Genomic DNA, 61,465 nt, shown 5'->3' with positions numbered 1-61,465 from the left:
TAAGGAGCACATCTTGCACAAAAATACCTTTGCATAATTCATAAAGGTATCTCGAATAGTTACTTTTACTGTCAGTAGGGGTCCTTACCATCGCAGTGCCCATGAATTTCTTGGGATTACAACCCTAATAGAATGTATAAATACTGAAAAATCATTGAATAGATTAGACAGCCAATATCTTAAGAAATCAGTTTTAATGTTACAATAGGCAGTCAGATGATTTCTTTTGTAGTATTTTAATACTTTAGTTTGGTTTCCCTGTTAGAAAATCTCTGCCAACAGAAAATCTAGATTTTATTATGTTTTGGGTTAAATATAGTTCTTTCCAGTGTTGAACATTCATTATTGGTTAATTTTATTCAATTTGAAAAGAATACATTGTCTTTAAAACGATGTGTTAATGTTATATAAGCTTATAAAGAAGGTCTTTCAGTTATGTCTCTTGCTTTGTGTTCATATGTAACAATGGACACGTAAAACACACGATCTTTCGATAGTATTTTGTTCAACCAAATTTTCATTCCATTGCATCTTTAAGATTGATTTATTGTGTACATTATCATTTCATTTTATGCCCCGTGGCAGTTATGGAAACTGGTCTGCCAATTGTTTTACCAAACAAGAAAACAAATTATCTTTAAAACATCTAATTTTGAAGAAAAATAAGGCATTAAAATGTATAAGGAATACATTTAAACTTCATTCATCTACTGATTTTTATGGAATATATATTTAATACGAATTTATTCAAATCATTAAACAATAGATATATTCATGACCAATCTAGAAAAGGCAGAAGTTGCTAGAAGTTTTTAAAAAAATCATATTTTTACCAGTTTTTATCATAGGAATTCAGTATATTACGAATGTGAATAAAAGTAGACACGATTTCTATGATATACGTTGTAAATTTCATTTATCTTATTGAGCACGTCATGCACAAAATACCTTTGCATAATTCACTAAGTTGAGATTTATTATTAGCATAATTAGTTATGTTTTCTGTCAGTAGGTGTCTATACCATCGTAGTGTCCATGAATTTCTTAAATTACAAGTCTTAAATAGAAAATAAACATCTATAAAATGATAATGTGTTCCATTTATAGGACCAGGAAAGCAGTCCTTAAAGAATAAGGAAACGCTTCTCAGTCAACTTTCTTGTTATCATTCATAATTAAGTTATAAATTATAATTCCACGTTTACTGTACTGTCCATGGTGTTTAAAAATATATTTCCATTTTAAAGAGCTTTATTTTATAATTTACAGGAGCAAATCGTTGGTACGAAAATATTTTATAATTTTTTCCAGATTCTCGAATTTCTCGTTCACCAAGTCAGTGTTGCCAAATATACCGATTTATCCCTAGATTTGGGAATTTTTTAGTGTCAGATGGGGAATTGGGGATATTCTATACCAATTTGCTTGCACTTATATGAAGTATAGAGAGTAATTTCTATAATAGTAAGGCCTACGGGATCGTAAGAAAATATATATGAGGAAATTAGGGATTTTTTTGTTTGTTTGGTTTTTTTTGGGGGGGGGGATCTTTAGACTAACCCATCTGGCAACACTAACTCTCGAAGTCACGAAGTTGTTTTCTTGTTCTCCCTGCTAACCTTCAAAGATAAATCAAATGTGAGTTATTTCTCAATTTTTATAATATCATATACATAACGTGCCTTCTGCTAAATGCTTTTTCTTTATGCAGTGATTATTACAGAAACTGTGACCATGTCAAAACTTTTCTGAAACCAGAGGAGTTTTATGTCGTATGTAAAATTCTTATATTTTACGGAAATTGATTTAGATTTTGTGCCAAGGTGAGGTTTAGGTATAAACAAAGTACCACTCCGAAATTGACCTGTTAATTATTTCGTGTATTACAGGGCAATGTAACCTAGGAAAACAACTACTTTTTCTTATAAAAAAAATTACGCTAATAAAAAATTACCTAATTATCTTTCTGATTATCACCAACAGTAATGGTGTTTCCCTCGGTGTATTGGGGGATAGAATTAAAACCTAATTTACAGAAGATAGTAACAGAAGAATCCAACCAAAGAAGTAAACTAAAAAAAAAAAAGGGCTTTGTTATAGTTACGGACGGAAAAAGTTTTTTTGGCAATATTGTACTGTATAACAGGGTAATGTAACCTATGAAAAAAAAAAATTGGTATTATTTTACTGTATTACAGGGCAATGTAACCTAGGGAAAAAATCACTTTTTCTAAAGAAAATAAAATGAAGGTCAAATCACGTTATTTACTACAGGAAAACGTATTTCCTGTTCGAAATGAGAATCTGTAATACAGTAAACTTACACCATTTTTTCTAAAGAAAAAGGTCTGCTCTTTGAAAATGACACTCGTTCCTGTCGGAAATGAATAGTTTCAGAAATATATATATGTTAACGTAACATTGCTAATGTTAGCAAAGCGAGCCAGTGTTGGAACAAAATCATTATATTTAGCGTTGCTAATGTTAGCGGAACATTGCTAATGTTAACGTGCGCAGCTCAACATTACCGCTTGCCAGTACATACGAGCTTGATGTTTTCGTTTTCTGGGGAGCTTAGCGAGCCCATGGCAGAACAAGAGCCATTATATTTAAACATTTTAACAGAAAATATATATTTTCTTGAGTAAATAACGTGATTCAACCGGTTTTCACCATTTCAACCGCAACCACAACCAGTTCGGCTACTTGAAGTTAGTCGAACTGGTTGTTCTGTTTGTTTGCGGTTGAAATGAAAGTCAAATTCGATTGAATCACGTCATTTACTACAGGAAAACATATTTTCTGTTCGAAATGATAATCTGTAATACAGTAAAACTTCACTTTTTTTTTTTTTTTCTTTCTATAAAACAGGTTTGTCCTTTAGAGAAATGTCCGTTTTCTTCAAAATACACTTTATTTTCACTGTAAATAAAAACTTAATTATCTAAGAAATAATAATCAATGGGTTTAGCGTGCGCAGTTCAAAATGTCCTCTTACCACTACATAGAAGCATGATCATTTTCTTTTTTAGCGAACAAATCGAGCTCTCGGCAGAGCAAAAACCATTTGATTTATAAAAAATAAAAAAATCCCCATTCTCAGATGGTATAATAGGTTTTCGGTATATTTGCTGTTGAAATGAAGGTCAAAGTCAGTGGAAGCACATTATTTACTAAGGGATAAACTTTTCTGTTCAAAATGCTGTTCTGTCCGTTACTATAATTTTACCAAAATATTTTCCATTCTTAAATAAGAGGGAAGCAACACCTAGGGAGTAATTGTGTTAGTGGTATCTCGATCGAGCTCCATTTTCTAAATTTAACGTGGAGCTAGTACGATCACAAGCATCGTGATTTGATGTCACACTTATTATTTTTGCTCCACTGTGGCTTGCTTCGCTCGCAAAATAAACATATCACTGACAAGCGAAACATGGGGATCTGGTCACCTCGTACCATAGTCATTTTGGACCAAATCAACCAGTTATTCCTTCTGTCAGGTAGTGTATAGGTGGTGGGGTCACTAAACTTTTGTCCAGCAAAATACTTGCCCACTTGGGTAACTTGCGTAGCGCAACATGTAGGCTACCACTTGCCGGAAGAGAGAAGTCATAATATATGTTTAATTGCAAGCAAAGTAAGCCACAGCAGAGCAAAGACCTGTCAGTGAATAATAAGTGTTAGTTCATTAGCCCTTTTACCCCATTGTATGTTTCACAAAACTCAGACCCCTTACCCCATGGACGTACTGGTACGTCCTTGCAAAAAACGGCTATTTACCTTTTTTTTTTTTTTTTTTTTTTTTTTTTTTTGGCATATTTTTGATAACTTTATGAGAAACTTCAGGCATTTTCCAAAAGAATGAGACCAACCTGACCTCTATGACGAAAATTAAGGCTGTTGGAGCAATTTAAAAAAGATAACTATTCAGGCATTTTCCAAAAGAATGAGACCAACCTGACCTCTATGACGAAAATTAAGGCTGTTGGAGCAAAAAAAAAAACGCTTGGGGGTTAAGGGTTGGAAAGTTCCAAATAGCCCTGGGGGTAAAAGGGTTAACCAACATACTCGTACTCATGTCAAGTTTTGAATGAATGTTCATAATGCTGATGTGCATCAGTTACGTTTATAACCTTGTACCGCCATACTTTGGCAAGTGTCCTGTTTGTCAATATTCAATGTTCATTCGCAAACGTACCTCATATAAATGTAATAGTGTCAGCTCTCTTAAGTTCCAATGGATTTGCTTACTAAGATAACAGCCATTGGTTACTATATGATAGTTTAATTGCTAGTGAAAATGAAATTCGCTATAAGAAATGGACGAGTGCTGGCCAGCTTGTGGTTTTTCTTTGTATGTTTAATGGGGGCTGGGGCATAATAACTTATGTATCGGTCGATTTAAATGTGAAGTATGTTTTTACTCTTAAGTCCATTGTTTACATTTGAGACTGAAGGGGACTTACTGCACATGCGTTTTTTTCCCATGGATTGCGGAGCTTTCTGTGCCTTTACAATGACGTATCTGTCAGGTGGTTTTTTAAAACCAATTAACAGCTTACAAGTAGTTCTTCATAAGTTCCTGGATGTTCTATTACAACTATCCCCACCCCCTTTTCTCTTAAGTTTCATTATGGCTTCCATATGTCAAGGTTTGTTCTCTGCGGTGGGAGATACATTCCCTCTTGTTCAGAGAAAATAAACGGGCATACGAATTCCTACAGAACCATGGAGTCATCCCTTCAGACGTTCAATGCCTTTCCTGCCAACAGCCGTATGTCTTTAAATATCAAGTTAATCAGTGGGCTTGTAATCGATCAGTCAAGGTTGCTAAGAAGGGAAAGCATCGTGCACGCGGTTTTTCCGTAACCGCATTTAACGGCACTTTCTTTGAAAAGGCTCACGTTCAAGCATGGAAAATACTGCTGGTCGTGAATCATTCCATGAAAGGGCCTTTTCGCACGGCGATGTCACCTATAACCTTGGCTGGACATAACAAACTTCTGTTAACTGGAGGTCTTATTGTTCAGAAGTCGCGGAAAATTACTGCCAGAACTTGCCGGCTATTTGTGGGCCTGGCAGTGCCGTCGAAGTGGATGAATTCAAGTTTGGGAGGTCGAAATATAACAGAGGTAGGCCTTGGTCTGGTGTGTGGGTGTTTGGTGGCATGGAGCGGGAGAGCAAAAAAATGTTTGTGGTCTCATTGGTGGACCAACCAAGAAATGCCGAGACCCTTGTGCCCTTGATAAAACGTTATATCAAGGCGGGGAACGTAATCCACAGTGATTCATGAATAGGATACAAAGATCTCGTCACTGCAGGGTATGTAATAATGATAATAATAATAATAATAATCTTTATTTCAGCAAAAGCCATATACAGAGTTACAATAGGGGTACAGTGATCTTACACTTTTGATATCGGCAAAAAAGATGAGATATGCAATATCATCAGTGATATAGTACAAACATGAATTAGCAGGTTGACCACAGAGTTCTAAGATCTGGGTAATAAAATCACAATAGCATTATCACTTAATAATGATGATAACATGAATATCAGCAAACAAAAAGAGAAAAAAAAAAATGACAGTGATAATTATGTTGGAACAAAAATTGCTTTGATAATGATAGAACTAGGGGGAAAAAATCTAGTCACGGAGCAGGTGGTGTGAAGGAAATGCAGGACTTCCAGACAACAGAGATATAACATAATGAAACACATTATCATAACATTACTGGGTATTATACTTAAGTTGTTAAGTGATGAAGATGTGGCATAGCCACACTAACAAAGATTAGTAAATACAATTCATTACACTGACACTTCCCTATTCCAGGTTTCCCACATTTTGGATTTTATTCTAGCTGCACTTGCAAGCACATTTTGAATTAAGGGATTTTCACTAGATCGTAGGCAGGAGGTGAGACTTACTATAGAGCGTCGAATTATGGTTTTTAGGTTATCCAGTCTATTTTCAACAAACATCGCTGAAGCTGAATGGTGCCTCGGGGTATCGGTGAGGCTTTTTAGGATATCATTGTGAATGACTGTGATACGTCTCATCGATTCACGCGTATAGTTTGCCCATAGCGAGCAGCCGTACACGTTATAGCTTGGCGGCAGAAGGCAGATCTTCTTGTCACCACGTTCCCTAGACAACACAATTTACGTCGCCTGTTTTCTATGCCAGATGTGTCCTTTAAATCTTTCGTAGTGATATGACTTAGGTAAGGAAAATCATTAACAAATGCTAGTTGATGGTTTTAGAGGAAAATATGTGGGTCTTCTACAAATCGGAGCGCTCTAGGAAGGATAGACATGCACTGGGTCTTTGATTCGTTATAGATTGTCATGTTCATTAGCGTATGCGTTGCAGGTGTCAATAAGACGTTGTAGGCCTTGGGCAGAAGGGGAGATGAGGACCATATCGTCAGCATAGCAAAGGTTATTTATGGTAAAGCCATTAACCGTACAACCAATGGGAAGTGAATTCAGTCTGATATTCAAATCATCTGTGTAAACATTAAATAGATATGGTGAGAGGATGCCTCCTTGCCTGAGACCGTTAGATGAACCAAATGTCTGGGAAAGGACATTGTCCCATTTGTCACACAATTGCTGTGTTGAGAACCAACAGTATAATATGCTGATGAGATATAGAGGAGTTCCCCTTTTGCGTAGTTTCAAAAAGTTTCAGGTAGTTTGTCAAATGCCTTCCGCACGTCCACAAAACATAAGTAGACGGGTGAGGTCGAGGATATATAGAAATTCAATATCTCCTTTAGAATATATACAGTATACAGGTGTCAGTCGAGTGGTTAGTCTTAAAACCAAATTGATTGTCTGTTGTGTGGAGAAAGGTGCAAGGCGACGCAATAGAAGAGATTCAAATATTTTCGATGAAATTGTTGTGATGGCGATGGGGCGGTAGTTTCCTGGGTCACTCGCATCCTTCAGTTTGTTTTTTATGAGAGGTATTAAGTGGACAAATAGAAGGGTTTCGGGGAGAGATTGGTGCATTATACAGGCATTGAATAGTGCAGCAAATAGGATATGAATTATAGGGGGGCAGAATGTGCACCTCACTGTAAATCTCACAAAATTTTGTGGATCCCAAGGCAGGTGCACATACTCAAAACATCGAAAGGCTGTGGCGGGATATCGAGAGTTACGTTCTCCGTGGCGGAATTCAAAAGGAGTATTTTATTCAATATTTATCTCGTTATGTCTTTATCCGCCAGGTAAAAGTTATTATAATACGTATTTTAATGTTCAGTTTCGTTTTTTCGATAATTAGCAAACTAAAGTGTGCTTATTTTTCCAGAACAAGAGGTCTGAGCGCTTACATACCGGTAATTTCCTGCTTCAAGCTGCCAAACTGTACCCCCACCCATCTACGTCTACGACAGGGTCAGTGACAGTTCTTCCTTTGTCAATGGAAGACCCTCAGCCTTCGACCTCCCAAACTTGAGGTAAGGATTTATTTGTGAATTTTGATTTCGTTTTAGTTTGTGACCTGGGAAGGGGGTCCGGGGCCTGCAACCTGGGAAAGGGGTCCGGGGGCTTGCCCCCGGCTAGCGGTTGGGACCTGGAAAGGGGGTCTGGGGGCTTGCCCCAGCTAAGGGCTGTGACCTGGGAAAGGGGTCAGAGTGCTTGCCCCGGCTAGGGGCTGTGACCTGGGAAGGGGGTCCGGGGCTTGCCCCCGGCTAGGGGTTGTGACCTGGGAACTATTTTTCCAACTGGTTATCTTGTTCTTATTTTGCATTTCTGACCATTATTATTGCTGTAATTCACTCTTTTATGACATTTCTCCACCCTAGAAACCCCGGTTTCCCACTGGGGTCCCCCATAATTGTCTTTATATAAGGGGGGTCCAAAAACTCATGAATGGGTGGTTTGCCCTAATAGTCAAGGTCAGAAATGCATAGAACACAAGATAACGAGTAGGAAAAATATATGGTTCATGTATTAAAGTATCATAATTACCCGTTTTTAAATATTAAACTTAGCCGGTGAATATATAATAGCTGACGTCTCCGACGGCTCGACAGATTCCAAAAACTCGCGAGCGATCGCCGTGAAGGTTGCGGGTGTGACCACCAGCGCCGACTATCGGCCAGATACCGCATATACTTGTAAACATCTCCAGTTCTTCTCCGTCGGTCTTGTCGACAAGTTAGTTCCACTCGCTTTATGACCTCGAGTTTTCTACCGAATTGGTGAAGTACTTGGTTTTGGTTTTATTGCTTTCGCCGTGTTGGATTATTCAATACTATCTTCAAAAGAAATGCTTATGAAAGGAGAGGAAAAGTGTTTTGCCCTTGCTTTTTTTTTTTTTTTTTTTTTTTATCTCTGGTTTTTCCATAGAGTAAAGATGGCCGACCCTTCCCTCAGTGTACGGAAGTGTGTTTAAGGCTTTTAGTAATTATTTTATCACGTTATAAATTATTGTTGATATTTATAGATTTTCCTCTATATATTTTATATCTCGCCCGTCTTTATTAGGCCTCTTCGATTAGCTTTCCATTTATACTAAACATCAAGATAAATTTTGTTTTGTTTATATGCGGCCTTTACCTATTCCTTGTAGGCGGTCCTAACTTGGAAAACGAAGTTAAACAACGTTGAGCCCATTCAACTTTTATTTTTGTTAAGTTTAAATCAATTGCTCTGTAAGAGTTATGAAATGAATATTTTTTAGAAAATATTTTAAGAAATATATTCTTTGAATAGTCTTCGTGCTGTTTTTTTCCAAGATGAACTAACGTTTGGTTTATTTATGCTACGCAGTTTGCGCTCTATCGTTACGATAGAGAAAGAGAGAATCACGGTTTCACTTTGCAGAAAGAGTAAATCGATTTTGACGTTTTGTTCATTCTTCTTTCAAACTGAAGTATTTTAGATACTAATTTAAAGGAACTTGTTAATTTTCAATTTCTTAGTCCTTTCAGTTTTTTCCTTTGGTCAAATAACCTGTTTATTGACGAAGGGTGAGTGGGCAATTCTCTTGTGTGTGACAAGAGAGAGAGAGAGAGAGAGAAAGAGAGAACGATCCGATCTTTATTCTCGTCCCAAGTCTCTGTACAAGGAGTTTGGGAGCAAGTAACGTTGTTCTCGATTCAGTTTTTTTACTCTCGTCCCAAGTCTCTGTACGGGGAGAGAGGATAAAACGTTTTTAGTTTTTATTCTCGTCCCAAGGCACTGTACGGTGAGAGATTGAAAACGTAGTCTTTAGTGAACTAGTGTTTAGTCTCCTCCCCAGTCACTGATCCTTTTTAACTTTATATATTTCCGTTTTATTCGATATATATGTATATGTTTATTGATTTTTGCATGTGTGTTTCATTTTGTACTAATGTGCTTACATTATACGACTCTTTTCGCAATTATAACCTTTTGATGTAAGGGAGAATTGCGTGCTTCAGGTAGAAATCAGTTTTATTCATGCCTAATGTGAAATTATTGAAAAATACGATATCAGTGAAGTAAGTGCAAAAAACATGTTCTGTGTTGCGGAGGGTTCGTTTGTTCGTGCTTGTCGCTCCCCTAGTCCGAGACCTCTTTCAGGCTCCCCTGCACCAGGGAGAAGTAATGTCGTAGGACTTAAGGGGACGAGAGGCTTTAACCAACGTACAGACGTTCCCTCTTTGGTATCGGATGTTTCTCGTCAAGATCGCCCTTACCATAAGACGGGTAAGACTGTGTTCTCCTCGTCATCCGAAGATTTTTCGCAAAAGAAACCTTGGCGCAAGGTTTCTAGACCCTTGAAGCGAAAGTCAGTCCCTTTAGGACAGGTCCAGCGTCCTGGCTGTAGCCATTGGGACAGCTCTGACCCTTTGCAGTCGTCGGAAGACTGTTCGCCTATTAAACGCAAGCGTAACACGGGGTCCGAGGGTCGCGGTAAAGGCAATGTTTTGCCAACACAGACGTTACTGTCGTCTCGGCCCGTTCCGACTCCCGTTGATCCTAAATGGGTTGTCCTGCAGGACATGCAGACTAAGCTTGCCTCCCTTATGGAGAAGTATGACGTTGAGCAGGTTCACGATGAACCTTCGCTTTCGAGTCGCCGTTACGCTAAACGAGACTCTGGCCGTCAGCCGCCCAAACGAGCATTTACTCGTCCGTTTGACGTTAGTGCTGACGTTTCTTTTACTTTGAAACGTGATGTCAGTAGTTTTTCACGTCAGTCACGTGACATGGATCCTCCCTCGCTGCAGTCTCGTGTTGACTTTCAGCCGCTGCCGCAGTCTCGTGTTGACGTTCAGCCGCTGCCGCAGTCTCGTGTTGACGTTCAGCCGCTGCCGCCGCAGCCCCGACCTGACGTTCGCCGACCGGCTCAGTTGCCTCGACTTGACGTTGAGCGTCAATCACCGCAGTCGAAGGTTGTTTTGCCTGCTCAGTCTATGCAGTCAAGGCAGTTCCGACGTGACGTCGAGCGTCAATCAACTTCAGTTGTTGTTGTTGGTCAGTCACAAGGATTTCAGTCCTTTCAGCAGCGGCGTGACGTCGCTTCCTCTACTGCTACTGCTGCTCCTTTGCTTGTTGACATTGCCTGTCAAGCGTTGCCGCCGCGGCAGGTCTCTCCTTTTCATGAGACTCGGCAATTGTCGGACGAGGTTCCTTCAGATGAGGAAGTTACTGATCCTCCTCCTACTGATATTCCTTTGGGGACTTTGTCAGACGGAGAGGAGCCTAAAGCTGCTCAGCCCTCTATGGACTTTAAAAAAAATCATGCTGATTTTTAAGGATCTTTTTCCGGACCATTTTGTAACTGCTGCTCCTCGTTCGCCTTCGTCAGAGTTTACGCTAGGCCTAGCTTCTTCGAAGCCGTCGTTTTCTAAGCTAGTGCTCTCTCGCTCTTCTAAGAGAGCTTTACGTTTGCTAGGCGACTGGTTGATCACCAGGAGGAGTTTGGGGGAGACAGCCTTTGCTTTCCCTCCTTTTAAACTGGCTTCTAGAGCGAGCGTCGGGTATGACACGGGAGAAGTTCCTGCTTGGGAGTTCCTGCCTCTGCCCAGGGAGACTTCTCAAGCCTCATAGACTCTCCCCGTCGCCTGGCCATGAGACGCTCCAAGATTTTATGGTCGGCTTCAGAGCTAGACCATCTCCTGTTAGGAGTTTTTCGAGCGTTTGAAGTTTTTATTTGTTGGATTGGTCCCTGGGAGCCTTAAGTAAGGTCTCTCCAGCTGTCAATGTATTGCTGTACAATTATGTCATGCATGAACAAGGCTATCAGGGATGGCTCCAATGATCTGACAGCCACGTTCTCTGCAGGAACAAGGCTATCAGGGATGGCTCCAATGATCTGGCAGCCACGTTCACTGCAGGAGTACTTAAGATGTAAGTGCGCTCAATGTGTTCATTGTCAAGACAAACTTCACGATGAAGACTACCAAATCTGTCTTGGCAGCAGTAAGGGAAGGCGACTGGATGGTCTCTCTCGACCTTCAGGATGCATACTTCCACATCCCGATTCATCCAAACTTTCAACAACATCTGAGGTTTGTGGACGGGAAAGTAATGTACCAATGTCGAGCACTGTACTTCGGCCTCATTCCTGCTCCTCTTGTTTTTACAAGGCCCTTGCAAAATGTAGCAAGCTTTCTACATTTTTTGAGGATTCAGAGCCTCCCTTTATTTTGACGACTGGCTAATCAGGGCGTCGTCATTATATCGCTGTCTGGAGAGCCTCTAATGGACATCAGACCTAACCAAGGAGCTGGGTCTCATAGTGAACGTAGAGAAGTCGTAACTTACAGTACCCCATCCCAGACTATTCTTTATTTGGGAATGGAGATACAGTGTCTGATTTTTCGGGCCTTTTCGTCTCCCACAAGAATGGAACAAGCTCTGTTAAAAGTCCTTCACTTGCAAGAGAAAAACAGTTGCTCTGTAAGAGTTTGAACTAGCCTCGTGGGAACTCTTTCATCGCTGGAGTAGTTTATCTCTCTGGGGAGACTCAACCTATGCCCTCTCCAATTTCACCTAAACCATTGGAACAAGGAGAAGGGCTTAGAGTATCTCTTTCCCAATCTCCAACTCAGTCTAGACATGTCTGACTTGGTGGGACAGCAACATCAGACTTCGAGAAGGTCTTTCTCTTGCGATCAAGAACCCAAACCATGTGTTGTATTCAGATGCATCGGATTTGGGTTAGGGAGCTCCACTGGACAGTCTGGAATGCTCGGGTCTTTGATCCACGGATCAGAAGGAACTCCATTTAAGGCAAGTAACATCTCTCCTTTGGCGAGATTTGTGCAAGGAAAAATGAATGTCTTGGCGGACTGCCTCAGCAGAAGAGGACAAGTCATCTCCATGGAGTGGACGTTGCATAAGACTGTGTGCGAGAAGCTATGGATGACATGGGGTCAACCCACCATAGATCTTTTTGCGACTTCTCTGACAAAGAGGCTCTCGACTTACTGCTTTCCAGTTCCAGATCCAGAGGCAGCCCACATAGACGCTTTCCTGCTGGACTGGTCTCACCTGGACGTTTATGCCTTTCCACCTTTCAAGATCCTAAACAAGGTGCTGCAGAAGTTCACCTCTCACGAAGGGACCAGGTTGACGTTGGTTGCTCCACTCTGGCCCGCGAGAGAGTGGTTCACAGAGGTACTTCTATGGCTGGTAGACGTTCCAAGAAGTCTGCTGTTACGGATGGATCTCTTGAGACAGCCTCATGTAAAGAGATTTTATCAAAGCCTCCCCACGCTTCGTCTAACTGCCTTCAGACTATCGAAAGACTCTCTTGAGCTCGAGGGTTTTCGAAGGAGGCAGCTAGAGCGATCGCGAGGGCTAGAAGATCCTCTACCATCAGGATCTATCAGTCGAAATGGGAGGTATTTAGAGACTGGTGCAAGTCCTCCTCTATTTCCTCTTCCAAGTGCCTCTGTAGCGCAAATTGTGAATTTTCTGCCTTATCTGAGAAATGGTCGTTCCCTCTCTGCATCCACCATTAAAGGCTACAGAAGCATGTTAGCTTCTGTTTTCAGGCATAAGGGTTTGGATCTTTCTAATAACAAAGATCTCCAAGATCTGCTTAAGTCTTTCGTGACTTCCTAGGAGCGTCATATTTCGACTCCTGCTTGGAACTTGGACGTGGTCCTACAGTTCCTTATGTCAGACAGGTTTGAACCATTAAATTCAGCCTCCCTGAAGGATCTTACCCTCAAGACACTTTTTTTTTGGTGAGCTTGGCTTCGGCTAAAAGGGTTAGTGAGATACATGCTTTTAGCAAGAACATCGGTTTCTCCGCTAATAAAGCAGTATGCGCTCTTCAACTTGGTTTTTTTGGCCAAGAATGAACTTCCGTCTCGTCCTTGGCCTAAATCCTTTGAAATCCCCAGTCTTTCTGAGATTGTGGGGAATGAAGTTGAAAGAGTGCTGTGCCCCGTTAGAGCTCTTAATTTTTGTTTATCCAGAACTAAACCGCGACGAGGTTGTTCAGAGGCTTTATGGTGCTCCGTTAAAAAGCCCTCTTTGCCTATGTCTAAGAATGCGTGGTCTTATTTTATTAGACTTTTGATTCGGGAGGCACACTCTCAATTAAGTGAGAAGGATCATAATTTACTTAAAGTCAAGGCTCATGAAGTTAAAGCGATAGCAACTTCTGTAGCGTTTAAGCAAAATAGACCCATTAAAAGTATTATGGACGCGACCTTTTGGAGAGGCAAGTCGGTTTTCGCTTTATATTACTTGAAAGATGTCCAGACTCTTTATGAGGACTGCTACACACTGGGACCATTCGTAGCAGCAAGTGCAGTAGTGGGTGAAGGCTCTACCACTACATTCCCTTAATCCCAATATCCTTTTAATCTACTCTTGAAATTTTTAATCTTATTTTGGGTTGTACGGGAGACTAAGAAGTCTTTCGCAATCTTTTTGATTTGGCGGGTGGTCAAAATATTGTTTCTTGAGAGCGCCCAGATTAAGGGTATTGATGAGGTCCTGTTATAGGGGTGTTCACCCTGGTTATAGCAGATCCTGGGAGTCTTTCGGCATCCTAAGAGGATCGCTGGGCTTCATGAGGATAGCGGACTAATGAGGCAGAGTAATAATCAGAGTCTGCTTCCTTACCAGGTACCTATACTTAAGTCTGTTTTTTGAATAATTGTCAAAAACTCTTGAGCATATACGCCTTTATTGTATTAATACTGGTCTCTACCCACCACCATGGGTGTGAATCAGCTATTATATATTCACCGGCTAAGTTTAATATTTAAAAATGATATTTTGATTATAAAATAAATTTTTGAATATACTTACCCGGTGAATATATAAATTAAAGGCCCTCCCTTCCTCCCCGATAGAGACCTAGGGGACTGAGAAGAACTGGAGATGTTTGCAAGGATATGCGGTATCTGGCCGATAGTCGGCGCTGGTGGTCACACCCGCAACCTTCACGGCGATCGCTCGCGAGTTTTTGGAATCTGTCGAGCCGTCGGAGACGTCAGCTATTATATATTCACCGGGTAAGTATATTCAAAAATTTATTTTATAATCAAAATATCATAATTCACATCACGTATGTCTAATGGTTTATGCTATGCTGTAGCTCCCTTCGCTCACGAAATACACATCACTGATCCTCAGTTTTAGCAAGCGGTACATATATGTGCTGTGCATGCCAGCCACATGGGTCACTATATAAGGTACCATATGTTTTAGCATTATTAAGCTGACCTAGGATAACGTACTGTCTTGGCTAATTAGTCGTCGTTTGATGTTTCCGGGTGAAGGGTAGCAATAGCATGAGAGCGACTGGTGCAGGGGAAGCCCATAATTAAGCAAGTGTTTTAGGCTTATGAACTTTGACATGATAAAATGGTAATATTAAAGATACTTAGTATGTCCTGGAAGAACATTGAGGTTACGTAAAATCTTTAAAGTTTCTGAATTAATACGTAAAATAGGACTGTCTGGAACTGAGTCAGGTTACAACCCTCACAACTGTCCATCATGACTAAAATGAGGAAGTTTTATAATTTGAAATGAAAGCTGAAACTATTAATATATATTTAGAATATGATTGGACAGTTTCTGATGAGGCGTAGTCAAATCAGTGCATCCGTAAACAGGTATTGGTCTTAAAACTCGTTCCTTGAAAACAGCCTAAAATCACAAGATAATAGTAATGGGTTTTCTACAGCTACTGCATTCTCATTGGAGTATATCAATCTAAAATGATCAGTGAATACTGTAGTTAACATTGCGTTTTGAAAGGCCTGTTTAGATCATTATAATAAAGTGTTATGTTTAATTCTCTTGAATGATTATACAAAATGGGAGATTTTTTAAACATTTTCACGTATTTTTTTTTTCTATTGCAGGTGCATCTTGAGCATTGTGCAATGGGAGACTGAAAATTGAAGGTTTCTAATTTTGCTGCTCTTCTGTGAAAGCATAGAATGGACAAAAACCAGCTAACTGCATTATTGGGAATGTTGAATGTAAGATTAATAAAGAGAATTGTTTGTTAGATTTGAATGGAATTATAATAAAATGTGGGCTTGTCAATAGATGGAGATCAAATTAACTTTTGTTCCGTAACTGCAATACAAACCACGCTATTTAATAGGGGTATTGCTTTCGTCGTAGCTGAAATGACGAGCCATTAATTTTTAACGAGGGTTTACTACCCACACCGCTAGTTAGGGGGGGGTAGGGGGGTAGCTTGCTAACCCCCCCCCCCTCACACACACCTGTGCTTGAGCTCACTTTGCTCTCGGTTCGGATGGTAGTCGGACGTGTCCGCTGTCATCCTCGCCATCATTGGCAGCCATTTAATGCTCTTTTGCTTCTTCTTCTAGTTTTGTGTGTGAAGTTGGCCTCTGCGATTATGCGCATCTGCCCTGGTTTTCCCGACCGGCCCTGTGAAACATTTATGTCGGCGGTCGAGACCGACCCTCACGCCCTTTGTTCTTCCTGTAGGGGCCAACGGTGTGATAGTGATAACAGGTGTACTGTAGTGAGTGTAGGGAGTTGTCTACCTCCCAGTGGGAATAGTTTTCGCGGCGACGGAAGAAGTCCAAACGGGATATTTCTCCTTCGAAGGTTTCTTTGAAATGAGAAAAACCCAAGGCCTCTTCTTCCGTTGCCCAAACCTCCTCCGAAGCTCCCGCTCGGTCGGTCTCTTTCGAGAGACCGTTGAGTGGTAGCGTAGGCCGTTGTATTCTTTACCAAACTCGGGGTTGGAGAGATGACGTTGCTTCCCCTAGCGAAGCAGCTCCACCTCTCCCCCTGGGGTAGGATATGTCTCTAATCCCTCTTTTTCAGCTTTGGGGCTTGAGGGTTCGCCCTCCAAGGAGGTCTTGTCTTACTTGACTACATCCAGTTGGGTGCCGCTGTCAAGCAATCACCGCCTCCGACAGAGGATGATCCTCTGTCGATTGTCGACGTTGTGGTGTCAGAGGTATCCAATGCGGTATCACCCATCACCTCTGCCTCTTCAAACCCTACGGTAGCTGACGGCTTAGTTTCTCCCGGTCCTGTTCAACCAACGAGGGAGAAACTAAGTCCAACAGTCTCTCCTGCTAGTGTTTCTTCCCCTCGGGGGAGTTCACTTACAGAGACTACTCTTCGGAGGACTGCAGAAGGTCAGCTTGCTGATCCTACGGCCCCCAGAGGGCGCGTTCGTCGCAAGGCTCGCCTTCCTCTTCGCCAGAGAGGCCTTCCTTCACCTGCGGTGAGGAGGCACCTCTTTGGTTCAACCTCTTCGATGCAGTCCCCCGCAGAGGAGCCTCGTCAACGATCACCGACTGTTCCTGCATTGGTCCTGGACCTTTCTGCAGATCGTTCGCGATCTCCTTCGGTGGAAGGTCGTCCTTTTAAAGGACACGTCGACCTTACCTCACCTGCGGTGAGGAGGCGCCTCTTTGGTCCAACCTCTTCGATGAAGTCCCCCGCAGAGGAGCCTCGTCAACGATCACCGACTGTTCCTGCATTGGTCCTGGACCTTTCTGCAGATCGTTCGCGATCTCCTTTGGTGGAAGGTCGTCCTTTTAAAGGACACGTCGACCTTCCACCCGACAGACCTGCCGACCTGCGATCACCCTTCTTGCATCCAGATACGCGCTACGCATCAACGAAACCAGGTCCTTGGCTGTTTCTACCCCTTTGAAGAGTTCCAGAAGCGGTAACTTCTCCAAGGACTAAATTGACTCCACGCAAGCCTTCAAGGCAGGTTCCTTCTTTCTCCCAGACTATCTCTCCTTCCCTGTCTGACGAAGATTTCCCGTCCTCAGGGGAATCACGCGAGGAGAGACTCTCCCCCATCGCACCAATGAGGGAAACCTCTCCTCGCGCTGAGATGCCTTCTCAGGTGGGGACTGGAAGGAACTTGCCATCTTCATCAATGTTTGAGTCCTACATCCTTCCCAGGAAGGAATCTAAGGACTCTAAAACATTACTGAAGTCCTCTACTAGGACCAGGAAGAAGCCAACTAGCCACTCGGAGAACGTCCGCGACTCTCCCCAAGAAGAGCCTTTGGGGACAGGAGACTTCGCTGCAAGTCCTACGTCAGGAGGAGAACAAGAAGAGTCAGTACATGCGTTTTGGCAAGTTCTTACTCTAATGAGGGCTCTCAACGGGTTTTCCGACCCAGAGATCCCTCCTCGAGAGGGCAAGGACACGGTCTTGGACCGTATATTTGGTACTCAGAAACTCTCCAAGACCAGTGCAGCTCTGCCCTGGTCTCAGGGGGTTAAGAGTACCAGGGACAAGATCTCTGTACAGCTCTCAGAGATGTCCTCCTCCAACCGTTCCAGGGCCACCAACAAGATCCTCCCACCTCCTCGCGTTCAGCAGAGGAGGTACTTCGAGATCCTTGAGGAGCCTTGTTTAGCTCTTCCGCTTCACCACTCGTTGGAAGAGCTTACCAGGGGAGTCCCTCTTGAGAGAGACTCCAACCGGCAGGTCTCATTCTCGGCCACCGAGATCCCTAACCAGGAGAAAGCTGCGAAGTGTGCTATGCAAGCCACTTCGTGGCTCGACATCTGGTTGGAGACCTTAGGCTTCCTGATACGTTCTGAGGACTTCTCCAAAGAACGTACCAGGAAAGCTATGGAGACTTTTCTTCTCTCAGGTACTCGCACAATCAAGTTTCTGGCCCACCAAGTCTCGAACTTGTGAGCAAACACCATCCTGAAACGTCTGGATGCGATAGCTGCGAGATTCCATCAGAAGGTCCCTAGCACCAAGATCAATAGGCTTAGACATTCCCCTTTAGAGGGATCCATCTTGTTTGAGCCTAAGGATGTGGAACAGGCCGCTGAGAGGTGGAGGAAGTCTCATCAAGACTCCCTTCATAGGGCTTTAACATCTAAGCCCTATAAGCCTCCAGCACCACAGCAGTCCCGTCCAGTCAAGACCGCTAAAACGACGACAGCAGCGAAGACCTTGGTGTCTAAGCCCTTTCCTGTCAAGGATAGGAAAGGCATAAAGTCCTCCAGGGGAGGCAAGAATCCTAGAGGGAGCAGCCGAGGCCGCAAACGCTAGGATAGGCAGTCCCCCTGCATGTCTACCTGGGGGGGGATGCCTACAAAGTTGCTCAGACAGGTGGCAGTAACTTGGGGCTGATTCCTGGATGATTTCCGTGATCAGACAAAGATATCGCGTCCCGTTCATAACATCTCTACCTCCCCTGACGACGAATCCAAATTTCCACGGATTCCGTGGAAATTCCACGGAGTGTCATTGAGCTCCCTTGCCATTGGATCGGCCAGGGGGTAAGCCCTTCGGGCAGAAGTCTAGACCTTGTTGAAGAAGGGCGCTCTCCAACAGGTCCTCGATGAATCTCCAGGCTTCTTCAGTCGACTCTTTCTTGTAAAGAAGGCGTCTGGAGGCTGGAGACCAGTCATCGACCTCAGCTCTGAACAAGTTTGTTAAACAAACTCCGTTCAGCATGGAGAAGGCGGACACGGTCAGACTAGCAGTAAGACCGCAAGACTTCGTGTACACTGGACCTAAAGGATGCGTACTTCCAGATCCCAGTCCATCCGTCTTCAAGGAAGTACTTAAGATTCAGCCTAGACAACAAAAAATACCAGTTCAAGGTGCTGTGCTTCGGTCTCTCCACAGCACCACAAGTTTTTACCAGTGTTCACCCTACTATCATCGTGGGCACACAGGATTGGCATCCGTCTCCTCCGTTATCTGGACGACTGGTTAATCCTAGCAGACTCGGTGTCATCCCTTCTTCAACACCGAGACAAACTTCTGAGACTTTGCCAAGATCTGGGGATCATGGTAAATCTCGAAGTCCTCACTGCTTCCAACTCAAAAACTGGTATATCTAGGCATGATTATAGACACCAATCTCCACAAAGCCTTCCCGTCAGATGACAGGATAGCAAGGCTGAGGAGGGTCGCAAGACCTTTTCTCAGACTAGAAGAACTTCCAGCCCAATCGTGGTTACGTCTCCTCGGTCACCTTTCATCGCTGGCTTGTCTAGTTCCCAACGGTCGCCTCAGGATGAGATCCCTCTAGTGGCGACTCAAGTCCCGGTGGAATCAAGGTTACGATTCTCAGGACGTCCAGATCCCCATGGGACCTGCGGAACTGACGGACCTCCAGTGGTGGGTGGCAGACGAGAACCTACGAAAAGGAGTGGATCTTCTCGTCCTCCCCCCGGATTTGATGCTGTTTTCGGACACTTCAAAGAAAGGGTGGTGGCCCCACGTGCTGCACCACACGACCTCAGGCCTTTGGTCAGAGTCAGAAAAGTATCTCCATATAAATCTCCTAGAGATGAAGGCCGTCGTCTTGGCCCTTCAACAGTTCCAACAGTACCTGGCAAGTCACTCTGTGGTGGTGATGAGCGACAACACCACAGTAGTGGCCTACATCAACAAACAAGGAGGTACTTTTTTGCAGCAACTATCCCATCTAGCAGTAGAGATACTGAGATGGGCCGAAATCCACTCGATACCACTATTGGCACGCTTCATTCCAGGCAAAAGGAATGTGCTCGCCAACAATCTGAGCAGAGCATCTCAGATAGTGAATACCGAGTGGTCTTTGGATCATCTAGTAGCCAACAAAGTCCTGACTTGTGGGGTTCTCCGACTGTGGACCTTTTCGCAACGGCCCTGAATTTTTGGCTCCCGCTGTACTGTTCCCCAGTCCCAGACCCCAAGGCTCTCTGGCAAGATGCTTTCCAACAACGGTGGGATAACGTCGACGTTTACGCCTTTCCCCCGTTCTGTCTGATGAGGAGGGTACTCAACAAGACCAGAACATTGATCAATCTTTCAATGACCCTCAGAGCTCCGCTATGGCATCACGCGGAATGGTTCCCGGACCTTTTGCAACTCCTGACGGAGCTACCAAGAGAACTCCCTCCACGACTCAATCTTCTCAAACAACCACGTGCCAACATCTTCCACAAAGCTGTAGGTTCACTAAGACTTCACGCCTGGAGACTATCCAGCATCTCTCTGAGAGAGGATTTTCGCAACAAGTTGCTATCAGGATGTCTCAAAGTGGAAAATCTACTGTGGTTGGTGTTGTGGAAGGGGTATCTCTCCACTCGATGCCACTATCCCAACAATAGCGGAGTTCCTCGTGTATTTGCATGAAGAGATGCGCCTTTCAGTCTTGGCAGTGAAAGGCTATCGTTCGGCCTTGAGTCTAGCCTTCAGGCTGAAAGGAATGGACATTTCTTCATCGCTAGAACTTTCTCTACTCATACGTAGTTATGTACTTACCTGCCCTCAGTCGGAAGTGAGACCTCCCCCTTGGAACGTGGTTCGAGTTATCAGGTCTCTTAAGAGACCTCCCTATGAACCATTACACCAGGCATCAGATTGCCACCTAACTTGGAAGACTGTATTCCTGCTAGCTTTGGCCTCGGCCAAGCGAGTCAACGAACTTCATGGTCTCTCGTATGACATCACCCATTCAAGGGGATGGGGGGAGGTAACGTTCAGCTTCGTCCCTGTGTTTATTGCTAAGACTCAGAATCCTGGAGTGGCGTATCCTCAATTCGACTCCTTCCAGATTTATAGTCTCCGTTCTGTAACAGATGACCCAGACCATCTCTTACTATGCCCAGTAGGGAGCTTGAGGCTATACCTCAAAAGAACAGCTGCAGTCCGTCCTCATGTGCCAGCACTATTCGTCAGCACAGGAAGGACTAAGAGGAGGGTCACCAAGAACACCATCTCTGGATGGATTCGTAGGGTCATTGACCTGGCCTTGAATCCAGATCCTCCTCCGTCACGTCGCCCTAGAGCACATGATGTCAGGGGCATAGCTACGTCCCTGGCCTTCAAAACAAAATTTTTCAGTGAAGCAGGTTCTTCAAGCTGGGGTGTGGAAACGTCAAACAACGTTCACAGCCCACTACCTGCACGACGTGACCCACAGGAGGCTCGATACGTTCTCTATCGGCCCTGTGGTGGCTGCACAACAGCTGGTTTAAAACCTCAAGCTCCTTATTGGACAAGTAGCAGAAGGTTGAGGGCATTGTTACCCAGTTTTAGTCTGCATGAATGAAAAGGTTTAACTGGCCCTTATTCTTTTCTTCATCATCCCCTCTCTTGGGGAAAGCAGCATCCTGGGTTCTCTGCATAGCTGACCTCAAACCACTGCAGGTAAACCATGCTTCCTTGTGTTCCTAGTATTAAGATTAATACTGTTACGTCCCCATACCCTGATGAGGTGGTATTGGGAAAGTCCTAGTCTACAAGTTTCCATCTAAAGAACTTCAGAACAACTTCCTAGGACGAGTCACACTTCTTCATATCTTCACACACAGCTTGCGTACGCCGCAGTCCTTGCTTATCAAAGTTCTCCTTATTTCATGGGTGCTTACACACTCAAATAACGAGCCCCCGGGCAAAGCCAAAAAGACAGATTGGCTGGGACGTCCACCCTTCCTAATGGGTGAGTCACCCCTATTAAATAGCGTGGTTTGTATTCCAGTTACGGAACAAATGACAAATTCGTAGATAATTTGTATTTTTCCTAACTATACAAACCTTAGCTATTTAACCAAACTTGCCCGCCAACACTATCCCCCTTGAAGTCCTACTTCCAAGCAAAGTGAGCTCAAGCACAGGTGTGTGTGAGGAAAAATACAAATTATCTACGAATTTGTCATTTCAAGTAAATTAAATTTGTGTTACCACTGTTGTGGATTATGGTGATTATAGATTGTCAGTGGATTACATTAGGACAGTCAAGTTTATGGATTGAGTAAGATTTAATTGAAATTATAATTATACTCATAATTAGTTATGGCAGAAATTTCTTGTTAATAAATTACAGTAGGATTTTCTTCATCCTTTAATGCATTGACAATTGTTAGTTGGACTAATTGTAGATTTCACTGAATGAAGGGTGTTGAGGTTTAAAGTGTTCTTGTTAGAAGACTAAAATAGTGTTAGATTACTAATGAATTAAGGTGGGATTTGATTGCCAATAGATTAGGATAGTGTTGGACGTCCAATGTATGTTCCTACACAAATAATCAACCATTGATAGAAGTATGTTTTCAACTAGGCTGGAGCTAGGCTCTTAAGATGTATAATGAGGTGGTAGTAGTTATTGGTGTGTGATTTTTTCCTCTCTTATTACGTATTTGCGAGGATAATGTATTAAGAAGAATTTATTTTGTTCACGTGTTTTACCTGACTAAAGTATATATAACAACAAAAGCGCTGGGTGGACATATTATGGACATTTACTATTTTTTTTTTTCTTTTAGATTACTTGTTTTTATTGAGTTCTGTTAATATCTTCCGCAAAAGTATCTTTCTGATTACCACGACCCTACATACCCCACCAGTAATGGTGTTTCCGTAGGTGGAAATTGGGGTATTGGGGGGATAAAATGCAAACTTAATTTACCGAAGATAGTAACAGAAAAACCCAACAAAGCAAGAAGTAAACTAAAGATTGATTTTATTATAGTTACAGACGGAAGTATTTTTTTATTAAAATGGGTTACTCCTATAGAAAACTGTTAATTTTCTTTGAAAAACCCTTCCTTTCACTGTAAATAAAAACTTAATTATATAAGAAATAATAATCAATGGGGTTAGCGCACGCAGCTCACCGTCTGCTTGCCATTATATAAGATCTTGATGATTTTCTTTTTTCATGAGCGAATCAAGTGTAAGGCAAAGCAACAACCATTAGATATCTATAAAAAATATCCATGTTCTTGGATGGTATAATGGGTTTTCAGTTTATTTGGTGTTGAAATAAAGGTCGAAATTCAGTGGAAGCTCATTATTTACTACGGGAAAACATTTTTTTGCTCAAAATGTTGTTCCGTCCGTAACTATAATTTTAACAAAATATTTTTCTTTTTAAAATAAGAGGGAAACTATACCTAGAGAGTAATTGCGGTAGTGTTACCTTGATCGAGCACTGTTTTCTAAATCTAATGTAGAGCTAGTAGGATCAAAACCATTGTGATTTGATGTCCCAATTATTGTTTTTGCTCCACTGTGGTTCACTTTGCTCGCAAGATAAACATAACATCACTGCTCCTCTGGTCTGACAAGCAGAACATGGGGATCAGGTCACCTCATGCCATAGTTATCTCCTACCCAAATAACCAATTATTCCAGGCTTACGGGTAGTGTATAGGTGGTGGGGTCACTGAGCTTTTGGCCTGCAAAATACTTGCCCACTCGGCTAACGTGTGTAGCGTAACGTATACCACTTGCCAGAACAAAAGAGTAGTAATGTAATGTTCAGTTGCGAGCAAAGTAAGCCACATCGAAGCAAAGACCAGTTGTTGAATAAGTTTAGTTCAGTATCATACTCGTTGATAGATTATGGTAACGTGTATAACAGTGTGATTTTCCTTCCCATTATTTTATATTTATATGTCAAGTTTCGAATCAATGTTCATAATGCTGGTGTGCATCAGGTACACTTGCAGCCTTGTACCACCATACTATGGCAAGTGTCCTGTTTGTTGATATTCTATGTTGATTCGCAAAATTACCTCGTGTGATTATATAACGGTGTCAGCTCTCTAAGTTCTAATGGACTTACTAAGATAACAGCCATTTTCTGTAATATTTATAAGATACCCACATGTAGCAGGCAACTGCATTGCAATTTGGGTACACAGTGACATGAGAGATGGTCAAGTGGTGGATTACCTTATAACTTTATAGACCCTCGTTAGTCACTATTAAAGTAATATAATTACCTGTAATTCACATCACGTACTTCTAATGGTTTATGCTATGCTGTGGCTCACTTCGCTCACGAAATACTTGTCACTGATCCTTGGTTTAAGCAAAAAGTACATGGATGTGCTGTGCATTCCAGCTGCATGTGTCGCTATATAAGGTACAATATGTTTTAGCATCATTAAGGTAACTTAGGATACCGTATTGTCTTAGCTTATTAGTCGTAGTTTGATGTTTCCGGATGAAGGGTAGCAATAGCATCAGAGTGACTGGTGCTGGGGAATCCCGTAATTAAGGGATTTTGACGAAGGAAAAATCTAAATTAAACTACAAGTGTTTTAGGCTTATGAACTTTGACATGATAAAATAATAATATTAAGTACACTTAGTATGTCCTGGAAGAACTCTGGTTAAGTAAAATTGTTAAAGTTTCTGAATTATTACGTAAAATAGGAGAGGGTGTTGAACTGGGTCAAATTATGACTAAAATGAGGAATTGAGGAATTTTTTTAAGTTGAAATGAACGCTTAGTCAAATCAATGCATGCGAAAACAGGTCTTGGACTTGAAACTCGTCCATTGAAAACTGCCAAAAATCACTAGATAATAGTAAGGGGTTTTCTACAGCTACCACGTTCTCATTGGAGCTTATCAATCCATAATTACCAATGAATGCTGTAGTTAACATTGCTTTTTGAAAGGCCTGTTTAGATAATTATAATAAAGCGTTATGTTTAATTCTGTTGTATGATTATACAAAATAGGAGATTTTTTTAAATGTTTTCACGCATGTTTTTTTTCCTTTGCAGCTGCATCTTGAGCAATGTGCAATGGGAGACTGAAAACTGAAGGTTTATAATTTTGCAGCTCTTGTGTGAAAGCATCGAATGTACAAAAACCAGTGAACTGCAGTATTGGAAATGTTGAAGGTAAGATTAATAAAGAGAATTGTTTGTTAGATTTGAATGGAATTGTCAAATAAAGTTTGCTTGTCAGTAGATGGAGATCAAATTAACTTTTCAAGTAAATTAAAATTTGTTCCGTAACCGAAATACAAACCACGCTATTTACATGGGGTATTACTTTCGGCGTAGCTGAAATGACGAGCCATTAGATTTTTAATGAGGGTTAACTACCCTCTCGCTAGTTAGCGAGGGTGTAGGGGAGGGGTAGCTTTTGGCTCGGGTGATGATCAGACCTGTCTGTCTCACCCTCGCATTTTTGACAGCCTTAATTTGTTTGCTTTTTCTTACAGCTTGTGTGCTTGGAAGTTGGCCTCCATCCATCATGCGGAAGTGCCATGGACTTCCCGACCGCCTTTGTGGAACGTCATGTCGGCGGTCGAGACCGACCCTCACTCCTAATGTTCATACTGCCGAGGTCAACGGTGTGAAAGGAACAATACTTGTAGTGAGTGCAGGGAGTGGTCTACCTCCCAGTGGGAGAGGTTTTCCCGGCGACGTAAGAAGTCTAAGCGTGTCCTTTCTCCTTCAAGGGCTGCCTTGAAGAAGGAAGGTTCCAAAGACACTTCTTCCGCTGCCCGAACCTCCTCCGAAGCTCCCACTCGATCGGTCTCGCGAGGGTCCGTCGAGTGGTAGCGTAGGCCTTTCTTTTGTTGACCAACCTCGTGGTTCGGGAGAGGGAGTTGCCTCCCATAGCGAGGCAGCTCCTTCTCCTCCACCTCCGGGGGAGGATTTTGATGTTGTTGATTCCGTGTCTAACAATGATCTTTTGCAGCTTTGGGCTTCCTTGGGGCTTAAGGGCTCGCCCTCCAGGGAAGCCCTGTTTGACCTGATCCAGTTGGGTGCAGCTATCAAACAGTCGCCGGTAATAGCAGAGGTAGATCCTCTGTCTATTGTCGATGATGTTGTGGCAGTGTCTTCCGACGGGTCGGGCCAAACCCCTGTTGTTGTTACTGATGTTGCTGAAGGCTCAGTTCCCCCCTCCGAACATCCTTCGAGGGAGGAGCTTGGTCCAACGGTCTCTCGTGCGGATAATTCTCCCCCCTGGGGGAGTTCACTGATGGAGACTCCTCTTCGGAGGACCGACGATGGTGTTGCTGCCCCTCGAGGTCGTCTTCGCCGTAAGGCTCGCCCTCCTCTTCGCCGTCGAGGCCTTCCTTCCCCTTACAAGGGGGTTAGGAGGCGTCTCTCTGGTTCTTCGCCTTCGACGTCTCCCACAGAGGAGCCTCCTTGTCGTGAGCAGACCGTTACGGCCACATCACTAGACCTCTCAGCTGATCATTCGCGATCACCGACGCCTGCCAGACCTGCTAGCCTTCCTTCTCCATTTTCGGATGCAGATGCACTGTGGGCGCCTACGCACCCCGTTTTCCAATGGGCACCGGTCCCTTCGGGGCATAAGGGCTTGTCTCCCACTGAGACTAAGTCCCTTAAGCGCCAGGTGTTACCTGCGCGCCCACGTTCTCCTGCGCGCTCGTGCACTGTAGCGCGCAAGCGCTCTCCTGCTGTGGACCCTTCAGACTCTTCAAGCCCCACATCTTCTCGCCGTAGATCTCCTGCCCGCCAGTGCTCGCCTGCGCGTCAGCGCTCCCCTGCCCGTCAGGGATCTCCTGTGTACCAGCTCTCTCCTGCTCGCCAGCGCACATCTGCGCGCCCCGTTCCCGCTGCGCGCCTTGTGCGCCCACGTACTCCTGAGCGCCCACAATCACCTGCTCGCCAGTGTACGTCTGCACGCCCTGGTCCAGATGCGCGCCAACTTTCGCCCACGATCTCCGGATCTGGGTGCAGGCGAGGAGGCTGCTCCTTTGCCCCCTCGCCGTCGATCTCCTACGCGCCCTCAGACCCCGCCCACGCGACAGCCTTTGCCTGCGCGCCATTGCGCGCACTCTCCTGTGCGCTCTTCAAGACCTGGTCGAGCTTCTGCGTGCCCACGAGAAGTCTTCGGTGCAAGCCCGCGAGCGTTCGCCCCTACGCCCCACTTCACCTGCTGGTCCTGCAGCCCATCTGATAGCTCCCGACCACGCCACTACGCGTCAGCGATCTCCAACGCGCCAGCGATCTCCTGCGCGCCCTCACATCAGATCGCCGAAGGTCTCCTGCGCGCCCACGCGCTAACTCGCCTGTTCGCAGCCGATCGCCTTCTCGGCCTACGCGCCATCACACGCCAACGCGCCATCGCTCCCCTGCGCGCCGTCGTTCTCCCGGCCGCCAGCGCTCTCCCCTTCAACCGTGCGCACCCTCACCTTCACCCACGCACTCACTCGCCAACGCGCCCGCGCTTTCATCTCCGCGCATGCGCGCCAACATTCGCCCGCGCGCGAGCGCCAGCGTGACCCCGATCGCGATACCCGCCGGATTTCGCAGCACGGGGAACCTTGCGAGTCCTCGGGAGGGACGCGTACTTCCAGATCATCGTCACGATCTCCACCGCGTAAGCGCAGAGCAGCGCTCTTGCAGGAGGAAGCAGATTCTTCAGAGAGAGAGGTCTAGGCAACTCCCTTCTTCTTTTCAGGCAGGCCCTGTGGTATCCACTCCTAAGGATCGCCCGATCCCCTTCCCTCCAGTGGGAGTCGCTGACACCTAGTCTGTCAGCCGTCAGCCCCCCCCCCCCAGATGCTGAAGCCTTGATTAAGGATGGGGGGCGTAGGGATTAGCTGCTGGGCTCTAATGAACAGTGGGAACTACTTCCCACTGGACCTCGGTGCCCAGCTGCCGATCCAACTAAATCAGTCAGCACTTTCTCTTTTACTTTTGATTATTTCTTTTTTCTCCCATCTCTTCCTTTAGGGCTCGATATTGTTGACGACCTTGGCATGTTCGATTATACTTTGGATGCTGCTTTAGATTTGGCACAGTGTGGGATGGACTGCATTCTATCTCAACCTGTGCCAATTTAGACGCCATCACCCCATTGGGTGCAGACCAAGTCTGTTAAGAGTCGGGCTCCAGTGATCCAGTTTTAAGTCACCCACATTTGCGGGTAATGGGTGACGCCAGGCATTGGAGTTGATGGTGGGAGGGCTAACTACCCCCACTGACCAGTGTACGCCCACCTTAAGAGAGGCAGCCCCTCTCTAATAGAGGACTAGTCCCCGCTGAAGCCTCTTCTCGTGTTGGGCCACATGGGATAGGAGGATTGACATCCTCCGATAAGAGGTGGATAACCCGGCTTGCTCATAACAAAAACACCCACCCCTCTGTTGACGACCTGGAAAATACAAACCTGGACGTCGGTACAGACAGCTCCAACTCGGGTTCTAACATTGTAACGTTGGAACCTTATTCACGTCATGTGAATAATAAAACGCTAGAGAAGAAGAGAGAGAGAGAGAGAGAGAGAGAGAGTGAAAAATTATGACAGTACAGAAAGATATAGAAAAGTAGAAGTATTACCTGGTCACTATGAAGTAGTGAATTATGAAAATTTTTTTATCTTGGAATTTGAAAACGGAAGAAATGAGCGTATAAATGTTTTTAAAGCTAATAGGGAAAGAGTTACTTTATGTGGAGGGCAGCCAAAAATTCTACCCCAGGGAAATGGAAATCTCTTGATAGAGACACTGTCCCCATTACAAGGTGAAAGGTTAAAAACACTTACAACATTGAATGGTCATAGGGTAAAATGCGTTTCGCACCCTACTTTCAACCAGAGTAGAGGTGTGATATATGCTCCAGAATTGTTGGATATAGAGGAAAAAGAAATTGAGGATGAACTGAAAAATCAAGGAGTAGTTAACCCTGGAAAGGTATGATGGGTCGTATGCGACCCCTACAGCATTTTCAAAACCTGTTTTTTCCCCATAAATCATCAGCTGTCTCGAATATGGAAGTGATCGACCTGCAAGGGGTGACTAGTCTACATGCCATTGTCTGCTTTAGGACTGATTTTCGTCTAACTTCCCTCCTTCCCCGTTTTTTACCCCCCCCCCCCCCCAGGGGTCGACCTCGACCCTGACATACCTTTATAGGGGTAAGTGATCAAACAGCAAAGTTATTACATAATTATAAATTGTCGAACAGTGTTGATACTTGTTTGGTTCTTTATAGTTGGAAAGTGTGGATGGATGGTGTGTCTACCACTTGCATGACATTGGTTTTGGCTTAGATGCCATATATTGCCATGAGGTCCATTTTCCCTCAAATGCTATTTTCTGAATTTTTTTTTATTTTTTGCAAATTTGATTTTTTTCTATTTATTTTGAATTTATCATCAATAATGGCCAGCAGGCAGTATTCCCTCGGCATGGATGTCATCAACACACTTCTAATGGAGTTAAAAAAAGATGTTGATGATAATATGGAGTTTGCAACCCCATTCTTCATTTCAAGTGGTAGATTGGGCTGTAAGAGTTGTTGCAGTCTGCGGCCATTTTGTTGACATACCCGAAAGGTAAGTTGGCATATCTATATATATTCTTGTTCTGTATAGAATTTGTGATATTTTGGTATATTTCAATGCATAAATATCATATTTTATAGGAGATACAATGATTTTCATAAGAAATTTACATTGTGAAACTAGGCCGTCAAAAAATTACCTTTAGATTTCGCCCCTTATATAACAGTAAATTACATCTTAGTGCACATTTTATTATGTATTTCTGTTTTAGGATAATATGAGTTTATTCTATAAACAAATTAGCCTCTTCCTATTTCATTTGGGTACCCAAAAAAATTCATGAAATTTGGACAAATTTTTTTGGCCAAAACAAGTTACCCTTTTTTTCTCATTTCAGATCTTGACTTCTATGGGTCCAACTCATTTCCAGCAATTACACGCTGTTGCTTTGCCATCTAAGAAGGTGTCCCTAAAGGGATTTATGTGTATATGTATATTTCTATTTTTTGTGAATATTTACGTAAAGTCTTTTTTTGTATACTTAAATTTTTAATATATTTCCAATAAATAGTTATTTTGTAGATGGGTATCATTTATATTTTCAGTAGTTTTTAGCATTCTTTGAAGTATTTTTAGCAAGTCAAACAATACAGATTGATGCATAACTAAATTTTTCCTGAATTTTTTTCGGAGTCGGGGTCGTGCGCGACCGAGTATACCCTTAAAGGGGTGTCCGAGGAGCGTACCTATCCAGGGTTAAAGTAGTCAGAATGAGAAAGAGAGTTGGAGAACAACGTATCCCTCTTGCTACTCTGATTATAACTTTTGATCAATGCCGATTACCAAATGTTATAAAAGCTGGTTGGCTATCTTTGAAGGTAAAACCATATATCCCTTCACCATTGCAATGTTATCATTGCCAAATGTATGGCCATTTAAGCCAGAAATGTAAAGAAAAACTAAACAATAAGCCAGTTGTTTGTGCCAACTGTGGAAAAAGTAGTCATGGAGTATGCATAGAAAACCCTAATTGCATACATTGTGGGGAAGCACACCAAGCTACATCTAAAAGCTGTGTAAAGTTTATTTTTGAAAAAGAAATTCAGGCCATTAGGACCATGGAAAGGGTTACTTTTAAAGAGGCTCGTAAAAGAGCTCTTGAAAAGCAAATAAGACCAGGGCAACCTTTTTCAATGGTTCTGAAGAAAAACTTTGCCAAACCACACAGATGAAAATTATATCTCTACTTCTAAGATAAAGAAACAAATGAAAGTAGTTAAAGAGGTTGAAAGGCCCATGGAAAATCTATATCCAGAAATTGTAGAAAAATCAAAACGGATACTTAAAGATCTGAAAATTATTCAAAAGCCAACTACAGTGAACCCTCGTTTATCGCGGTAGATAGGTTCAAGGACCCGGCCGCGATAGGTGAAAATCCGCGAAGTAGTGACATCATATTTACCTATTTATTTAACATGTATATTCGGACTTTTAAAACCTTCCCTTGTACGTAGTACTGTTAACAAACCACCCTTTAATGTACAGAACACTTACTGCATGTACTACAGCACCCTAAACTAAAACAGGCACAAATATTAAAGGCGAATTTATATCATGCGTTTCCTAAACACCTAAAAAGCACGATAAAAAATGGCAACCAATGTTTTGTTTACGTTCATCTCTGATCATAATGAAGAAACAAACTCATTTAGTGTACACATATATGTATAGGTTAATTACACATTTGTATTTTACTCCATCATTTATTTGATTATGTCTATTATGAATATATAATCTCGAGACAGTGTACCCGATATATTGGAAGGCGTGAGTAAGTCTAAGTAACTTAGGAGTAACAGTGTGTTAGCGAGTGACTTAGTATTTAATCTATGCTTCGAAGGTAAAGATCCTTGTCTTTAACTTAACTACAAAATATCACTGCTCCCATTCATTGCTATTGTCTCAATAATTACTTAACTTAAAATTCCTGTCCAGTATCTCACTGGGGTCCCTGGGACGGAGCCGAAACAGAGTTTAAGAGTGTAGATGACATTAAACCTGACAAAGCTAAAGTAGGCCATCAAAATTACTTTTATTTCACGTATGGAGTTTTCAGGCCTCTGGACAGTGTGTATATATATATATATATATATATATATATATATATATATATATATATATATATATATATATATATATATATCATTCATTTAGAGTTAAGGTATGTGAACTGAGGCATCAAAGTTATTAACAGGGTGTTTGTACCTTGAGTAATAGTGCTCCTTTTCCTCCCCTGCTGATCTTTGCTTACTGTCGTAAGGAGACTCCCGGAACAACAAGTTCCAACTCAACTGTTAAATAACAAAAACACATTTCTCCAAATTTTATAGTTTATATATAGAATATATATTTTGATGTTACTGTTTTTTTTTAAATTCTTGATTTTAATTCTTCATTATTTCTAATATCGCTTATTCATTTCCTTATTTCTTTCCCTCACTGTGTTATTTTTCCCTGTTTGGACCTTGAGGGTTATAGCATCTTGCTCTTCCAACTATGATTGTATCTTAGCTGGTAGTAGTAGTAGTAATAATAATAATAATAATATGATAATAATGATAGCAATAACAATGATAATAATAATGTCAATAACAATAATAATAATGTCAATAATAATAGTCATCATCATCATCATCATAATAATAATAATAATAATAATAATAATAATAATAATAATAATAATAATAAAAGTTGTGGTTGAAACCTGTTCATACTTCTAATTTCCTTTTCAGACTGGGCAAGTTTTTTTCTTGTTGGAGCCCTTGGGCTTATAGCATCTTAATTTTCCAACTAGGGTTGTCGCTTAGCTAGTAATAATAATAATAATAATAATAATAATAATAATAATAAACATTCCTTTCATAACCGTGTACAGTACTACCATTTCTTTTGCCTTTAATACACCCCATGTCTCAATATTTTCCACTATTGAAGGTACTACTACTGGCTCATAGATCATCAATCTCCTACTCCTTACAACACTGATATTATGAACAATATTGTTCATCGCGCAAGGAGTTAACTACTACACTGTAATATTGTTCAGTGGCTACTTTCCTCTTGTGAAGGGTAGATGAGACTCTTGAGCTATGGTAGGAAGCTCTTCTAGGAGAAGGACACTCTAAAATTAAACCAATGTTCTCTATTCTTGGGTAGTGCCATAGCCTTTGTACCGTGGTTATTCACTGTCTTGGGTTGGAATTCTCTTGCTTGAGGGTAGCCTACAATCGGGTACACTATTCTATCTTATTATTTCTCTTCCTCTTTTTTTTAAGTTTTCATAGCTTATTTATGAGATATATTTAATTCTCTTACTGTTTTTAGAATATTTTTTTTTTCTTTTTTTTTTCCTTTTTTTGTAGTCTGCTTCCTTGTTTCCCTTTCTCACTGGGCTATTTTTTCCTGTTGGATCCATTAAGCTTATGACATTTTGATTTTATAACTAGGGTTTTTAACTTAGCTTATAATAATAATAATAATAATAATAATGATAATAAATTATCTTCAGGCGTTTAATCTCTGGAACTTTTCTCTCTTTTTTTTTAATGTTAATATGGTAATTTTCATTCTCCGTTAAATCTGATGTTAGAATATATCTCGTGTAACTTTCTAAACATATGAAAATATATTTCTAGTCATCATTTCATTAAATTGTCTTCTATGTCTCAAAATATGAATAGAATTTTAAGCGAGTTTTGCATGTCTAGTAAATTACTATAGTCATCCTTTTAATGGTTTTCTTTTAATAGAATTTGATATTCATTTTCTATTTTAACTTTTGTAGCTTAAATGTAAATCTGAGTCCGTGAACTCTAGTTTATTTTTTCATTAAATGATAAATTATTGTTATAAAAAATGTCTTTACAAACCAATTTACTACGATGAGCCAATCTGAGAAGTGTTTACAAAGCTACTAGCTCAAAACGCTAATGGAAAGAGATGAAAAAACGCTAAGGTTGAAGGAGGTGTCTTTGATTGGTCGAGATATTGTAATTTCAGAGCTGATAAAGATTCAGCAATATGCTTTTGATTAAGATAAGAAAGGTTTGAATAATGTGTGGTTTTCTTATTCTTTATCAAATCTCGTAATATTTGCTAAAAACACTTTTAAATACCCCCCCCCCCCCCTTTTAGATAGGTACACAGCCCCTGTACCATGGTCTTCCTCTGTCTTGGGTTGGAGTTCTCTTGCTTAAGGGTACACTCGGGCACGCTGTTCTATCTGATTTCTCTTCCTCTCACTTTGTTAAAATTTTTATAGTTTATATAGATAATATTTATTTTAATGTTACTGTTCTTAAAATGTTTTATTTTTCCTTCTTTCCTCGCTGGGCTATTTTCCCTGTTGGGGTCCCTGGGCTTGTAGCATCCTGCTTTTCTAACTAGGGTTGTAGCTTGGCAAGTAATACTAATACGTATTGTATAGTAAAGGGCAAAGAAGAAGAAATTTTGTGTAATATAAAATAGCTTATACGCATCTCTCGTATACATCTATTAAATGGGGTTCATACAAATCTCTCTTCGGAGGTCTATTATACTCCAAGTTGTCCATCGAAGAACTACTTAAATACATTCTATTCAAAATTCACTGTTTTTAGCTAATGGAGAGAACCATAGAAACGAAGAGTATGTAGAGTATGTATGGTGGAGATCCCTGATTGGCTGAATCAAATCTTGGACTTTGTCTACCAATTTTAGGGATTTTTCCCCAAATGGGGACATTTTAGCTGTTAGGGGCAGACACTTAGGATATTTGCATTTTGTTAATTAATTATTGTGCTTGACTCTCAATACTGTTATAATTGTATAAATACATCTTTAATAACATGCCAAAATAGAAACGCAAGTTAGCTCTTGTTTGTAAAATCTATATCAAAGTTTGTGGTTTCATAAACACAATGACTAAAAGTAGATATGTAGTATATTATAGTTATAGAAGATGCAGCAGTATGTACTTTGTATTATTATCATAAAAAATGCAGTGTTAAAGAATACCAGGGGAAAATACCTCTGATCTAGGGATATTTTAGTGCATGTATGGGGATGTTTTTGAAAGCTGTTTAAGCTGTAGAAGTTAGTCCGTCATAGACACGGCCAGAGAAGGCCGTGTATTTTTAACTAGTGCTGTGAAAAATTAAGGGAAAAGGTAAGGAGTCACTTATTGGGTTTGTTTACTTATTTTCTCGCTGGTGTTTAATCACTTTATTCGTTAGAGATTTTAAATTACCAGTTATTTTTTTAAGATGGTCTTAGATTGGCGAAAGAGATTTCATAATGCCATTTGCCAAAACCAGTTTTAGCTCCCGTAAATGCCCTAATTTGTGAAAGGTAATTGTATGAGGTCTTCCAAGTGGCTGTATGCATCATTATTGTGGTTTGAGTTCCAAATAGGAACACTATAATCGATTTTAATCGCAGTTAATGAAATAGAGTAATTACTAAAACCAGTGCTTGGCCCCAGGACTAAATTTTCTATTGGCGTCATGGAGGAATTTAGAAAGCGTTATCTTGGTTAAGTCTAGTCAATGTCCTATTCAAAGATGACTATAAGAGGAAAGAAATCAGTTTTAATAAGATTACGAAGAGTTATTTAGTGATAAAGTCTTCATTAATCATAAACAGGCCTAATGGTTTATTGCATTTTGTTGGAGTTCGTTTTCAATCATTGAATTATTATAAGCATTTTTCCTTGTGGAGAGCGTCAACACAGCCTTTTTGCTTTGTAGACTAAGCAACTTGAGACGTGAGTCAAAGGTGTGACTATAACTCGTTACATATAGCCTACCACAGTTATAACCTATTCAACCACTTGAACTTTTCTAAGGGAGCGTATAAAGAACCACTATTTTCGTTAAGGGAATATACAGCGTGTAATGTATATCATTATTTGAAAGTGTTTACGAACAGAATTCAAAAGTAGATGTTTTTAATCATGCCTGTGTTTCTCAGTGACATAGTTGGGAATCTTGGACGTACTGCTCATCTGGCAATAATTGTAGGTTTTCTTGAACCATGGAAGATATTGACATGTGTATAGTAGTGCTTAGAAGGTGTATAGTAGTGCTTAGAAGTGTCTCCCTCTTGCAGGCGACTGTCAAAGAGAGGAGGATAGTGATTCGTGCCAATGTGCCGGCTTTACTTTAGAATTAGGGCTGGAGGACGAAAGTGCAGAATGCGAAAAATGTAAGGAGTGGTAGCCTACTGCTTTCAGTGCACAAGTTTAGCAACCAATGCAAAAATTAAAAACAAAAAAGCTTCTAAAAACGATCAAAATGACCATAAAGAAACGTTTTGAGGAAACAAATTCTGTGCAATTTAAAAAAAAAGAAAGAAAATTAAACAGATTGCCCCACTCGTAATTTTAACGTTTTCGTCTTAAAAGACGTTTGTCTTATATATTTTTAAGTATTTAGGGTATCAAAGAGTATATTGTGTTTATTGTAAATTCCACATAATCGAATCACGTATGAAACAAGAAAATCTTCTCGAAAGTCATTGTTTTGTTTAAGGTCGTTGTGGATTAGAACGAATTTCATGTTGAATTCTGAGTGTTGGGGAGGGAAGACGGACATGGAAACCGCCCACTCCCCTCTCCTCAGATGAGGGTGTGGTCATGCCGTGGTGGCTAATTTGTAGTTTTGTTTTATAAAAATCTCTCATCATATCACAACATAGTAATGTTCTTCAGCTGCACTGACTGAACGTAACCTGTTTTAGCGCCACTGGTGAGAAACTAATAATAGGGATCGGTGTGATTTATGTGGGATACTCGAGTGATGATTGAAGACAATCATGTTAGTTATTTGAGATTGTTATTCCAATGAGAGAGAGAGAGAGAGAGAGAGAGAGAGAGAGAGAGAGAGAGAGAGAGAGAGAGAGAGAGAGAGAGAGAGAGAGAATACAGATTTTGCTAGGAAATTCAGACTCGTGCCCTTATTAGTAACAGAGACTATGGGTGGTGGCTGGTGGTAGCAAGTCACTCCGTCCCCAAGTTATTCCAGCCCTAGTTTTTCCGGCTTCGGTCACTCCGGCCTCCCCCGCGTTCGACCCAGGTCACTTCGGCCTCCCTGGCGGCACGCACGTATGTAAAGTTAGCAATATATATATACATAGAGTTGTAGGGGTAGGGGTTATGGAAAGTAGAGGGGCAGGGAGTTACGTTGTTGTAAGAGAAGTTCCAAATGACTACATTCAGATGTGGCACCAATGAATAACTGTAGGCTACACGTATAACTTGCTGGCATAACTTGAATATGGCGAGGTCCCAAGTTGGTCAGGAAATGAGGACATGAATTACATTACTCAGTACTGTTTTAGTAATCCTAACAAGATATTATTCTGGTGTTATAGTGGAGGGGATATTTCCAGAGAAGAATGATTGGCAAATATACGCGTGGCATTTCGAGTTAACAATCTGTTTTGAGGATACCGTTCAATTTAAGGAAACGTACTAGAAGCAGAATTTATAGGGCGCGTGTTTTCTAATGACTATGAAATGGCTTTTAAACTACTGGGAAAATTTCATGATTTTGGAGAGAGAGAGAGAGAGAGAGTGTGTTTTCGGATTTTTTACACTCCATCCATGTGTGGGTTACCTTGTAGAGGTGTGTTGTACATTTTACTTTAGATAGTGTCTGTTCATTTGGTCCCACCTAACACTGACAGGTCTGGCTGCCTCTCATACATACGAAGAGCAGGTATTTGTAAATAACGTTCACTGAGTAACGCTGTCAATTTCAAGTTGTCGAAAGAAATCTATCAGAATTGATAGTAAAAAGGGGGCTTGTACCCACAAGACAATCTGCACCATCAGAAATCTAGTACTATATTATCATGACCACGAAAGAGAGGGATTCCTGGACTTCCTATTTGTGTAACCATAATATCACTTTTTTTTTTTATATTTGTAACGGTTTTAAACTTTGAATTTTGTATTAAATATCTGCATTGAAGCAATTTTATTTCCACATAATCTTTGCAAAATCACATATTCACCCAGTGATCAATGTCTTGTCTTTCCTGTCTGAAACATGTTGTACACTGGACGCGAAATGAGAACATCATTATTCTTTGTATTCTTTGTTACCATACTCATTAATCACCACATAATTTAAAGAATGGATTACTGCAACTCCCTGTTCTATGGCTTACCAAATTATCAGCTGAAGAAGATTCAGAGTACAAAACAGAGCCGTTAGATTAATAAAAGGACTACACAATAGGGATAGAATTACCCCTGCACTAATTAAATTACACTGGCTGCCGGTAAAGGCGAGAATTTAATACAAGCTACTCTTACTAATTTTTAAGATACTGAACCAATATGAACCAAAATATCTAAAAGAATGCCTGAACAAACTAGAACTAGAAACAAATGTTACCATAAGACACATGAGTGACAAACATAGACTATCTGAACCAAGAACAAATAGTAAATTTGGTGAAAGGGCTTTTAGCATTTGTGCGCCTAGACATTATAATAAACTGCTAACTGAAATGAAGGACCTAAATGGAGCAACTGAATTTAAGAAGAAACTAAAGACATTACTTTTCACAAGATCATATGATTTGGAAGATGCTACAATCTAGGAATTGTATGAGCTATAATGAAAATGTTTCGTTAGATGATTGATATGGACCCGCCCGAGAAGTAGTTCACTCGACTTCAGTGGAGGGTTGGATTTAAACCCAAAACAAGTAAACAAGTAAACAATGTAACTTAAGCTTGGAGGGAGTCTTAAGGAGTCTTAAACTACTCGGGAAAAATTTATAAGAACAGAAATAGTTTGCAAAAGTGAAAATGTTGCTAAAATATCCTTTAAAATTTTTTTTCCAATAATAAAATCTTCATTTTAAGGTTCCATGCTTTTTAGAAGACACGTTGGATTTGTGGCATTTAGTGCTGGCATGAAGTTCCTCAATCACGTACAGAACAAAATTAGATTATAATGAGTAAAATAGCAGATATTTAAGATCTTTGTGTTCTTAGAAATTGGTGTTCCATTCCGTGAGATTTTTCTTTTCTTTATTTGAAACTTGAGTGATAGGCATCATAGGATTCACTTAAGCTGTGTTTGATCAAACTGTCATGAATTTGTCTTGCTTCATGGTTTTTTTTTTTTTTTTTTTTTTTTTTACACCAATTCCTGGTAGTAGGCAAGCTTTTATTGAATTAATAATTTTTTTGTAAAGAAAGGAAAATAAATGCAAGTAATCATAGTTTAATTCTTGATCTCCATTTAGACATTAAATAAGTTACCTAATTTTTTTGGACAACAAAACTTGAAGTTTACTTTTTGAGCAAAACAATTTTAGGAAAAAATACTTAGATACAATAGGCAAAAGCAAAAAATCTGTTTAATTTCCTTTTCCATTTTTTCCAGATGTTCCAGTTTGCTTGGTATGGTATTCACACCGAAGCCTGAAGGAGGCGCAGACGCTGTTCAAGAAGTTGAAGGTCTTTAGTCTCCTGTCTTCTGTATGAGACGAGATAAGTATGACATCTTTAATGATCTAATAATGTCAACTTCGTTTGGATGGTAAAATTATTTTGAAAGTTGTGCGTTTTTAGAATCTAGGTTAGATTTTGTTAAATTTAGTACTAGGGTCAAGTTACAAGAGTAGTAGATTATGGATTTTAGACTGGGCTGACTAGCCTAATTATTATTATTATTATTATTATTATTATTGCTGTTGTTGTTGTTACTAGCCAAGCTACAACCCTAGTTGGAAAAACAAGATGCTATAAGCCCAAGGGCTCCAACGGGGAAAATAGCCTAGTGAGGAAAGGAAATAAGTAAATAAACGATCTGAGAAATGATAAATAATTAAAATGAAATATTTTAAAAACAGTAACATCAAAGCAGATATTTTATCAACTATAAAAACTTAAGTCTGCCTGATATTATTGTTGTTGTTGTTGTTGTTGTTGTTGTTACTAGCCAAGCTACAACCCTAGTTGGAAAAACAAGATGCTATAAGCCCAAGGGCTCCAACAGGGAAAAATAGCCTAGTGAGGAAAGGAAATAAGTAAATAAACGATCTGAGAAATGATAGATAATTAAAGGGAAAATAGCCTAGTGAGGAAAGGAAATAAGGAAATGATAAATAATTAAAATGAAATATTTTAAAAACTGTAACATCAAAGCAGATATTTTATTAACTATAAAAACTTAAGTTAGCCTGATATCTGATATTGAGGATTTTGATCAGTGGAGTCTTTAGATTAAAATTTAAGTGATAGGACTCGCTCGAACTTTATTTGATCAAAGAATCATAATTTTTTTACTAAATTATTTTTCTTTAAAGTATATCCAGTTAGTTTTAAAGTACAGATTAAATTCATGCTTTCTTTTTTTTTTTTTTTTTTTTTTTTTTTTTTTTTTTTTTTTTTTTTAAACTCAAGTTTAGTTGTGAAATAAGTTACTCACTTATAAACCTTTTATATAGCTAAACTTAAATCAACCTGTTTGTGGCAAATGTTTTCAGGTTAGTGTGTTTAGCCGTAAATCAGTTGAGAAGTTAAATTGTTATCGTAAGTGGGTAGTGACGTCAGTGTGCCATGCGTGGTGTACTGTAGGTGTTAATTCAAATTAGTTTAATTTTTGTTTAACAAAGGTCTTTCTACTCATATTTGTGTGAATTCACTGTTAAAAACTTGACATAGGAACTCGAACACATCTTTTTTAATAGTTCTTAAGATATCCTGGTATGTTTGTTGTCCTGAAATATCATAATTTATCTTCTTGAAATATCATAATTTTTCTTGAAATATCATAATTTTTGGTAGTTTAAATATCATAGTTTTTCTTGAAATATCGTAATTTTTGGTTCTTTAAATATCATAGTTTTTCTTGAAATATCATAATTTTTGGTTCTTTAAATATCATAGTTTTTCTTGAAATATCATAATTTTTGGTTCTTTAAATATCATAATTTTTCTTGAAATATCATAATTTTTGGTTCTTTAAATATAGTTTTTCTTGAAATATCATAATTTTTCTTGAAATATCATAATTTTTGGTTCTTTAAATATCATAGTTTTTCTTGAAATATCATAATTTTGGGTCCTTTAAATATCATAGTTTTTCTTGAAATATCATAATTTTTCTTGAAATATCATAATTTTTGGTTCTTTAAATATCATAGTTTTTCTTGAAATATCATAATTTTTGGTTCTTTAAATATCATAGTTTTTCTTTAAATATCATAATTTTGGGTTCTTTAAATATCATAGTTTGGGTGGCTTAAATTATCTTAATAGTTTAGGGGCTGAAAATATCTTACTTTTGGGAAGTTCAAACATCTTATTTTGGGGGGGCTTAAAACATCTTACTTTTGGGGCTTAAAATGTCCTCCTTTTGGGGGCTTAAAATATCCTACTTTTGGGCTTGAAATATCCTACTTTTGGGGCCTTTAAAATGTCCTACTTTTGGAGCTTAAAATATCCTACTTTTGTGGCTTTAAAATATCTTATTTTTGAAGAATTAAAATATCTTACTTTTGGGGCTTAAAATATCCTCCTTTTGGGGCTTAAAATATCCTCCTTTTGGGGCTTAAAATATCCTCCTTTTGGGGCTTAAAATATCCTCCTTTTGGGGGATTAAAACATCTTATTTTTGGATACTTAAAATATCTCATTTCTGTGGGCTTTAAAATATCTTGCTTTAGGGTTTAAAGTATTTTAGTTTTGGATACTTAAAAATCTTGCTTTTTGAGCTTAAAATATTTTACTTTTGGGGACTTAGAATATTTTACTTTTGGAGACAATATTTTACTTTTGGGGACTTAGAATATTTTACTTTTGGAGACAATATTTTACTTTTGGGGACTTAGAATATTTTACTTTTTGGGACAGAATATTTTACTTTTGGGGACTTAAAATATTTTACTTTTTGGAGACTTGAAACATTTTACTTTTTGGAGACTTAGAATATTTTACTTTTGGAGACTTAGAATATTTTACTTTTGGAGACTTAGAATATTTTACTTTTGGAGACTTAGAATATTTTACTTTTGGAGACTTAGAATATTTTACTTTTGGGGACTTAGAATATTTTACTTTTGGAGACTTAAAATATTTTATTTTTGGAGACTTTATTTTACTTTTGGAGACTTAGAATATTTTACTTTTGAAGACTTAGAATATTTTACTTTAGGGGACTTAAAATATTTTAATTTTGGAGACAATATTTTAGTTTTGGGGACTTAAAATATTTTAGTTTTGGGGACTTGAAATATTTTACTTTTGGGGACTTGAAATATTTTACTTTTGGGGACTTGAAATATTTTACTTTTGGGGACTTAAAATATTTTACTTTTGGAGACTTAGAATATTTTACTTTTGGAGACTTAGAATATTTTACTTTTGGGGATTTAAAATATTTTGCTTTTGGAGACTTGGAATATTTTACTTTTGGGGACTTAGAATATTTTATTTCTGGGGACTTAGACTATTTTACTTTTGGGGACTTGGAATATTTTACTTTTAGGAACTTAGAATATTTTACTTGTGGAAACTTAGAATATTTTACTTGTGGAAACTTAGAATATTTTACTTTTGAAGACTTAGAATATTTTACCTTTTTACTTTTGGGGACTTGAAATATTTTACTTTTGGGGACTTGAAATATTTTACTTTTGTGGACTTAGAATATTTTACTTTTGGAGACTTGAAATATTTTACTTTTGGAGACTTAAAATATTTTACTTTTGGAGACTTAGAATATTTTACTTTTTTACCTTTGGGGACTTAGAATATTTTACTTTTGGAGACTCAGAATATTTTACTTTTTTACCTTTGGGGACTTAAAATATTTCACTTTTGGGGACTTGAAATATTTTACTTTTGTAGACTTAGAATATTTTACTTTTGGAGACTTAGAATATTTTACTTTTGGGGACTTGAAATATTTTACTTTTTGGGACTTGAAATATTTTTCTTTTGGGTACTTAAAATATCCTACATTTGGGGCTTATGATATCTGACTTTAGGGAGCTTAAAATATCCTACTTTTTGGTGACTTAAAATATCTTTCTTCATTGGGCTTAAGATATCTTACTTTTTGTCGCTTAAAATATCCTACTTTTGTGGCTTAAAATATTCTACTTTTGTGGGGGCTTAAGATATTCTAATTTATTTAAGATTGAACTGATTTGATAACATAATATTGTTTAGAATGACAAAATGTACTAAATTTGTACTTATAAAACTTAGGTAATTTTCTGTGAGTTCCTATTAACACTTTTGACTTTCAGGTTAATGTGACTGTTTACTTGGATGCCTAAAACCTTTCAATCAAAAGGAGGATGCAAAATAAGGACTAGCTTGGATTAGTCAAGTGGGATCCGTGCTCTCCTGGTCAAGTCCTTCAGTTGGACCAGAGCAAGTGGAACTTCTAGAACACAATTTTTTTTTTTTTCACAAAGATTTTAATATCTATTTAGTTCAAAGTCTTGCACAATGTGCTAAGTTATATTGCTAGCTTACTAATTTATTTTTAGTTTCTATACATTAAATTCCCTATAGAACTTGCTTTAATGAATAGTTGATGACTAGAATTTAGCTTTAAATCAGTTTAGGCCTGTCTAAATCCGTGTTAATAACTAAGATTGCAATATTGGGAAAGTTAACCTTAAGTCTTTTAGAGCTGAATTATATCTCATTTGCATCAACCTAGTGGCATCTGTGAAAAATCTTATTGTGGACATCCTAGTTATTACATTTCTGGTAGTCCTGATAGAAGTTATTTCAGGTAGATGCTGGGCTGTTTGAGGTAGATGCTGGGCTGTTTGAGGTAGATGCTGGGCTGTTTAAGATAGATGTTGGGCTGTTTCAGGTAGATGCTGGGCTGTTTAAGGTATATGTTGGGCTTTATCATGTAGAGGCAGGGCCATTTCAGGTAGGAGCTATTTCAGGTAGAGGCTGGGGTACTTCAAGGAAGGTACTTCAGGTAGAGAGTAGGCTGTTTCAGGTAGGGGCTGGGATGTTTCTTGTAGAGGCTGGACCTTTTCAGGTAGAGGCTGGGCTTTTTCAAGGAAGAATTATTTCAGGTAGAGGGTGGGCTATTCTAGGTAGATGCTGAGCTGTTTCAGGTAGGGACTACGCTGTTTCATGTAGAGGCTTGGCCATTTCAGGTAGAGGGTGGGCTATTTCAAGTAAGAGTTATTTCAAGTAGAGGGGTTCTTTTTCAGATAGATGCTGGGCTGTTTCAGGTAGATGGTGGGCTGTATCATGTAGAGGCAGAGCGATTTCAGGTAGAGGCTTGGGAATTTCAAGTAGGAATTATGTCAGAGGCTGGGCTGTTTCAGGTAGAGGTTGGGCTGTTTCATGTAGGGGCTGGGCCATTTCAGGTAGGAGTTGTTTTAGGTAAAAGCTGGGCTATTTCAAGGAAGAGTCATTTCAGTTAGAGGGTGGGCTGATTTAGGTAGGGACTGGTCTGTTTCATGTAGAAGCTGGGCTATTTCAGGTAGGAGTTATTTGATGTAGAGGCTGGGCTATTTCAAGGAAGAATTATTTCAGGTAGAGGGTGGGCTATTCTAGGTAGATGCTGGGCTTTTTCGGGTAGGGACTAGGCTGTTTCATGTAGAGGCTTGGCCATTTCAGGTAAAGGGTGGGCTATTTCAAGGAAGAGTTATTCTGGGTAGATGCTGGGCTTTTTCAGGTAGATGCTGGGCTTTTTCAGGTAGATGCTGGGCTTTTTCAGGTAGATGCTGGGCCATTTCAGGTAGAGGCTGGGGTGTTTCAAGGGAAAAATATTTCAGTTAGAGGGTGGACTGTTTCAGATAGAGGCTGGGGTATTTCAAGGAAAAAATATTTCAGTTAGAGGGTGGACTGTTTCAGATAGAGGCTGGGGTGTTTCATGCAGAGGCTGGGCCATTTCAGGTAGGAGTTATTTTTGGTAGAAGCTGGGCTATTTCAGGGAAGAGTTATTTCAGGTAGAGGGTGGGCTATTTTCAGGTAGAGGCAGGGCTGTTTTAGTTAAATCTTAGTCTAGATTTATTTATTTGATCTAGTGGGATTGGACATTCAAATCATGAGATCCTAGAAGCAATGTTTTTGTAAATTTTTTATTTGTCAATTTTGACTTTCAAGAATTGAGTATCTCTAGTAAGATTTTAAAAACTTTTATGAATATTAAAGCAGGCTTTAGTTTGCAATCATGTTAGTAAATTAGTTGGGAAAATTTCAGACTGTAGCGTTATTGTATTAAGAATTAATAGGTTATGTAAGATTACTGAATTATCTGGTGCCAAAACTTTGTTGATGGAAATGAGTTTTTAGTTTAAGTGTACATAGTTTATATTTTGTGGTATTTGAATTGAGCTGCTTTAAATGTTTATTTCAAGGTGTGTTCTTGTTTACCCTTTAAATTTTTTTTTCTGTCCTATAAGCTTAAGGTTCCTTAACACAAAACCCTTTCAAGTTTCAATAGTATACCTTGGATAGTTTATACCCCACATTGTATTTTAAATTTTATAAAGGGTAATGACTGAAAAATTTATTTGAAACTATCTAAAGTTTAAATACACTATTGGTCCTATATCTAAAATTCAAGAGTAAATATTTTGATGTCTGTAATTTGTATAAAAACTTATCCTACTTTTCTTAATTCTGTAAGATTTAGTATTTGATGAAAAGTCCATCCTCCGTCCCCATGTTAAGAATCTCTCTCTCTCTCTCTCTCTCTCTCTCTCTCTCTCTCTCTCTCTCTCTCTCTCTCTCTCTCTCTCTCTCTCTCAATATATAAGTTAGTGACTAGAGTAGTTTATAGAAGATTCTAGTATGCTTTGAATGAAATAAAAAGGTATATAATATAGGTAAAAGAAAAAGTTACTGTACATGTCTTTCAGATTTTAATTAGATAGTTACAAAAGCTTAAATTTAAGGTTAGGAAAGATGGTTCTAAAACTTTTTTGCTTTTGGGAAGGTTGAAAGGCTGATTTGTTGATTGGTATAGATTTAAATGCTATGAATTAAAGTAGGACTTGAACATTGCTGGATAATACTGAATAGTTTTAGGTGATCATTAGCAGACGAGATGGTTAGGAGAAATTTGTTGGGAAATGGCTAGGAGGGATTCGGTGTGAAGGCTTCAGTGTGAAATGGCTAGGAGGGCTTCAGTGTGAAATGGCTAGGAGGGCTTCAGTGTGAAATGGCTAGGAGGGCTTCAGTGTGAAATGGTTAGCAGGGCTTCAGTGTGAAATGGCTAGCAGGGCTCCAGTGTGAAATGGCTAGCAGGGCTTCGGTGTGAAATGGCTAGGAGGGCTTCAGTGTGAAATGGCTAGGAGGGCTTCGGTGTGAAATGGCTAGGAGGGCTTCGGTGTGAAATGGCTAGGAGGGCTTCGGTGTGAAATGGCTAGGAGGGCTTCGGTGTGAAATGGCTAGGAGGGCTTCGGTGTGAAATGGCTAGGAGGGCTTCGGTGTAAAATGGCTAGGAGGGCTTTGGTGTGAAAGGACTAGTTAGGCTTTGGTGGGAAAAGGCTAGGAGGGCTTTGGTGTGAAAGGGCTAGTAGGGCTTCAGTGTGAAAGGGCTAGGAGGGCTTCGGTGTGAAAAGGCTAGGAGGGCTTCAGTGTGAAAAGGCTAGGAGGGCTTTGGTGTAAAATGGCTAGGAGGGCTTTGGTGTGAAAGGACTAATAAGGCTTTGGTGGGAAAAGGCTAGGAGGGCTTTGGTGTGAAAGGGCTAGGAGACCTTCAGTGTGAAAAGGCTAGGAGGGCTTCAGTGTGAAAAGGCTAGGAGGGCTTTGGTGTAAAATGGCTAGGAGGGCTTTGTGTGAAAGTTCTAGGAGGGGTTTGGTGTGAAAAGGCTAGAAAGGCTTTGGTGTGAAAAGGCTCGGAAGGCTTTGGTGTAAAATGGCTAGGAGGGCTTTGTGTGAAAGTTCTAGGAGGGGTTTGGTGTGAAAAGGCTAGAAAGGCTTTGGTGTGTAAAGGCTAGGAAGGCTTTGGTGTGAAAAGGGTAGGAAGGCTTTGGTGTGAAAAGGGTAGGAAGGCTTTGGTGTGAAATGGCTAGGAGAGCTTTGGTGTGAAATGACTGGGAGAGATTTGGTGTGAAGTGGCTAGGAGGACTTTGGTGTGAAATGGTTGGTTGGACTTTGGCGTGAAATGACTGGTAGGGCTAGGAAGTGGGAGGGTTAGGATATGAGTGTGTGAAATGGTAGGGCTTTGACTAGTATTAGTGTTATTAATCATCTTCTCTCAAGCTACATGAACATACCTTGAAATTACCTTTGAATTTTGAAAAAGACGCAGAGCAGTGTTTTATGAAATCTTGCAAACTGGTTCGAATCAAATTGTTGTTCCCTCTAATGCATAACTAAAGTTTCAGAAGTCCCACTCCTAAACCTTGATCCTTCCCCCTCCCAATTTGGAAAGATTTTAAAAAGAATTAAAGGGAACGTTCATATGACTGAGCCTCCCTCCCCATCTGCCCCCCTCCCTCTTCTGGTATCAGTACTTGCCATGTTCCTCACCACTGAAAGGCCAAAGGACCCATGAAGTATATATCTTGCTTTTGACTAGAACCACTGTTCATTTAGGCTGTTTATGAGCTTCCCATGTACGGGACTCGTTCATTCTTTTGCTGATTTAATGAGAGAAGAAGACTGTTAACTTGGTTATGTTGTATTATCAAAATGCTAAACCGCATACCATGGTGAACATGTTCAGTCCAATTTGATTTCTCTGAAATCTTATCTGAGTAGATTTTGTCTTGTCAATTCTAGTCATGATTAATAATTCAGTAAGGTTGAAGTATCTTTAAAGCCTCAAATGATTTTAAATTTTTGATGTTTCATGCTTCTAGATATTTTTTAAATTCATTTTAAAACTTTTTAAAAATCTTTATTAATCTTGAATTGTAGGAGATTGTAATGTCAAATTGAACAGGTTTCTGTTATGTATACACTAATTTCCATTACAAACTATATCCAATTTGTCATGTATTGTGTAAATTGATTTATGAAAAACTTTTTGTCAAGATAATGATTTAAATTGTCCAAGAATATCTGAGTATTCAATGTTAATGTGAAATTAGTATTTGTATTGCTAAATTTTTCAATCTTCTGTCAATTAAAATCAAAAGGCTGCAAAGATAAATTAATTGAATTAATTTAGTTTTAAACTTTTAAATAATTTTCTTAAAAAGTGGTGACTTAGTCAGTCTTGCATTCCAGTGCTTTCTATTACACTGAGATACCCGAGCTCTCTGAAAAGGGGTCCAGCTGGGATTATAAATGTCCCAAGATATCTGATTCCTACTGTTTCTGTTCATGACATAAAGAAGGACTAAAGCACTGCTGTAGTCATTTTAGAAGAAATGTGTAGTACATTCTTGAATATATAGTTGCCGGTATAGTTTTAGTTAGTGTTTGGGCTTGGGAGTTAGTGCCAATGTTGACTAGGGGAATTAAGGGATTATTACAGTCCTTATTTTTGTAATTCAGTATCAGGTAACCTAGTTTAGGGTAATGTTTATACAGGTCGTAAATGAGGGTTAAATTGTAATGGTTCAATTTGAATTAGTTTAATCTGGTCTCGGTTTATGTATTTCTAAAATTTCTCCATGATTAGGCAAAGGATCCAAACTGAAGTTTTGACTTTTTGAGGTTAGATTTTATAAAAGTACAGTTATACTGATGTACAGGAATGTATCTTGGGGTAGTAATTTACAAAAAGTACCTGCTATGAAGTTATATTTTTCTTTTGTGCAAGGAAACTTTGTAATTCAGAAAATTTACACATAATCTGATAAGTCTCTGAAGCTTGTAAAAGATATCAAGTCAGAGCATTGGTGTTATATTGTAATAAACTATATAACTCGCCAATTTCTTTTGATTTTACTGACATTTGAGATTTTAATTTACATTTTAGGTTTGAGCAACGAGATCATTAGTTCTACGCTAATCTTTCTAGACAACTAAAGCCAAAAACTGTTCAATTAGCTGAAAGCTTGATAACCTCTGATTTGCTTATGCTAAAGTACGTTCAAATGCTAATAAACTGTTCTAAAACTGTTAGATTAACTGAAAGCTTGATAACCTCTGATTTGCTTATGCTAAAGTACGTTCAAATGCTAATATATTTAACATTAACGTCATAAACTGTTCTAAAACTGTTAAATTAACTGAAGCTTGATAACCTCTGATTTGCTTATGCTAAAGTACGTTCAAATGCTAATCTAATATACTTAACATTAACGTCATAAACTGTTCTAAAACTGTTAAATTAACTGAAAGTTTGATAACCTCTGATTTGCTTATGCTAAAGTACGTTCAAATGCTAATATATTTAACATTGTCATAAACTGTTCTAAAACTGTTAAATTAACTGAAAGCTTGATAAACTCTGAAATGCTCATGCTAAAGTCCTTAAAGTTTAAATGCTAACATATTTAAGGTAAACGTCATAAACTTAAAACTGTTTAAAACTTTAGTCAACTTACGTCTATGCTTAGTAAATGTATAGTAACTTGAAGGTAATCTAAATCTATAAGTTTGTCCATTAATTTTCAAAGCACTATCAGAATCTATGCAAGTACTATAAGAAAAATCCTGAAAAATCAGTTTTTAGCGATTTTAATGTCTTGATATTTCATGTAACCCGTGTTTAGATTACTGTACCTACAAATTAGCCACTAAATCTTTGTTTGAAACTTGCAACTTTTCGAGTTAATTTTGAGCGTTTCTATATTTTCATGTTGATCTGAAGTACAGGTCTTTGCTGATTTGGTGGGATAGTTTTGAATTACAATTAATTTTTCTAGATTTAGTTAATAATCGGCTGAATCATTTTCAACAAAATTGTAGCAAAGATTAAGTGAAATTATGTTCTCACAATAGGGTACAATACACTTTTCATGTGTCTGCGCTTGAATATAACCGTTTTCTTTAACTGATTTTAATATGAATATAACCGTTTTCTTTAATTTGGGACAAGAAAAAGGTCAGTTTGTCACTGTAACTACGCAAATCTTTTTAAATGTAATTTCCTTGATTATTTCACGACAGTAAGCTCAGAAGGCACCTTAAATGTTGCTGCTCTACCACTTAAAATTAAACCTTTGGATTGAATTTAGGAAATTAATTGATGCAGGACAATGCATTCCTTGTACATCAGTAAATTTGTATACGAGCAATGAAAGAGTGGTTGAATGATGTCTGGTGTAAGTGTTACGAGGAGGATCTGGTCTATAGAAAGGAGTTATAGTTTCGTACTAGTGTTGTCTTTAGTGAGAATTAGTTTAATTGGGTACTGATTTTAATAGATCTGTGTAAAGGTTATCTTAGAGAAACACTTATCTCTGGTTAAATCAAGGTTAGCTAGTTGTCTATACCTCGGCTTAACACCAAAAATTTAATCTAGATTTATACTAAATCATAGGAGATTGAGTTTAAATAATGAGATTAGGGCAAACTTTGTTCGGTAGGCAGTTCTAAAAATTTATTCTTATTTCATAAAGGACAATATAAGTTACTTTCCTAGCATAATTGGCCAGACGGGAGGTTCAAATCAAAAGTTTTAAGAATATGAATAATTCAGCTACCTCAATTTATTCCATGCTTGAATCGTATATTTTAAAAGATTTTTCGTAATGAGCAATTGAAAGCATATATGAAAAAGCAAATCCACTGGTTTTGATTAATCAATTTAAAGCAATTTCACTTGCCTCTGTATTCATTCTTGCAAGATTAGATTTAAACCGTTTTTCTATAGCAAATCAATTCATGCTAATGATATCCCGTAAGTACATTCTACGGAGAATCAGTACTGCTCACTTTACCAGAATGGTATATCCTAATTGTTTTTATCTATAGATTGTTAATTATATTACGTTATTTTATATTTCATATTAACTAATTACGTGGCCACATTAAGATGAGGCGATAGGCAAGGTGTGAAGTGTTACATATGCAGATATATAAATATTCCTTTCTTATTATGAAGGACAAGCTTAAGTTTTTTTTTTCACACAATTCATTTATGTGAATTAATGGCTCCCAGAAATATTTGATTTTGTTAATTCATTCAACTAGGTAATTGGAAAAAAAAATTCGACAATATTTGGACAAGTTTCAGACTCGTTTATTTCATTTATACCAAAAGCAATGAAATTTACAAATGATACCTAATGTATAAGATACTTTATAATTCAGATTTTCTTTTTTCAAGAGTTTCTTTTAATAAATGTAATTAATTTTTGATGAAAGAAATATAGATACTTTGCAAGTCTTGTGATTCATTCTTTTCAAATTAAGTTTATCGTCAGTACTCATGATTTTAGTTAAAAGCCAGCCTGTTGGGCCATATTTGGTATAACTGGAGAATTTCACTGTTAAAGAGAAATATTATCATAGCCATAGATGTTTTAACAATCTTGATAACCTTTTCAGACCATAAAATTGCCTAACATAATTCAGTTTCCTAAGTTTTAACTTTGACATTAATTCTATGATGAATTTCTGATAATGAAACTCAAATTGAAATTATATTTCTTTCACACATTGTTTAATGTAACTAATTTTCCAAATCATTAAAAAATCTACTGACTATTAAGATCATAAATGCGAAGTTTATTATGCCAAAGATATTTCGTTAAAGGTAGACTGGCTTAAAAGTATCCCTATAAGAAAGAGAGGATTCCGATTAATTCAAAATCTCCTTAAGCTTGTCCATAGTTTGTTTTATTAAGAGATGTTCAGGAGCTGGTAATATCAATAGAATTTATTCAGGGCTGGTCAGCGCGTGTGTGTGTGTGTGTGTGTGTGTTTCATTTGATAGGAATAAAGTACTAGGCAATGTGACACTTTGGTGAAATCTGTTTGGTAGGTAGCTTTACTGTTTAGTTTAAGGGGAGTTAGGCTTTATAGATAGGTCTACTAATAGTTTAAGGGTTGTTAAGCTTTTTAAGTAAGCCTACTGTTAGTTTAAGGGTTGTTTAGCTTTTTAAGTAAGCCTACTGTTAGTTTAAGGGTTGTTCAGCTTTGTAGGTAGGCCTGCTTTTAGTTTAAGGGGTTTCCAGCTTTGTAGGTAGGCCTACTGTTAGTTTAAGGGTTGTTCAGCTTTGTAGGTAGGCCTACTGTTAGTTTAATGGGTTTTCAGCTTGAAGGTGGGCCTACTTTTACTTTGAGGGGGTTTCAGTTTTGTAGGTAGGCCTACTGCTAATTTAAGGGTTGTTCAGCTTTGTAGGTAGGCCTACTGTTAGGTTAAGGGTTGTTTAGCTTTTAAGGAAATCTTAGATTAGGTTCTCTCCACGTAGCTTTCAAAAGGGGTCTTATTTGAGAATGTATTACACATGGAACTGAATTGACTTGTGTGGTCCACGTGCAAGGTTAATGTGTACTTCGGTCCGATCTGCCTATCTGCTAGGAGGAGTAGTAAGGATAGTCAGGGCAGTGGTTTGCACGTGTCTTCTCCTTTACCCGACTCAATCATGCACATGAAATGGGACGGATGAGAGATGCCTTTGGCCAGTTGTGGTTCCTGTCTGCTTTTGAGAAAGCAACAGTTTCTGGAGTAATCGATCGTGGTGGAATTGCACTATAAGACTGATGAGGTCTCCACTCCCTCCACCCATGTTTTCACTTGATGGTCGTTTCTAAACGAAAATTTAAATGTAAAAAGAAATCCCCTTGCTCTGTTTATCACTTAAAATGTAAAAAATGAAATTGCATAAGTTTTCCTGTATAATGACTTGTAATATCTAATGAAGTATTAGCTAATTACAGAAGTATAACATTATCTTGAAAAAACACCATACTATTCTTGGCATATTTAATTCACAATCATTGCATTAATGTTTGTAACGTTTTCAATAAAAAAAAATTCAAAAGAGAAGGAAATGGAAAGCATTCAAGGGCCTGGTGCCTTTGTTCGTTCAAAAGCAAAATGCCTAATTAGTCTTTTGTCACCAGGTGGGAAGGGGCGGGCCTTGGTGGGCTTTCCATTTCCTTTTCTTTTTTTATTGAAAACTAACTGATTTACACAATCATTTTGAACTTCAAACTCATTCCAATGTTCAGAAAAATCCAAAGAAACAAATTAGTTCAGTATCCCATGTTATGAGATCTGAAATGTTTGTTTTCTATGACTCAGTCGTTGGTTGAGTTTGTTGTTAGAAAACGGGGTTAAAGAATTTCATATAGTTTGTCATTGGCTTTGTAGTGTATTCATATTTACACTTAATATTGCTATTGAGTGTATTGAAACATGTCCTGTGTATGGCAACCAATCTTCTGCAATAAAAGACTTGATTGAAATTTGTTTGTTTAATTCATTATTTTATAAACTCCAAAATCAACACAAAATAATAGTCGTCGTTTACTCGACTAGGCTTGAGTTGAAGTAACTTGGGATATATGTTTAAAGACAACTGAATTTGAGGCTATGAATTATTATCACAAGACTAGAGTTGTCAGGAATGAATATACTTTGAGAAACGGACTGAACATGAATACCATAGTTAAGTCATTTTGACAATATGTACATACCAAGAGACATTTTCTCTCATCACCAGTGAAAGAGTGAACGAGCTCTGTACATGGGAAGGGAATAAACCAGTCTTATAAATGAACACTTGAGGTTTATGATGGTTAAAACCAAGATTTATACTTCATGAACTCCCTGGTCTTTTAGAGGAGAGAGAAATGCAGGCATTTTACTGGCACCAGAAGAGGGAGGGGGGCGACTGGGGAGAACACTCGGTCATATGAACGTTAGATTAAGGAGAACACCCCATGTTATTGCAATTTTTATTTATTATTTTTTAAATGTTCAATATATTTTGTTTTGAATATATTTTGTTTTGAATATATTATGGATGTTAATGAAAATAAATGTTTAAGTTTTTATTTATTTTATTCACCACTTTAGTTTCATAGGTTTTACAAAATTAGTCAAAGTTTAATATACTGCTTTCCTACACATTACTGTATCTTTCATTCATACACTTCTACTTTATCTTCTATCAATACATTATTACTGTATCTTCTATCAATATATTATTAATGTATCTTCTATTTATGCATTTCTTCTATATGTATTATTACTGTATCTTCTATTTATACATTATTACTGTGTCTTCTATTATACATTACTATTGTATCTTCAATTTATTCATTATTACTTTATCTTCTATCAATGCATTATTACTGTATCTTCTATTCATACATTACCACTCCATCTTCTAATCATACATTACTACTGTATCTTCTGTTTAAGAATTTCTACTGTATTATGTAATTTTGATCTGAAAATACAGTTTGTTTTAACAATGAAAAACGCAGAAAAGACATTAGCCATGTAAAGTGCAAGACTTGTAATCGTAAAGTAAAATACATTATAGAAGACATAGGCATTCAAGGCTAAGCCATGGATGTTTTTTTTATGTCTTTTATAACGTATTTTACTTTACGATTACAAGTCTCTTGCACTTTACGTGGCTAATGTCTTTTCTGCGTTTTTCATTGTTAAAACAACTGTATTTTCAGATTAAAATTACATAATACAGTAGAAATTTATAAACAGAAGATACAGTAGTAATGTATGACTAGAAGATGGTGTTAATGTATGAATAGAAGAAACAGTAATAATGCATTGATAGAAGATAAAGTAATAATGTATAAATTGAAGATACAGTAGTAATATATAATAGAAGACACAGTAGTAATGTATAAATAGAAGATACAGTAATAATGCATAGATAGAAGAAATGCATAAATAGAAGATACATTAATATAATATTGATAGAAGATACAGTAATAATGTATAAATAGAGGATACAGTAGTAATGTATAAATAGAAGATACAGCAATAATGCATAAATAAAATACATAGAGAGAAGTCAGAAGCAATTCATAAGCAAAATACACTTGCAATATGAAAACATAACTGATAAAAAATTACACAAGTTGAAATATTCTAAATTGATATGCAACTTTATAAATATAAAGTGCAAGTGCCATATAACGACCAATCTGATAATAGTTCTTAACATTTTGTTTGTCAACCCATCCTCTTATCTTATAACTCTACCATTAATTTATAAATCAGCCATAATCTAACACATTTTGAAACAAAATTTAATTCATCCCCAGATACCTAAACTGAAGCTTTAATCTCCCTTATGTCCTTAATCAAATCACTTGACCTACATTAGGCAACTAGTGATAAAAACATTGCTTAAAATCAGTGAAGTCATTCTAAGCTTACTATCCAAAACTAATAACTCCAAGGACAATTTTGAACAAGGGTCTTACGTGTGACTGCAGTAATGTTTCACAGAGGATTTTTCTTCTAGAAATTTAATCAAATTTCTAGTAAAAGTGACCTCTGAGAAGAAAATAATTGGAGAAAAATTTATAAAAATTACGCCTTAACTTTGCAATTAAAATAAATTACATTAATTTTTTCTTCAACAGAACGGGAACTTACTGAAAACCTGAATTGTATATTACCGAGAGAGAGAGAGAGAGAGAGAGAGAGAATGTAATATGCAATTTCTATCTGGTAATATCGGTAATTTAACAGATCTCCATCAGATACCATTATGCATACAAGACAATAAAATTACTTTCATAATTTAGAAAGACTTTACTTTAATTCTCAGTAGCATATGCATTGCATATCGAAACTTCTCAAAATAAGAACAATCTCAATCATAACGGACTGATGAGGGTTTTAAACTAAAATCATCGATGAAAAACACTAACTAAAGATAAATATTTACTTGGCCTAACTAATGTTAGGAAGGTTTGTGATGTCGAAGTTGGTTTCCATGTTGGAATACATTCAAAAGAGACTAAAATTTTACTTAGTTTTAACTTATACCATCTATCCCTGTACTTTAGTACAAGCATTGATCCCATAGCTATCTTTATTTAAATAATTACTGGCTAAAATCTTACAGAATTTCAACTTATACCATCTATCCCTGTACTGTACTAAAAGCATTGATCTCATAGCTATCTTTATTTAAACAATTACTGGCTAAAATCTTACTGAATTTCAACTTATACCATCTATCCCTGTACTGTACTATAAGCTTTGATCTCATAGCTATCTTTATTTAAATAATTGCTGGCTAAAATCTTACTGAATTTCAACTTATACCATCTATCCCTGTACTGTACTACAAGCATTGATTTTAAAGCTATCTTTTATTTAAATAATTGCTGGCTAAAATCTTACTGAATTTCAACTTATACTATATATCTCTGTACTGTACTAAAAGCATTGATCTCATAGCTATCTTTACTTGAATAATTGCTGGCGAAAACCTTACTGATTTCAACTTATACCATCTATCCCTGTACAGTAAAAGCATTGACCCCATAGCGATCAATGCTTGTAGTACAGTACAGGGATAGATGGTATACGTTTAAATTCAGTAAGATTTTAGCCAGCAATTATTTGAATAAAGATAGCTATGGGATCAATGCTTGTACTACAGTACAGGGATAGATGGCATACGTTGAAATTCTGTAAGATTTTAGCCAACAATTATTTAAATAAAGATAGCTATGAAATCAAAGCTTATAGTACAGTACAGGGAAAGATGGTACAAGTTGAAATTCAGTAAGATTTTAGCCAGTAATTATTTAAATAAAGATAGCTATGAGATCAAAGCTTATAGTACAGTACAGGGATAGATGGTATAAGTTGAAATTCAGTAAGATTTTATCCAGCAATTGTTTAAATAAAGATAGCTATGAGATCAATGCTTTTAGTACAGTACAGGGATAGATGGTATAAGTTGAAATTCAGTAAGATTTTAGCCAGTAATTATCTAGATAAAGATAGCTATGAGATCAATGCTTGTAGTACAGTACAGGGATAGATGCTATAAGTTAAAATTCAGTAAGACTTTAGCCAGCAATTATTTCAATAAAGATAGCTATGAGATCAAAGCTTATAGTACAGTACAGGGATAGAAGGTATAAGTTAAAATTCAGTAAGACTTTAGCCAGCAATTATTTAAATAAAGATAGCTATGAGATCAATGCTTCTATTACAGCACAGGGATAGATGGTATAAGTTGAAATTCAGTAAGATTTTAGCCAGTAATTATTTAAATAAAGATAGCTATGAGATCAATGCTTCTACTACGGTACAGGGATAGATGGTATAAGGTAAAATTCAGTAAGATTTTAGCCAGCAATTGTTTAAATAAAGATAGCTATGAGATCAATGCTTGTACTATAGTACAGGGATAGATGGTAGGCCTATAAGTTGAAATTCAGTAAGATTTTAGCCAGCAATCATTTAAATAAAGATAGCTATGAGATTAATGCTTGTAGTACAGTACAGGCATAGATGGTATACTTTGAAATTCAGTAAAATTTTAGCCATCAATCATTTAAACAAAGATAGCTATGAGAACAATGCTTATAGTACAGTAGAGGGATAGATGGTATAAGTTGAAATTCAGTAAGATTTTAGCCAGCAATTATTTGAATAAAGATAGCTATGGGATCAATGCTTGTACTACAGTACAGGGATAGATGGTGTAAGTTGAAATTAAGTAAGATTTTAGCCAGCAATCATTTAAATAAAGATAGCTATGGGATCAATCCTTGTACTACAGTACAGGGATAGATGGTATAAGTTGAAATTCAGTAAGATTTTAGCCAGCAATTATTTAAATAAAGATAGCTATGGGATCAATGCTTGTACTACAGTACAGGCATAGATGGTATACTTTGAAATTCAGTAAGATTTTAGCCAACAATTAATCAAATAAAGATAGCTATGAGATCAGTGCTTGTAGTACAGTACAGGGATAGATGGTCGAAGTTGAAATTCAGTAAGATTTTAGCCAGCAATTATTTAAATAAAGATAGCTATGAGATCAATGCTTCTAGTACAGTACAGGGATAGATGGTATACATTGAAATTCAGTAAGATTTTTGCCAGCAATTATTTAGATAAAGATAGCTATGAGATCAATGCTTGTACTACAGTACAGGGATAGATGGTATAAGTTTAAATTCAGTAAGATTTTAGCCAACAATTAATTAAATAAAGATAGCTGTGAGATCAATGCTTGTAGTACAGTACAGGGATAGATGGTAGAAGTTGAAATTCAGTAAAATTTTAGCCAGCAATTATTTAAATAAAGATAGCTATGAGATCAGTGCTTGTAGTACAGTACAGGGATAGATGGTATAAGTTTAAATTCAGTAAGATTTTAGCCAACAATTAATTAAATAAAGATAGCTGTGAGATCAATGCTTGTAGTACAGTACAGGGATAGATGGTAGAAGTTGAAATTCAGTAAAATTTTAGCCAGCAATTATTTAAATAAAGATAGCTATGAGATCAATGCTTGTAGTACAGTACAGGGATAGATGGTAGAAGTTGAAATTCAGTAAGATTTTAGCCAGCAATTATTTAAAAAAAGATGGCTCTGTGATCAATGCTTGTACTAGAGTACAGGTATGGATGGTAGAAGTTGAAATTTTGTGAGATTTTAGCCAGCAATGATTCAAATAAAGATAGCTATGGGATTAATGCTTGTACTATAGTACAGGGATAGATGGTATAAGTTGAATTTCAGTAAGATTTTAGCCAGCAATCATTTAAATAAAGATAGCTATGAGATCAATGCTTGTAGTACAGTACAGGGATAGATGGTAGAAGTTGAAATTCAGTAAAATTTTAGCCAGCAATTATTTAAATAAAGATAGCTATGAGATCAGTGCTTGTAGTACAGTACAGGGATAGATGGTATAAGTAGAAATTCAGTAAGAATTTATCCAGCAATTATTTAAATAAAGATAGCTATGAGATCAATGCTTGTAGTACAGTACAGGGATAGATGGTATAAGTTTAAATTCAGTAAGATTTTAGCCAACAATTAATTAAATAAAGATAGCTGTGAGATCAATGCTTATAGTACAGTACAGGGATAGATGGTAGAAGTTGAAATTCAGTAAAATTTTAGCCAGCAATTATTTAGATAAAGATAGCTATGAGATCAATGCTTGTAGTACAGTACGGGGATAGATGGTACAAGTAAAAATTCAGTACGAGTTTAGCCAGAAATTATTTAAACAAAGATAGCTATGAGATCAATGCTTGTACTACAGTACAGGGATAGATGGTATAAGCTTAAATTCAGTAAGATTTTAGCCAACAATTAATTAAATAAAGATAGCTGTGAAATCAATGCTTATAGTACAGTACAGGGATAGATAGTATACGTTGAAATTCAGTAAGATTTTAGCCAGCAATTATTTAAATAAAGATAGCTGTGAGATCAATGCTTGTAGTACAGTACAGGGATAGATGGTAGAAGTTGAAATTCAGTAAAATGTTAGCCAGCAATTATTTAAATAAAGAGAGCTGTGAGATCAATGCTTATAGTACAGTACAGGGATAGATGGTATACGTTGAAATTCAGTGAGATTTTAGCCAGCAACTATTTAAATAAAGATAGCTATGAGATCAATGCTTGTAGTACAGCACAGGGATAGATGTTATAAGTTGAAATTCAGTAAGATTTTAGCCAGCATTTATTTAAATAAAGATAGCTATAAGATCAATGCTTGTACTAGAGTACAGGGATAGATGGTATACGTTGAAATTCAGTGAGATTTTAGCCAGCAACTATTTAAATAAAGATAGCTATGAGATCAATGCTTGTAGTACATTATAGGGATAGATGATATAAGTTGAAATTCAGTAAGATTTTAGCCAGCATTTATTTAAATAAAGATAGCTATGAGATCAGTGCTTGTAGTACAGCATAGGGATAGATGGTATAAGTTGAAATTCACTAAGATTTTAGCCAACAATTATTTAAATAAAGATAGCTATGAGATCAGTGCTTGTAGTACAGTACAGGGATAGATGGTATAAGTTGAAATTCATTAAGAGTTTAGCCAGCAATTATTTAAATAAAGATAGCTATGGGATCAGTGCTTGTAGTACAGTGCAGGGATAGAGGGTATAAGTAGAAATTCACTAAGATTTTAGCCAGCAATTATTTAAAAAAAGATGGCTCTGTGATCAATGCTTGTACTAGAGTACAGGTATGGATGGTAGAAGTTGAAATTTTGTGAGATTTTAGCCAGCAATGATTCAAATAAAGATAGCTATGGGATTAATGCTTGTACTATAGTACAGGGATAGATGGTATAAGTTGAATTTCAGTAAGATTTTAGCCAGCAATCATTTAAATAAAGATAGCTATGAGATTAATGCTTGTACTACAGTACAGGCATAGATAGTATACTTTGAAATTCAGTAAGATTTTAGCCAGCAATTATTTGAATAAAGATAGCTATGGGATCAATGCTTGTACTACAGTACAGGCATAGATGGTATACTTTGAAATTCAGTAAGATTTTAGCCAGCAATCATTTAAATAAAGATAGCTATGAGAACAATGCTTATAGTACAGTACAGGGATGAATGGTATAAGTTGAAATTCAGTAAGATTTTAGCCAGCAATCATTTAAATAAAGATAGCTATGAGATCAATGCTTGTACTACACTACATGGATAGATGGTAAAAGTTGAAATTCAGTAAGATTTTAGCCAGCAATTATTTAGATAAAAATAGCTGTGGTCAATGCTTGTAGTACAGTACAGGGATAGATGATTAAGTTAAAATACAGTAAGATTTTAGCCAGCAATCATTTAAATAAAGATAGTTATGGGATCAATGCTTGTACTACACTACAGGGATAGATGGTATAAGTTGAAATTCAGTAAGATTTTAGCCAGCAATTATTTAAACAAAGATAGCTATGCGAACAATGCTTATAGTACAGTAGAGGGATAGATAGTATAAGTTGAAATTCAGTAAGATTTTAGCCAGCAATTATTTGAATAAAGATAGCTATGGGATCAATGCTTGTACTACAGTACAGGGATAGATGGTATAAGTTGAAATTCAATAAGATTTTAGCCAGCAATTATTTAAATAAAGATAGCTATGAGATCAATCCTTGTACTACAGTACAGGGATAGATGGTATAAGTTGAAATTCAGTAAAATTTTAGCCAGCAATTATTCAAATAAAGATAGCTATGGGATCAATGCTTGTACGACAGTACAGGCATAGATGGTATACTTTGAAATTCAGTAAGATTTTAGCCAGCAATCATTTAAATAAAGATAGCTATGAGAACAATGCTTATAGTACAGTACAGGGATAGATGATATAAGTTGAAATTCACTAAGATTTTAGCCAGCATTTATTTAAATAAAGATAGCTATGAGATCAGTGCTTGTAGTACAGCACAGGGATAGATGGTATAAGTTGCAATTCACTAAGATTTTAGCCAACAATTATTTAAATAAAGATAGCTATGAGATCAGTGCTTGTAGTACAGTACAGGGATAGATGGTATACGTTGAAATTCAGTAAGATTTTAGCCAGCAATTATTTAAATAAAGATAGCTATGAGATCAATGCTTGTAGTACAGTACAGGGATAGATGGTATACGTTGAAATTCAGTAAGATTTTAGCCAACAATTAATTAAATAAAGATAGCTGTGAGATCAATGTTTGTAGTACAGTACAGGGATAAATGGTAGAAGTTGAAATTCAGTGAGATTTTAGCCTGCAATTATTTAAATAAAGATAGCTGTGAGATCAATGCTTGTAGTACAGTACAGGGATAGATGGTATACGTTGAAATTCAGTAAGATTTTAGCCAACAATTAATTAAATAAAGATAGCTGTGAGATCAATGCTTGTAGTACAGTACAGGGATAGATGGTAGAAGTTGAAATTCAGTGAGATTTTAGCCAGCAATTATTTAAATAAAGATAGCTGTGAGATCAATGCTTGTAGTACAGTACAGGGATAGATGGTATACGTTGAAATTCAGTAAGATTTTAGCCAACAATTAATTAAATAAAGATAGCTGTGAGATCAATGCTTGTAGTACAGTACAGGGATAGATGGTAGAAGTTGAAATTCAGTAAAATTTTAGCC

General features: G+C 38.1%; 1 long non-coding RNA gene across 1 annotated transcript; it reads left to right on the top strand.

Moving 5' to 3' along the window:
* The first annotated feature begins 1,593 nt into the window (after positions 1-1,593).
* Positions 1,594-39,537, top strand: LOC137639961 (uncharacterized). The gene is made up of 5 exons (XR_011044291.1): positions 1,594-1,638; positions 7,328-7,475; positions 15,333-15,452; positions 24,969-25,088; positions 38,904-39,537. It is a non-coding gene; the product is annotated as an uncharacterized lncRNA (long non-coding RNA).
* Positions 39,538-61,465: the final 21,928 nt, after the last annotated feature.

This window comes from Palaemon carinicauda, chromosome 4, assembly GCF_036898095.1.
Source record: "Palaemon carinicauda isolate YSFRI2023 chromosome 4, ASM3689809v2, whole genome shotgun sequence".
NCBI classification, from domain to species: Eukaryota; Metazoa; Arthropoda; class Malacostraca; order Decapoda; family Palaemonidae; genus Palaemon; species Palaemon carinicauda.
This window is presented reverse-complemented; position numbering and strand designations above follow the sequence as displayed.